The following is a 72,089-nucleotide window of genomic DNA, read 5'->3' as shown; positions in this document are numbered from 1 at the left end:
GGGAATCCGAGAAAAGAGTGAGAGAGAGAGAGAGTGGTGCTATGTTAAAAATATTAGGTTTTTACTCTTTATTTAAAATTTGATTTTAATATATACCTTATTTAATTAATTATTAATTCTTTTTTGATTTAATCCTTAATTGCTAAAATAAACACTTTAAATTTGGACTAATATTTATCTTGATTATTTTATTTTAAATCCCAAAAATATAATTAGATTGCATTTTACATTAATTTATCACATTTAGTTAATAAAATTCTCCTTTTTATTGAAATGAAAACATCTTGACATTATATCCATAAATAACATAATAATTGAGTAATCAAAATTTATTTTATTTTTATTCTCATAATTAAAAATGTAAATCTTCAAACATTGATAAATCTCATTTATCAATTTAAAGATTTCTTATTATCTATTTCCCAATAAATAATTATAATTATAATTAAAAGATAAAATATTTAAATTCAAATTGTTTGATATTCTAAATTTTAAATATAATTTATTAACCATTCCAAAGAATAAAATATAATTTGGGACATAAATATCTGTTTATTATCTCAATATATAATTAAAGCAATACTGATTTAATTTTTCATAATTTTCCAATTAAATTATTTTTTAATTAATTATTATTATTCCCTTAAAAATTTTAGGGTAGAGTTTGCCGGATGTTACATGGGTCGGGAAAAGGTTTGAATAATGGGTCGGGATAAGGTTGGAAGTCATTAGGTTGGATAGGGTCGGGGGTCGGAATAGGGGTCATAGGTCGAGATTGGATTGGGATCATGGTTCGGAATAGGGTTGGGGGTTGGGGTCGGGGTCCAAGTTGGGTTCATGGATTGGATAGGGTTAGGAGTCATGGGTTAGGATATAGTCAGGAGTCATGGGTCAGGATACGATCGGGGTCCGGTATACGATTAGGATCGTTAGTAGGGTTCGAGGTTGGGATAGGGTCGGGATAGGGGTCGGCGGTCTGGATATAGGTCATGGGTAGGGATAAGGTTGGTAGTCATGGGTTGGGATACGGTCAGGGGTCATACGTCGAAATTCGGTCAGGGTCGTTAGTAGGGTTTGGGGTTGGGACAGGGTCGAGATCGAGATAGAGGTCATGGGTAGGGATACGGCCAGTATACGGTTGGGGTCATTGGTAGGGTTCGGGTTTGGATAGGGTCGTGATAGAGGTCGGGGTTCGGGGGAAAGGATAGAAGTCATGGGTCAGGATAGGTTCGGGAGTCATGGGTCGGGATAAGGTCGGGAGTCATGGGTCTGGATAGGGACGAGGTCAGGATAGGATAATTGGTAGGGTTCGGGGTCGGGTTCACGATTCAGATAAGGTCGAGGTCATTGTTCAAGATAGGGTCGGGCTTGGGATAGGGTCATTGGTAGGAGTCAGAGTAGGGGTAGGGGTCAGGGTTGGGATAAGATTAAATAAGATATCATGATTTGTAGTGGAATTCATAAATTATCATAAGACATTGTAAAACAACACAATATTTTACTTTTGTATTTTTTGTTTGGTAATAAGAAATTATTACCAAATATAGGATATGATGGGTTACTATTGTTGGTAATTGGTTTACCATGTGCGCAGCGGAAAGCATGAGGTGGTGGGCCCATAGATTTTTAAAATAAAGTTATGTAAACAATATTTAAAGAACCAGATCCATTAATATGCAAAACATTAATGAAAGAAAAAGAAAAAAAATTGAGGATTTACCTGTTGTAGAACAATCAAGAATCCTTGCCACCTTTTAGTAACTCCAACAAATATCCAATCCAAAGCAGCCTAGTGAATACACAAACCAATATCTTCCAAGATGTATCTCTAAACCACAAGACGTGTGTGGGCACGTAGAATAATGGTGGGAAATTTTTTGATTCACAAGATGTTCTCAACTCATGAGATCTTGGAATATTAGGACTGAGACAGTTTTCTGGGATAGGAAAAATATTACGATATATTTTTCTCTCTCTGAAAAGCTTAGAATTTTCTCTCACTTAAGCGTATCTTTTTCTTTGTCTATGAAAAATATTTTTTATCTGATAGATTTATAAAAGAATGAATTAAATTTAAAATTATAATAAAATTATTAAATCAATAAATAAAATAAATATCAAGATCCAATCTTGAAACCTTAGTTGGCATGTAACACATCCCTGATTTTAGGGATGTGTTCCAACTACTTTCTTTTAAGTATTATTTATTTAAAAATATCTAAACATGATAAATTATCTTATGAGATTAATTAAAGAATAAATATAATTTCAAGTTCAATTCCAATTTGAATGATAAAAAATAACTTGTCACCTTATTTAAATAAATAAAACTAATTAATTCAAAATTAATTATCCTAATTAATTAATTGTTATTTTTTGAAAAAGCTCATTTTATTTAAAAATTATATTAATTAATTAATTTGTGTCAATCACATATTTGACCCTCATGAAAAAATTTCTTCCAAATATGTCATTTTCCTAATTTTTCTCAATTTCAACTCTTACCTTGAATAGCATTGATAGAGCCATCTCGGGACCTATGGACCTATAATTTCAAGCTCCAATAAATTTAGATTATTAATTAAAACTCTTCAATATAATAACCTTAATTTATTAATCTCAATATTATTCTACTAAAAATATGAGACTGCACTCTTGTAATTATAAACATTTATTTATTAAGTACTTTTAAATATAAAAAAAGTGTTCATTGATTTAATCACTACATACAATTCAATCTCTATTAATGATTCATAATTAAAGTAAGAATTAATTACCGTTTAACCTCTTTAATTATATCTTGTATCCTTAAGTACCATTAACTTTACTAGTGAAGGTTAATTCATAAACTAATTTATGAATTTGAGCTCAATAACCTTTCAGTTACAAAAGTCAACCCTTAAGAGAATCATTATTCAATTCCTCTCAGAAAGGTATATGTAATGTCCCAAATTCACTAATGTGGCTTAATGCCTGGATTAGGGTGCCAGGAGGGCCATAATTGATTTAATATGCAATTATGTGATTTTAATGCATGATTATGTGAATTATATTATGATATGCATGCATGTGGGCCCATTTTTTTTATTAGAAGGGTATTTTCATAATTTTGACCTGTTAAGGGCATAATTGTGTATTTATGTGCATGTTTGTGATTTATGGGTGAGACCACATTGTTATGTGGATATGTTTGAGCTATTCGGCATGAGACGATCCTAGAATGAAAATTAGCGGTTTGGTCATAACATTAATTATCGGGCTCGTGGTGAGTCTGGGGGTAATTTGATGCTTAGTACATTACCGGGAATGAACGGGTAATGGGATATGAATTATTAATTATTTGAGGATATTGGGAGTAATGGGAATTGGATGACGTTAATTATGATTAACGGGATAGAGGGGAAATGACAGTTTTACCCTTGCTAGTTTTGAAAGGTTTTAAATGACCCTAGGGGAATTTTGGTCTTTTGACCATGGGATAGACATAAGGCTGGTAGGCTGTAGAAGGGAGTAGGCAGCCAAAAATAGAGTTCTTTACTTCTCTCTCTCAATCATCACTCTCTCTCTCTCTCGGGTTAAAATTTTGAAGCTAAACTTGAGGATTCAAGCTTAAGGATTAAGGCTTGTAAGTTTAGGGTTGTGTTATAGCCATTGAAGGGGGTTGATTGAGGTAAGATTTCCAGCTAAAATTTCAAGGTTTGCTCTATTTTTGAAGTTGTGTTTAAGTTTTGAATTTTGATTGTCGAATTGGGTATTCATGTGGTTTTTAAGTGTTTCAAAGCTTGGGTTTTTTTGATAAATTGATGGTGATGTTGTATAAATGTTTGGTTGTGATTTTGGGATTGATTTGGTGAAGGTTTAGCTGTGGTTGAATTGAGAAAAATGTAGGGGAGCTGGGTTCGCAAGGTCAAGTTGTGATAGAGTTCATGCAAGTCGCGACTTGAACCCTTTCCAGAGCCTCCCATGGTTGCTGTCTAGCAGGCGCATTGCGACCCTCTAGGTCAAGTCGCGACCCGACCCTGGCACCCTAGACAGGGACTCTCTGTCTTGGGGGCGCACCACGGCCCCTGGGGAGCAGGTTGCGGCCCACCCGTCTCTTTTATGCTAGGAAGGGTTTCAATGACATTTCAGCGTGGTTTTTCATTCCCTAAGTCTCGGGATCGAATCTATTAACTGTTTTAGTACGATTCGAGGTCCCAGGAGTGGGGTTTTAGACCTTGAACTTTTTATTTGGTTATGATTAGGTGACCGCTAAGGGACTTAAGGATGGATCGTTCTCAAGGGTCATTCTTTTATTATTTCGCGCTCGAACCAGAGGTAAGAAAACTGCATCCAGTATGTAACATGCATAGTTATTGATGAGGCATGTTGAGTGCTCTATATATGGACATTTATTGCATTGTAAATTCCTAGCAGCTTTGCTTATTTGTGAATGGCACTGACTTATTAGTCAGAAACTCCATTGGTGTTAGTACTAGTCGTGAAGTCTTCACTTATCAGTCTTGATCGGCAATAGTACTGAGCACTGGTCGTATCGTATTGGCTTATGAGTCAAGAATGGCATTAATGTGTTTAACACAGGACGAAATGATTAGATATAATCAACATGAGCATTAAATGCTTGACCGACCTATAGGTCGAGGAAAACTAAAACGCTGGTCTATTCTAAAGGCTAATTACTTAGAACCAGGGCCAAAAGGCTCAGGTGACTGAAGCATCGCATGGCTTAGGGTGCAGAGCCCCAGAGAGTGACTTATTAGTCACGTATTCAGAGTGTGACTCATTAGTCACGTATCCAAAGAGTGACTCATTAGTCACCTACCTAGGGAGTGACTCATTAGTCACCATCTGATTAGGGTTGCTAGCCCCAGAATCAAGTATTCATAATGTATACATGCAGTAATAAGTTTTCTTGCTGAGCCTTGGCTCACGAGTGCTATGTGGTGCAGATAAAGGGAAAGAAAAGCTCATAGCTTAGGTGGCGATGTGTACATATGTGGCTGCTTGACCACCACGGCCAAGGTGTTTCTCAGAGGAACTAGTGTTTAACCCTATTTTTGTCGCTTAGGTCGGCGGGTTGTAACTTTTATACTGTAATGACCATTTTGGATTGTAAATAACTTTGTAAACATTTTTAGGGGCCCATCTATAGTTTAACATTTTAAATTAAAATATATCCATTCCTTTTGACCAAAATTTTCACCCTGGCCTGTTAATAACACCTAGATGCACAATTATAACCTAATGACTCGTTTAGAGAGTTAAGAACTATTTAAAGTCCATAATAACAGTCTTGGAGTAATCAAGGCATTACAATATAGATTTCATATCTGTATATTATGTCCCCAGCCATTTACTTCAATGAGTTCCCAAAACAAAAGTTTTTCAGCCTAGTCATTTTGTTAAACCATAACGAGTGAATCAAAGAACTCATATGACATTAGAATGAGTTAATAATAACTTCAGGATTAACATCAATTTGTATATGATCATCTTATTGATATGTTTAATTAATACTTATAAATTAAACAGTATCATTAAGTATTAATAACATATCGAGCTCCGTTCATATATAACCACTTTATACAAAGTACCTCCACTAAGATGTCCTACTACATCAGTGATCCAAATCTAGATTAAATGTATTCATAATACTAGTGTACTGTACTTACATTATTTAATCCAAAGATTCCATATAACTTTTTTTTACTGTGAACTATTTAAATTAATTCCCTGCAAACTTAATCCTCTCGTACCAATACAAGATTGTAGTCACAATAATGAATTTGAGAATTTTATGATATTTATATAATATCATTCTATCAATAATATTAAACAATCAATATATGCTAAAAATTCATTTTAACTATTTATTTCATAAAACCTTGTTCAATACATATGCTTTAAAGGGAACTAATCTGAACAATCTCCCTTTTCCCTAAAGCAAATGAGGGATCTCCTTCAAACCCAAATAGCTAACATGATCTTCAAAAGACTTGGTAGAAAAAGTATTAGTAAAAGGATCTGCAAGGTGATGTTCTGAAGTTATCTTCATAACTGCAACATCTCCCTTGTGAACAATATCCCTGATCATGTGGTACCTCCTCTTGGTATGCTTTCCCCTCTTGTGACTCCTCGGTTCCTTCGAGTTAGCTACCGCCCCACAATTATCATAATACAGGACCAACAACTTATCCATGTTTGGAAAAACTTCCATATAAGAATAGAACTTTTGGAGCCACACAGCCTCTTTAGTTTCTTCACAAGCCACTATGTATACAACTTCCATGGTAGAATCTACAATACTGGTTTGTTTGATACTACGTCAGACTATAACTCCTCCACCAAGTGTGAACACTTATTGAGAAGTCGATTTCTGACTATCTGTGTTTGATTTAAAATAAGAATCAGTGTATCTAGTGGGGTTCAGGTCTCCACATGAGTATACAAGCATATATTCTCTAGTTTTCCTAAGATACTTGAGAACACTCTTTATGGCAACCCTATGACTCAATCTAGGATTAAATTGATAACAACTGACTATCCCTACTGCATAACAGATGTTAGGTCTTGTACACAACATGACATACATTAGGCTGCCTACCGAAGAGTCATAAGGATATTGTCTCATATCCTCTTCTTCTTGAGGTGTCTTAGGACACTGCTCTTTAGAAGGGATAATTCCACGACGGGTTGGCATATCACCCTTCTTGGAATTTTGCATACCGAATCGCTCCATTATCTTATCTATATAAGTAGCTTGAGATAGAGCAAAAACTTTGTTCTGTTGATCCTGAAGGATCTTGATGCCCAGAACGTAGTTTGCATCTCCCAAATCTTTCATTTGGAATTGTTCGACTAGCTGTTTCTTCACTTTTATTAATGTTCCTACGTCATTTCCAATCTATAGGATATCATCAACGTAAAGAACCAAGAATATCACAATGCAATCTTTGATTTGTTTATAGACACAAGGCTCTTCAATGTTTTGTTAAAAACCATACGCTTTGATTGTGTCATCAAATCTCATATTCCATGATCTAAAAGCTTGTTTGAGTCCATAAATGGTTCTAAGAAGCTTGCAAACTTTTAGCTCTTGACATTTTATTTTGAACCATCTGGTTGAGACATCTAAATGGTCTCGTCAAGATACCCATTTAGAAATGTTGTCTTAATGTCCATTTGCCATATCTCATAATCCATGCTAGCAGCTATGGAAAGAGTATGTGAATGGATTTAAGCATGGCCACTGGACAAAAAATTTCTTCATAATAAACCCCTTCTCGCTGAGTATAGCCCTTGGCTACAAGCCTAGCTTTGAAAGTTTCCATTTTCCCATCTGCTTCACTTTTCCTCTTGAATATCCATTTGCAACCAATTGGTTTAACATTTTCAGGAAGATCTTCAATAGTCCAAATAGAATTGGAATACATCGATTCCATGTCTAGGTTCATGGTATCTTACCATTTTTGTTTTTTATAATCTTTCGTTGCATCTCTATATGTCAATGGATCATATTTGTTTGTGTCTGACACAAACATTTGAACTTTGTGTTAATAGCGAATTGGTTACCTTTCAACCCTCCCACTACGACGAAGCTCTCTTTTATTTTGATTAGAACTTCTGCCTTCTTCAGGTCGTTGTTCATTGGGAATAGTTTGTGCTCTATTTTCTTGATATGAGATCTTCTCCTCCCGTACAACCTTACTTCAAGGCTCATGGTTATTAATATAGTCATATTAAATAAAAGTAGCATTTGTCGATACAAATGTTTTATTTTCTTTAAGACTATAGAATATACCACCTATGGCCTCTTTGGAATAGCCATCAAACATGAACATTTTAGTGCGAGATTCCAGCTTTCCAATCTTTCCTTTCAGCGCGTGTGCTGGACACCCCCAAATATGAAATGGTGTAACCTAGGTTTAGTACCATTCCATAATTCTAATGGTGTCTTCATGATCTTGGATGGAAGAAAATTCAAATATGTACATTGCACATTGAATGGCATAGCCCTAGAATGACAGTGGTAATGATGAATAGCTCATCATTGATCTAAACATGTCTAATAATGTCCTGTTCCATCTTTTTGAAACACCATTTTGCTGTGGTGTTCCAGGTGCAGTGATTTGGGATTGAATTCCATGCTCATGCAAGTGGTACTCGAATTCATAATCCAAGTACTCTCTTCCTCGATCAAATCGAAGAATTTTCAGTGATTTACCTAATTGCTTTTCAGCTTTAGCTTGGAATTCTTTAAACTTTCCAAAAGTTTCAAATTTCTTTTGCATCAAATATAGGCAACCATGGCTTGAATAACCATCAATGGAGGTGACAAAATATTCAAACCCTCCTCTCTCTTGTACATTAAGTGGTCCACACACATTCGTGTGTACGAGTTGGAGTGGTTCTATGGCTCTTGAACCTTTTGCAGAGAAAGGTCTTTTGGCCATCTTTCCTTCCAGACAGGATTCACAGACTGGAAGAGAACCAACAGTTAATTCTCTTTAAGGTCCCTCCTTTGCTAGTCTGTTAATTCTATCCAAACCAATATGCCCCAATCTCAAATGCCATAGATATGTTTCACTGTCAGAATCAGTATTTTTACGTTTAATAGACCTTGGGTTTGCAACTTTAAACATTTCAAAGTTGTACATAGATCGCTCTTTTGTCTTCAGTTTATACAGCCCATCATCAGATTTTACATGACATATTTGAATAACAGATCTTAAGATAACAATTGAATTATTGTTGAAAGAAATACCTAAGCCTTGTTCATGCAACATCAAAACAAAAATTAAGTTTCTAGTAAATCCATGAATAAATTAAATATTATCCAAAACAAGAAATTTATTTTTATCAAATTATAAACGGGTTGTTCCAACTGATTTGGCAGAGACGACCTGACCACTGCCAACCTTCATAGTCACCTCCTCGTCAGCAAGTTCCCTCGAAGAACTAAGAATCTTTAAAGGAAAGAAAACATGGACCAGAATCAACAATCAAAGATGATGTATCATCTTCCACTAAGCAGGCTTCTAAAACAAGTAAATCATATTTACCTTTCTTCTTCTATTTTAGGTATGAGAGATACTTAGGGCGATTTCTCTTCCAATGACCCTCAACTCCACAATGAAAGCATATCTATTTGGGTTTCTTTTTCTTGGAAGTTTTTTTATCCTTATTCTCTTTGTTCTTCTTGCCTTTAGATGACTTTTTTAGGCTTCTTTTCTTGTTTGTCATTGTCCTTTTCATTGGATTTCTTTCTCTTCTTATTTTTTCCTTTTGAAGAGGAAGGTTTAAAATCAGCAACATTTGCTTCTTCTACTTTTGAATTACTCCTATTGAGTGATTTAAAAGTCTGCATCTTATTTAATAGCTGAGTCATATTATACTCCAACTTGTTCATAACATAGTTGGTAGTAAATGTGGAAAAACTTGTGTGAGTGATTCAAGTATCAGGCTAACTTGAGTCATCTCATCAATTGTTGGTCCATGAAATTTTGCATCATGCATTGTATTGATCAATTTTAGAACATGTTCTCCGACATAAACTTCTTTCTTCATTTTCATGTTCATATAGGTTTTAGTAGCCTCATGTCTGCATTAATTGGACTGCTGTCCAAACATGGCTTGAAGAGATTCCCATATCTCATATGTAGTCTCCATGTCTTCATGCTTCTTTCTAAGTACATTACTCATACTAGCAAGCATGTATCATTTAGCATTGTTGTTGGATAAAATCCAAGCATCACAAAGTTTTAGAAGTTATTGTTATGGCTCCTGCTCTCACTCACTATTTTAGAATATATGTTTTCTCAAAACATCCTATGTTTTTTTTAATTAATTAAATTAATCCAATAAATTTACCAAATGATATTCTAATAATTACTAATCTCATTAAGCATTTAAACATTAAACAAAATTTAATCTAACTACTAAATAGGCCCTTAAACTATCTAGTCAATAAATGCTTTAATTATTAAGAATATCATTTGCCTATCTAATAAAATTAATTATCAAATAGGTCTTGAAATTAACACTTAAAATCAATTTACCGCTTTGTTCTAGATTAATCTAGATCAATTATATGATTCATTAAATGCATATAATCAAATAGGACGTTCCTAATCAAAATATGTTGCTACTCGTTATTAGATGCATGCTTTAATTTTATACTGTGTGGGTAATATGTATGGCAAGTTATAATGAATGAAAATGTTATTAAACACATTTAATACATTCAAACATTTAAATAAATAAATGCAAGCCGGATGTTTTCGATATTTCTAGAAAATATACAAGACTTGTAATAAATTACAAAATAAAATAAAAATAAAACTAGGGCTTCATGTAGAATTTCTCAATCTCCATCTTTCAGGCCTTCTATAATTTTTATGCCATCAAGCCCAATTTTGAATTATAATTGACTTCAATAATATTTTAACAATCTTTTAAAAATATTGAACTTGGCTAATTAAAGTCCAAGAAGTCATTTAGGTCCATTTTGAACTTGGCCCACTTAATTCAAAATTCAATTACAATTTTGAAATTCCAATTAACAATTTGGGTCAAGCCCAAAAATTCAAGGAAAACACCAACCACCCTAGGGCTCGGGTAAGGAGCCAAGTGGTGATGTTTGCTCGGCTTGGTAGGGTGGCTCAAGGAGCCACCTATCTCACCAAGCCATAAAGGCTAGGAAGCAGCTCAGGGATGCAGAAGGCAAGGCGCGCAAGAGCTTGGGGAGCCAGGTGCACATGGGCACGGGAGACAGGTGCGGCAAGGCTCAGAGAGCCTGGTGTGCAAGGTCACTGGAGCCAGGGCGTAGGTGCGTGGGGATCAGAGACTGGGTGTAGCTGGCGTTCTCAGGCTTGAGGTGTAGAGTGGGTCTCAACACCCGTGGGGCTTAGGGGCTTGGGAGTACATTTTTACAAATAACCTTAAATACAAAAAACTAAATTACAAAAATCCTATGTCCCATAAGGCTTACAATTTTGTAGATCTGGAAAAATAAGAACAACTCTTAAACCCAAAACACCATATAATTAATGACTCTTAAGAAAAAACATTCATTCATCCATTCATCACATATTACAATAATAGAAGAATGTGTATTATACCCGCACAACAATTAATGTATGCAAGATTAATGACCGCTCTTGTACCAATTATTGCTAATTGGTTTACCAAGTATGCAACGGAAAGCATGGAGTTGTGGGCCCGTAGATTTCAAAAAATATTATTTAAACAATCTTTAAATAACCGGATCCATATGTATGCAAGACATTAATCAAAGAGAAAGAAAAAGAAAAGAGGATTTACCACTTGTAGAAAAATCAAGAATTCTCGCTTTCATTTAGTAACTCCAATGAACATCCAATCCAAAGCAGCCTTGTGAATACTTAGACCAAGATCTTCCAAGTTGTATCTTCACCTCAAGATCCAATTTTGAAACCATGTTACATGCCAACTGTCAGGGTTTTATGCCCTAATTAAAACTCAAATTCTTTGTAATCTCATTTTATTATCAATAAAAGAATAGAAATCATTTTTTGACTCGGTCAAACACTTTTCTCACATGTTTTATTTTCATCATTATTTGTTTAATATAAACTTCTATTAAATCCCGAGCATATAGCTAATCATATTTACAGTGACGTAATCACAGTGGAATATAAATATGATTATATGTTCCAAATAAGTTAGTCATAAGATTAATCAGTGGACGAGATTTACACTGACCTGCCAATTTATGATATCATCTACTTACACATTGTGGTGTTATGTTCTTTCCAGAACATGAGCAAAGTAGATAAGATCGGATGTATTTGTTACATCAGACATGACCGATATTGATAGTTGATAGGATAAGTAAACATACCGTTATTATCTATTCTAGTCATACCATATAGTTGACCATAGGTCAATTAATTCTCAATTATGAGTGGTTAGTATTCTTACTGATTGTATTATTTGAGTTCCTTGACTTCTACGTTACCAACTTACCCTACGAACTAGCCCATAGTTACATCGTGGGAACTCGGTAGTATAATTGAGTGGGAGTGTTAATCATAGATATGAACATCTATAACTTTTGATGAAGAAGTGAAATGATGGTTTCCTTTTAGTTTGGTTCAAGGTGTTAAATGATAGAGATCTCATTTCGGTAATTAAATTAGTTTACTGAAATATCATATACAAGGAACTAAGTGTTTTAAGGATAAAATACAATGAGGGGTAAAACGATATTTTAGCCCATCTCATTGTAGACCATCTATAGAGGATTGAGTGACAATTATGGTTGTAACAATGGATCATTAATAGTGTATCTATATTTGTTATAAAGTGTTCTACGAATTCAAAAGTGCAATTCCGAGTCTTTAGTGGAGTAACAATGAATTAATAAGTTAGTAAATTTATTTGTTAGATTTATTATAACTTATTGGAGCTTGATTTCATAGGCCCATGGTCTCCACTGTACCTTGGATAAAATCATCTAGATAGACTCAATTAATTGATTTAATTATCAATTAGAATTATCAAAGTTGACCAGGTCAATTTTGGATAGTTTCACAAAGTTATGTAATTTCGAGAAGAAAAGAGAAATTAGGGTAGATTTATTAATTAAGATAAATTGGTATCTAAATTAATGAATAAGTTTAAATCAAGGTTCAAATTATAAATAATTAATTTGATAAAGGATTTAAATAATTATTTAATTAATTAAATCAATATAAAATAATACATGCCTTGATTTTAAGTCCAATGGGTTTCTAATTAAATGGGAAATTTCACGGGCGTAAAGCCCATGATAATTTCGACCTAGGGCTTTTAATTAACTATTATTTTATTGATTTTTAATTAAATTAAATGGACTAATTGAGTCTATAAAAGGAGTGCTAAGTGAGAGATGAAAATAGATGTTCAGAAGTCAAAAACACAAGTTTCTGATAGTTTTTAGATTCTCTCTAAACATAAGTCATTTTCTAAGCCTTATTGTTCTTTTCACTTCTTCTCTCTGTATCTATCTCATGTGTTGAGAATTGCCCACTCTAGTCTAGGTGATTCCAATGATACTTTGGAAGACTGTGAAGAAAATTGAATATCGGTTCAGTTTCTTGATAATACTCTGCGACATAAAGGATACAAGGGTTAGAGAAATTGAAGGAATGATTCATTCATTCCGCTGCATATAATGTAAGTATTCTTATCATTTTTTCTCTCTGAATTCAATTTTAGAAACATGTTCTAGGTTATCTCATATTAATTTGTTTAATATTAGATCTACATGAAACTAAAGAAATGAGAGGATTCTTCAGCATTTCGAAGCGAAGTTGGAGGAAGGAACCAAGGCCTGCCACGAGACTGCGGAGGCCCTTCGCCAATTGAAGTCGCTCTGATAGAGGCCAATCATTCCTCCGATAGGTCGGGCTAATTTGGAGACCATATTCTCCACCAAGCTAGGGGAGATTGTCTCCCCTCTCGCCGCCGAGCTCCTCCAAGGGGTTAGTTCCACTATGTTTGAGTTAACCGCCCGTAGTTTCGCCCAACTAGGCGACAGTAATGAGGCTTCTCTCGTGGCCTCGAGTCGGTATGCCTCTTTCTAGGTAAGTCATTAATTCTCTATGTTTCTTTTTGATTCAACAATGCTTGAGCTAATCTTTTCCTTTTCTGTAGTCCGCCTTGTCTTGCCAACGCCTTGGAGACATCATAATGGGGAAATCTTACCAACTCCAGCAATCCCAGAACAAGATAGCCTCCCTTAAATAAAATTTCTGAGGCCCCAAAGAAGAGCTTCCTTGAATTCAGGATTCCCTAGAAGCAAAGCAAAAACACTATCGGAAGCATGAAGAGGTTGTCCAAAAGGCAACGGAGGGCATGCAACGGGCCCAAAAGGAGGCAAAAAAGGCCATAGCCGAGGTCGCCCGAGGTTTCCTTGAAAACTTCCAGCTTCATGAGCAAATTAAGGAGGTCATCGACTGGGATGAACATGCTGAGAGGAAAGCCCTCCAAGCCATGGAGATGAATAGGTCCTCTCAGCGTTAGGTGGATATTCTTAAGAGGGAAGTTGAGACTATAGTTGAGGATGACTTCTACATGGCCTGGTACAATAACCAAAATATGAGCTTGGATTTTACTAGAAAGCTTGAGAAGATAAGCTCTTCTTCGAACAACATCTCCGAGCAACTCAAGTTGCGGAAGCTACTCTAGCTTCCAAGGCGGCCCAAAAGGATCAGGCGATCGAGGCGGTCCAGTCTGCCGAGGCAACCCAATCTATCGAGGTGGCTCAAGTAGCCGAGGCAACCCCAACTGTCGAGGCAGCCCAAGTTGTGGTCCACCAGGCAGGGAGTGCTTCAAGGACAGACCCGATCATCGACCTAGTCTGGGCTCCAAGTAGTTGTCGTCGTTTATGTTTTTATTAATGCATGTGTTTTATTTTGTACAGAGAATACAATGCATTTCCTTAAAATGGGTTTTTATCCTCATGATGCAATCAAATTCTCTCAGTACTTAGGTAATTTTTATTAATTTAACAACTTTAACACTTTGTCAAATGGTCACTTGATGCGGCTCCATGCCCCCGAGTTCCAAAGACTCGAGACAGGGCTTGCTCGTGGTACTTAGTGTAATGCCCTGGATAACCAAGACCGTTACACTATGTATTTGAAATAGTACAGGACTTTCTAATCAAGTCATTTGAGTAAAAATGTGATCATAAAGTCAATATTCATAAAGTAAAAATGTGATCACAAAAGACAAATTTTCAAATTTCTAAAGTTATATACAACCAGTGGCCACTCTAATTGCAAAATATAAGTTTCTAGCTTCTGTTCCTGTACTTCTCCTCGTCGTGGTGGTCGAGCGTCTGACTATGTACACTCTGCCCCCAAAGCTCTCCAACTCATGGTTGATCCAATTTCCCTTTGCCTTTACCTGCACCATGTAGCACCCGTGAGCTAAGGCCCAGCAAGAAAACCAAGAACAACAAACACATATCGTAATAAGAATATTCAATCATGCTTATCTCATTTAAACATAAAACAGGGTAAGAATATTCAATTAATCAATGATAAGCACATAATCCCATGTTCTAAAATAATCAGGGTTACACACTTAGGCCGAGCCCCTGCTGATCTAGCTGGCCATGACTCGCTTAGGCCGGGCCACGCTTAGTACGTTTACCGTTAACCCCGGCTCCCTTAGGTCAGTCATTCTTGTATACCATATCAATTTTACAAACACATTGTACAAGCAATCAATAAATGGGAATCTCAGTCCCATTCACAACCACACAAGGGTGCAATTTTCCTACCTTGAATCCTGAGCGATAGATACAGAACGGTCCTAGGCACGATCCTCAGTCATGAGCCTTGGAAATAAACCTAGTCACAGTGGCCAATGGGTAATAATCAATTTCTAATAAAAATAAATATATAGGAGACAAAAATTAGCCTTCGAGACCTCGATTTCTAGTAAACCATGTAGTAGAAATCATCCCGAGAACTTAGGTTCGAACCCCCCAAGCCTTGCCAAATCTAGAAACCAATCTTGGGCAAAATCCCCTAGGCGGGCTGCAACCTGGCCCTTAGGGTCGCGGAGCGCCCCCAAGTTAGAGGCTAAACCTCCAAGCCTTAAGGGGAGGTGGGTCGCGACTTGCTCCCTAGGGTTGCGGTGCGCCTTTAAGTCAGAGAGCCCACCCAGGGCGTTCTGGGCACGCGGCCTGCGACGCACTTCCTTGTACCCAAAATTTATGGGCTTCCTCTACACTTTTCCCAGCCAAATTCGAAAACTCTAGACTTAACAATTCTTCCAACTAAAAGCAGACTTAGTTACGAGTTAAGGACTTTTAACCACATATTTTACACACGGAAACCTTATCAATTATACTAAAGTCACTATCCCAATTCAGTTTACATTCACCACTCAACATCCAACTTTACCCTACCATAACAACCATAATCTCCCTAACATAACAAAAACAAAACCATACCTCAATTGCTGTTGAATCCTCACAAGTTCCCTGCTTCTACCAGCCTTAAGTTCTTAATTCTTAAGGTTCAAATTGAGCTTTTCCCCAGCTTAGCCTAAGTTTTTCCCCTTCAATTCTTTCACATGCTCAAACTTCATCACAAGAGAAAGAGAGTGAGGGAGAAATCCTGTAAGAGAAGAGAGAGCGAGAGAGAGTGAATCTGGGGTCTTCCTAAGGTGTCTAGTGAATTCTAAGTATCTTAGGTCATTAGCTGAATACATCCTCAACAAACACAATGACCGAAATGGCCCCTTGAATTTACTTAACCATTTAATTATTCTAAGGGTAAAATGGTCCTTTCTCCTTAGTCCCCGCTAATTCCTCAATTATTCCTAGTATTAATCAATTAACCTTGTCATGTCCAATTAATTACTAAATACTTATTCAATATCTGTAAGTCCCCAAAATATTCTCTAAATTTCAAAAAATACCCCTAGGCTCCCTCCGAGCAAGGTATTAAACCCTATTGTGACTATTTCGCTATTCCTCTCACTAGGACCATCTCGAGCCATATACTGCAAATGTATCCACATAATAATATGGTCTCAACAATTTATCAAATATAATTACATTTATGCCCTTAAAAGGCCAAAATTACAAATATGCCCATATAAGCTATAAAGGGCCCTCATAAACACGCATATCACACACTCATATAATCATATTAATCATGCATGCCACAAAATCATGCATTTAACCAATTAAAGATACATATAAACCAATTATGCCCTCCCAGCACACTAATCAAGGCCCTAAGTCCTATTAGAAGTTTTGGGTCGTTACAACTATCCCCTCCTACTGAGAATTTCATCATCGAAATTTTACCTGAATAACTCGGGATACTAGTCTCGCATCGATGACTCAAGCTCCCAAGTTGCTTCCTTAACTATGATATTCCTCCACAATACTTTAACTAGAGGAATCGTCTTGTTCCGTAGACCTTGCCTTTTAGTCTTTGACCTGAACTGGTCGGTCTTCATAAGACAAATCTGTCTACAATTCCAAGTTCTCGTACTTCAACACATGAGTCGTATCTGAGACGTACTTCCGAAGCATAGAAATATGCAATATGTCATGAACTCCTGATAACGATGGTGGTAGAGCCAATATGTAGGCCACTTGCCCGATCCTCTCCAGGATCTCAAATGGTCCTATGAATCTGGGACTTAGCTTGTCCTTTTTCCCAAACCTCCTCACCCTTCGCAACGGTGAGACTCACAGAACACGTGGTCCCCTACCTGGAACTCCACGTCCCTACGCTTAGGATCAACATAACTTTTCTATCTGCGAAGCGAAGCGAGCATTCAAGCTCAGATTTTCTCGATAGCCTCATTAGTCTTCTACACCATCTCCGATCCCAAATACTTCCTCTCACCCATCTCATCCGAATGAATGGGCGATCTACATCTCCTTCCGTATAACATCTCATATGGAGCTACTCCAATCATTGATTGATAACTATTGTTGTATGAAAACTCAATCAATGGGAGATACTTACTCCAAGACCCCTCAAAGTCTATCACACACGCCCTGAGCATGTCCTCCAATACCTGAATCGTCCTCTCAGGCTGTCCATTAGTCTGAGGATGAAAGTTTGTACTAAACTTCAGTTGAGTCCCCATAGCCTTCTGCAAACTACCCCAAAAATTATGGTAAAAATAGGATCCCAATTTGATACTATAGAATTGGGAACCCCATGGAAATGTACAATCTTCCTTACGTACAAATCCGCATACTGATCCACCGTATAGGTTCTCTTCACAGGCAGAAAATGAGCTGATTTGGTGTATCTGTCTACTATCACCAACACTAAGTCATGTAGCCCCACTGTCCTGGGTAAACCTCCCACAAAATCCATGGTAATGTCCTCCTATTTCCACTCAGGAATACCCAAAGGCTGTAGCAGCCCCGATGGTCACTAATGCTCAGCCTTCACCCATTGACAGGTCAAACAATTGGCCACGTACACCACCACATCCTTCTTCATCCCAGGCCACCAACATAACGTCCGTAGATCCTGATACATCTTTATGGTGCCTGGATGGAGTGAGTACGACGTTGTATGGGGCTTATCTAATATCTCTCGTCTAATACCAATAAATGTTGGGACACATATCCGACCCTTATACCATAATAATCATATCTCAAATAGAATAATCCTTAGCTATCCCAGCTAGGACATTCCCTCTAGCTTCCTGCAACTGCGCATCATCCATTTGACGCTCTCATATCCTCTCCAGGAGGGTAGATTGCAAATTAATATTGGCCAACCGGCCCACAACTAGCTCTATCCTCACTCTGGTCATCTCCTCTGCCAACTCTCTCGATATATGTGCAGAGCTAAACAACTTTCCTGGGCCCCTCCGACTCGACGCGTCTGCCACTACATTGGCTTTACCTGGGTGGTAAAGGATATCATAATCATAGTCCTTTACCAGCTCTAGCCAACGCCTTTGCTAATTCTAGATCATGGGTAGGGTACCGCTGCTCATACTCCTTCAGATGTCGTGATGCATAAGCAATAACCTTCTCATTCTGCATCAACACGCATCCCAAACACAACCTTGATGTGTCACAATATACCATAAACTTCCATTCCTTCGAAGGAAGACTCAACACCTAAGCAGTAATAAGTCATCGCTTCAATTCTTGGGAGCTATTCTCACACTTATCTGACCAGGTGAACTTCAAATTCTTCAGTGTCAATTCTATCATTGGTGCAACAATCTTCAAGAACCCTTCCACGAACCGTCTATAATATCATGCGAATCCAAGGAAGCTCTTAACCTATGAGGCATTCCTTGGCCTCGCCCAATCTCTCACTGTCTCTATCTTAGCCGAATCTACCTTAATTCCATCTTCACCAACAACATGTCAAAGGAATGTCACTTCTGGTAGCCAAAACACACACTTATTAAACTTGGCATACAACTGGTGCTCTCTCAATCTCTGCAAGTCCTGTCGAAGATACTGTTCATGCTCTACCTCTAAACTGGAGTAAACCAAGATGTCGTGGGTGAAGACAATCACAAATTGATCCAAGAAGTCCTTGAACACCCTGTTCATCAAGTCCATGAATGCTGCTGGGGCATTGGTCAAACCAAACGACATGACCAGGAAATCATAATGCCCATACCTTGTTCAGAAGGCCGTCTTCGGTAAATCCTCATCCTTGATCCTCAGCTGGTGATAACCAGATCAAAGATCAATCTTTGAGAACAATGTCTTTACCTGAAGTTAATCAAGCAGGTCATCGATCCTTGGTAAGGGGTACTTGTTCTTGATGGTCAACTTATTCAGTTCCTTGTAGTCTATACACATTCTTAGAGTCCCGTCCTTCTTCTTCACAAAAAAACCGAAGCACCCCATGGCGAGAAGCTAGGGCTGATGAACCCCAAATCAAGAAGCTCTTGTAAATGTATCTTCAATTCTTTCAGTTCCGCCGGAGCCATCCTATATGGTGCCCTCGACACTGGTTCTATACCGGCGCTAACTCAATAACAAACTGGATCTCCCTGTCCGGCGGGAGCCCCGAAAAATCCTCAGGGAACACATCTAAGAACTTGCGTACCAATCTGGTGTCTTCTATCCCTACTGGCGTAACCCTGGTGGTATCCACCACACTGGATAGAAAACCTATACAACCTCCCTGCAATAGGTCCCTAGATCTCAATGCTGATATTATGGGTATGCAGGGTCCATGCAGAGCGCCCACCGAAACAAAGGGATCCTCTCCCTTAGGCTCAAAAGTCACCATCTTCTTCCTGCAGTCTATAGTAGCCCAATATCTAACCAGCCAATCCATCTCCAAGATCATATCAAAATCATCCATACCCAACTTGATCAAGTCTACTGATAGTTCCCTACTATCTATCATCACTGGCAGTGCTCTAATCCATCTCCTAGAAACTACCAGTTCCCTTGTAGGAAATATAGTCCCAAACATTGCATTATAATACTCACTTGGTCTACACAATCTATCAATTACCTTACTAGAAACAAATGAATGTGTAGCACCAGAGTCAATCAATATAGTATAAGAAGAGCCAAGGCTAAAAAGATGACCTGCCACTACTGAGGGACTAGCCTCAGCCTCCACCTACGTCAAGGTGAACACTCGAGCTGGAGTCACGCTGTCCACCTTCCTTGATTCCTCCTTCTTCACTGTTGGGCAGTCTTTCTTGAGGTGTCCCACCACCCCACATAGATAGTAAGCCTTTGCCCGACATTTGCCAAGATGGCACTTCCTGCACCTCGTGCATTTTGGATAACCCCTCCATGTCTCACCACCTCCTTGGTGGCCACCCTGAACACCCCGACCCCTCCTATCAGGACCAATAGTGGTCGAAGTTTCAGGGGTCTTCCTCTTCATATCACTGGGACCTCCACCCCTACCAAACCCTATGGATGGAGGCACTGCCCTGTGAACATCTCGTCTCGCAGCGTTCTTCCTCCAGATCTTGTTGTTTGCCTCTTTATCAGTAAGAGCATTCTCAATAGCCTAGGCATAAGTAATCTACCTAGGTACCGAGGTAATCTTCACATCTCAGGCTATCATAGCATTAAGCCCTCGAATAAACTGGTCATGTCTACCCAGGTACCGAGGTAATCTTCCCACCAAATACGAGCATCTTCTCCAAGCATATAGGTGGCATATGTCACCCTGTCATTACCTTCCACCCTCATAAAATCCAGGATGTAAGTGATCATACTCATCCACTGTTCAACCTTCAGTGAGTCTAGTCCTCCCTCAAAGATTGGAGGATGTTGTCTCCTGAACCGCTCATAAAGTGACTCCCACCTGACAGAGCCACAACAGGTGTCTGTACTACTGGTGCCACAACAGGTGGCATAATAGGTTCAAAACTCCCTGACAGAGCCTGCTATCTCAAGGGACGAATCTGCTCTTCCTGACTCTGTAACCGGGCTTGCATGTCTGCAAGTATCTGCTGCCAGATCTCAGGGACTGGCGGAGGGTTCTAGCCTTGATCATCTTCTCTAGTTTCAGACCCTGTGCCGACTAGTCGTATAGATGGCCTTGGACACATAGCTATCCCAGTTTAATCAACGACTCGACGGTCAGGTAATGATGACAGGTTAACAATCCTTAGTTCACCATTGAAACTCAATCTACATAAGCAATCAAGATGCAAACAATCATTAAAATATTCATTCACATACAACAGCAATGCTAATAAGCACACCTCATTATAATCTCACAGCAGTCAAGGGCCAGGCCCTATCCGTATCTCATTATAATCTACTCTTCCTGACTCTATAACCGGGCTTGCATGTCTGCAAGTATCTGCTGCCAGATCTCAAGGACTGGCGGAGGGTTCTGGCCTTAATCATCTTCTCTAGTTTCAGACCCTGTGCCGACTAGTCGTATAGATGGCCTTGGACACATAGCTATCCCAGTTTAATCAATGACTCTACGGTCAGGTAATGATGATAGGTTAACAATCCTTCCATATTTCACCATTGAAACTCAATCTACATAAGAAATCAATATGCAAACAATCATTAAAATATTCATTCACATACAACAGCAATGCTAATAAGCACGCCTCATTATAATCTCACAGCAGTCAAGGGCCAGGCCCTATCCATATCTCATTCTCCCTATTAATCACACACATTAAAACATTTATATTTCATTCAAACATTTAAACATATAATCACATATACACAATTACCAAACCCTGAGACGAGTTTGTCTTTAGCGGCGAGTGCACATGTCCAGCCAGTCTTGAGGAACCCTTAAACCTAGACGGCTCTTATACCAAGTTGTAATGCCCTAAATAACAAGACCGTTACACTATGTATTTGAAATAGTGCAGGACTTGCTAATCAAGTCATTTGAGTAAAAATGTGATCCTAAAAGGCCCACATGCATATCTAATACTCATAAACATGCATATCACATACTCATATAATCATATTAATCATGCATGCCACATAATCCTGCCTTTAACAAATTAAACATACATATAAACCAATTATGCCCTCCCGACACACTAATCAAGGCCCTATTAGTAATTTTGGGTCGTTAAACTTAGAGCATGAAGATTTTCCTTTTGTTTGTCGTAACATTACATTCATGAGAACAAGAACCCTAAGTCCTATTTTACTTGGTTTGGTTTTATAAATTAAACATAACCTAGCTGCCACGATAATAAGCACTCAAACTATTTTGAACACTTGACTTGGTTTTGTGAATTCAACGTAACATGACTTCCACGAGAACAAGTTCTCAAATAGTTTTAAATATTTGATTTGGTTTTGTAAATTCAACATAACATGACTACCACGAGAAAAAGAACTCAACTCGTCTTAAATATTTGATTTGGTTATGTAAATTCAACGTAACATGACTGCCATGAGAACAAGAACTCAAACTGTTTTAAAGGTGATTCCAGGGTTTAGTGTCTTTTGTAGGCTAGTAGTCCTAAAAGTAACTTTAACACGACATTTAGAATTAATTTAACACAACTCGGCATCCTTAAGTTCCTATGATCCAAGATGGAGTCGGCCTGTTGTGCTCGAACCTCTAGACGTTTAGTGTTTTCCCAGTCTCGAAGTCCTCGAATTAACTTGTTGTCCTCCTGTGTTCATGTAGTCCAAAGACTCAGTTTTTAGGAGTTCTTGCACACCAAATGCTTTCCTCTCGAGTAGGCAATAACTGGTCGGCCAGTCACGAGCTTCAACTTTGCTCCCCGAGCGTATATCTCAAGGATTCCGTTCGCCTTTCAAGTTCAACTTACAACCTTTGGGCTAGATGTCCATGGGAGGTGTCCGAGTACAAATGACTCAGGCACCCGTTTACATCTCAAAGATTAGGATCTGGTTATTACTCATCGGGCAGCGCTATCCTCGGGAGGTAATCTGAATCTCTAAGTTAGCGTTGCTGGACTTTTTACGCTGGCTTTTTTACTAGGTTTTTTAGCTATGGAATCCCATGACGCTAAGGGTGCTTCACTCGTCGGCTAGCTAAGCTCCCCATGTCATGGGCTTCCCAATGCTATAAACTTTGAGGTATTCTGAGGACTTGGGCATAACTCCTTAGGCATAATGTCCACAGGAGGCATCCCAAATCTGCCCCGGGACCAACTGCGAAGTACTTGGTCTTTTGTTCGTATCTCGACATCAAAGTCTTGGTCAGAGCTCCTCGAGCTTGATGTCCACAGGAGATAACAAAATTATACTCTCGTGCTACTAAGATTGTCTAATTTCTAGGTGCTAAGCCTTGTTCTGCTTGGAATAATCTTAGTCTTCTAGGCTAGATCAATTAGTTTCCTAGGTGTTCCTATATTTAGTTCATTGCTCATATTACTGGTAATACCGGCGAAGATGCTTGGCATTCCAGGCATGGAGAATCAACTCCCCATTCAATTGGGCCAATTTTTATGTTCTTGGATACATAATGCTCTCAACTTGGTATGGGCCTTCCCATTTAGGTCTCAGCACTCCTGCACCGGGGTCTCGAGTGGCTAAGAAGACTCTTCGCAACACCAAATCTCCGACCCCAAACTTTCTATCCTTCACTTTAGAGTTGAAATACCTTGCTACCTTCCGCTAGTAGGATGCTACACAAAACTGAGAAGCTTCACGGAGCTCCTCCACGAGGTCTAGGGATTCTCGCAGTAAATCATGGTTCATGGTCAGGTCATACGTATCCCGTTGATGCGTGGAGATTGCTGCCTCAACTGGGAGCATAGCCTCATACCCATAGGCCATGGCAAACGACGAGTGGCTGGTAGAAGTCCTGGCAGTGGTGCGATTGCTCCACAATGCCCTAGGCAACTCCTCAGGCCAAGCTCTTTTTGCTTGTTCCAGCCTTTTCTTTAAAGTGGACTTGAGTGCCTTATAAAATGCTTCCACTAGGCCATTGGCCTGCAGATGAGCCATGGAAGAGAAGCTCTTGATAACTCCATGTTGTTGACAGAAGTCTGTGAATGCTTCACTAACAAACTGCAGCCCATTTTCAGACACCATCTTCCTCAAGAGCCCGTATCGGCAGATGATGCTTTTAATGATGAAATTGAAGGCCATTTTAGAGGTGATCGTAGAGAGTGGCTTGGCCTCGACCCACTTTATGAAGTATTAATTGGCCATGGTGAACTCCCAGTGCCGCCATGACCCGTTGGTTGTTTTCCCGGACGTTGTTGGATCTCAGGGTCACGCTCGTTCGAAACAGCGATATGATGGGGCTCCTGCCCACCAGGTTGTTCTATCTCATTATCGTGCATTGAGTGAGTGAGCACCAAGATGAGAATCGACTGGGATTTTGATGAAGCACTAATTTTCTCTCAATGAAAGTACCAAACTATTGACGCGGTTTTTTTGCCAATAGTGTGTTAAGAAATAATAGGGCAGATTAGTGCTTAATAGTAAACCGTAATGAAAAATAATATGAATTCAGTCAAGAACACAGAAATTTTACGTGGTTTATTGGTTTAAATCCACCTAGTCCATGAGTCAATATTATTGTTGTTTCTCTCCTTATTTTGGCAGAGTTTTGGTATTACAGAATAATGGTCCCCTCTCTTGTCCAATATTCCCAGTATTTATAAGGGAATTCCATGGACAAGTTTGGATAACCATGTGAGTCAATCACGCATTTACATAATTATTACATTTAATACAAGTAATTCCCATTTATATTGGGATATGATTTGATAATAGAATAAACAGGCTCCGTTTTCTCAGATAATAAATATGACAACCTAGTTATAAATAAACATATAAAGGGATCCCAAATCTCTGGGAATCTGCGAGTATGAAATATACTAGAATTACCACGAGCTGGATATCTCTTGCTTCGACAACTATTTAAAATTATGAGCTCGCGCTTCACAGTCATTGCATCCTTAGTTCGAGATAAACTCAGGACGCCTTACACCATGTATGACCACTATGAATCTCGAGTTGTCCATGTGGATAATTAGGAGATATCATTCTCCTTGGCTATTTAATAGTATATTTCTCTGCCGCTGTACCCGAGCTGAGTGCATGGACTCGTGCTAAAATCAGGGTACTACAGGTTCTAATAAAAGACTGTCTTTTATTTGTTTTATGTGTCTAATTAATTATAAATCAATCTTAAAAATAATTCATATATATGTTTTACTTAATTTTTGTTGGAATAATGTGTCTTATTTATTAAATCTATGATTTTCACAATAATGAATAATTCATAATTATCATTTATACTCATTAATTAAATAGGTAGAACAAATATATTTAAAAAATAACAACTGAATTTATTATTTAAAAGAAATGTTAAACTTGTTCACTCATCAAATAAATGAGTCTAAAATATAGTTTCTAGAAAGAATTCTAGAATAATTTAAAGAAACAGATTTAATAGAAAGTTGAAAATAAAAACTAAATTCCATACCAGTTATTCATTGGTCTACCAATCTGCAATCATTTTCTTGTTTCTCTTTCGCATTTCTTTCTTTTCTTGAATAATGCATTCCTAAAAACAAGATATCAAGAATATGGTTTGTGGCATACAAATTTGAATCAACTATTAAAATATATTAAAAGGAGATGAGTAAATCATATTTATCCTTTCTTCTTGCAAACTTCTCAAGTGATCAAAAGAGTCTTTTTTGATCTTTTCCCATATCTCGTATGTAGATTTAAGGTTTACATATCTCGATTTAATATCGTCAGGCATAGTCTTCAGTATGCAATGAAGATCCAAATAATCATATCTCATCCAATCTGCATATTTTTTTATGATCATCATAATCAGATAAAGTTGATAGTGCATCTGGAGGCACATCAATGATTTCATCATACACTTTTAGTTTACTCAGAACTATATGTATGCTTTTGTACCAATCATCATGAATATTGAAGTCTAAATGAAAAGTACTTAGGTAGCCGTCATAAGGATTCACTAGTTCTTTCGCATTTTGAGGTCCTTTATTAGGATTAAGAAAATTAACCATTGTTGCTGGAAATAAATAAATAAAATATAATGAATTAAAACATATAATAAATACCAAATTTTATTTGGAAAAGTAAACATGATGCATGAATGCAACATATAAAAACACATAAAAATTATATAGTAATCCACGATAAATTAATTTAAAAAGTAATGGACCAGCCTTCGGGTAGGTCAGACTAATTCCAAATTAATTTTGAGACAAAACTCAATTCCATAAGTGAAACTTAAAAATGTTTTTTTTCCCTTTTGACTTATGAACTATCACTAGTTTGGTCAAGATGCACTAGTCGTGTTCGAAAGCCTAGATACACCTTCGGAGTGTAATCCATTATTTTCAATTAATGACTTAACTCAAGAGTGTGCCTTAGGGTTATTCAAACTTGAAATACATCACTAATTATATTCTCATAAGAGAAGTCAACATTGAGATAAAATAAATATATTTGGAAGTCTTTCCTTAGGGGGGCCGCAAAGGGAGGCGGCGCGAGACCCTTCCTATGCCTCTCAGTGTTCAACCAATAATGGAGACCATGAGACTTATTGTCATAACTCCCTCTCCCTCGCCCACTCACTATTTTGGAAAAAAAATGTGTTTTTCACAAAATCAATATTTTTTTAATTTAGTTGTAAAAATAAATTATTTTTATCAAATGATATTCTAATAATTACTAATCCAATCAAGCAAAAAATAAAATGAATAATTTGTGCCCTTAATTCTAATTTTAATTTTTCTTTAATTAATAGAATATCATTTTTATTTTAATAAAACATTTTTCAATAAAATAATAATTTAAACAACTTTAATTTTAATTTACCATCTTAACTAATTAAGACTAAATTTATTATTATATGAATTATCATATATAAACATATAATAAAATATAGGGCGTTTCTAATAGCTTGTTTCTACACGAATGTAATGTATGCTAATTGCATACTGTGTGGGTATATGAATGACATATTATAATGCATGATAAAATATTAAATACTTTAATCACGTTCAAACATTTATAATAAGTAAATAAAAGTGGGTTGGTAAATTTTGGGTATTTCTAGAAAAATTACAACACTTACAAAATATACATGATAATGTAACCTAGACTAGCTAAGGCTTGATGAAGAACACCTTGATCTCGAGCCTTGAGATGTAGTCTTGTTGAGCAATTGCCACCCTTTTCAATATCTATTTTGAATTATACAACTTTTTAACTATTTTAAACAATGTTTTCAAATAATTAAACTTTGTGGATTTTAACACCAAAATGGTTTCTAAGGCTCAATTTGAATTTGGGTTATTTAATTCAAAAATAAAATAAAAAAATTTAATTTTAATTTTGGATATTTTAATTAAAACATTTTTAATTATGGAAGAGAATAATTATAACATTTTTAATTAAGGAAAATAATAAAAACTATTTCAATTATAGAAAATTCCATATTAAAACTATTTTAATTCAATTTCAAATTTTTTTAATTAAAATAATTTTGGTAATAACACATTAGGGTTTGTATGACACAAACCCTAAGTGTGTCACCATGATGGGCGGCGACAAGGGGTACGGCAGCAACAGGGCGGTGAGCGACGGCGGCAATAGGCAGATATGGGCAGAGCCGTATGGTCACGGCATACAGATATGTACGGTGTACGAACGTGGCCGTACGATCCGTACGTCGTACGGATGGAGGGAGGGGAGCACCTCGGGGTTGCGTGCCATGGCAGTCAACGGTGGTGGTGTCGTCGTCTCGATTTTCGTTCCAAACTCTGTTGAATCCAATTACAACCATTTTTAATTTACATTTCAAAAAATAAAATTATCCTGTGCCTTAAAAATGACTTACATTTTTCATCTAGAAAATTTAAGAACAATTCTTAAACCCAAAAGCACCATTATAAACAACCCTTAAGAATCTATCATCATCATTATAAACATCCATCCATTCAAATATATATTACACATAATATAAAAATGTACATAATCCCGCACAGCAATTAATAATATGCTGAGATTAATGACATGCTTTTGATACCAATTGTTGGAAAAACAATCAGAGTGCACAACGAAATGGCATGGTGGGCCTAGTTGATAAACAACAAAAAAATTTCTACCTCTCATATAAAAAGTTTATATGTTCAAGATTACATACATACAAGAACCATTAATATGCAATATTATTAATCATGCAACATGTATATAATTATACACATACTAATATATTATATACAGAAACATAAAAATATTAAAGGACATAAATATATACCGCTTGAAGCCTATCAAATGTCCTTGAGTCTTTTTGTATAAATAACGATATTCCTATCCAACGCTTTGAGTACTCAGATCACAATCTTCTGGAATGTTCTCTACACTTCAAGATGTGTGTAGGCACATAGAGAACAAGGTTTTGTAATTTAGAAATCACAAGTTTATCTCAACACATGAGTACTTGGATTATGGCTTGAGAAATGTTGGAATGATAGAAGAAGATGAGAGTTTCTTGTTTGACAATTTTTTGAAACTTTTTTTGAATCACCACTTCTCTCTTTTTTATTATCACATAACATTTATATAGAGAGAGATTATATATTACATTATTATTCATAATAATAATAATATAATAATACAATCATAATGATGATAGGAATTGATTTAGGTAATATCTAATATACCAAATTTAAAAAAATCTATTTTCAAATTATTAATTAATTAAATAAATAAAATAAAAACAACGCTGATACTTTATCAGTATAATCTTACACGCATGACACAGTCCCTGGACTGGGCCATGCATGTAGCAGTATTCCATTTAAGGGCAATATTGCTTTTTTCCTATTTTCTCTTATTTATTTAATTAAATAAATCATTCCCATAAAATATGGTGTTATCCATATTTTCCACCTTGTACATGTGACAAGGCCAAATGGTCTCCATGGGCTCCCAGTTGAGGTCCGGGCCCAACCAGGGACCAATGAATGATGAGCAACCAAACCCTGTCATCCCAAACCATGTCGAGCCCAATAGCTGGTGAGTAGCACGAGCATAGTATAGGAGCCGGAATGGAGATGCAGGCCCGAAACACTTTCCCAGGCACACCTATCCTCTGAGATGTAAATTATCGTGGGGGATGATCCATTTCGGAAGACGAATCCCATCGAGCATAATCTAGGTGAGGTCTTCGGGTCCATTGCCAATGCGCAAATTTTCCATCAAGACGTCTGCCCTGGTAAATGAACCTGAGTCTTGGTAAATGAACCTGAGTATCGGTAAGTGAACCTGGATCGCAGATGCTATCCAGGTAGAACAGTCCCAATCTGTCCTACAGTTGACCTATCCCCGAGAAATCCAACATCTGGTCTCCTTGACTAACCTGTAGAATGGGGTACACACAGAACATAAAATGTTCCTAGGGAACGATACTGTTACTACTCTGATAAATCTTATCCCTAGGATCCCCTTGGTAGCCCACGCAGATTAGTTCGTGCCAACGTACAAATGGCAGTTGTAAGGCTCTACCACACCTTGTATTATGGCTCTGTTAGTGAGCATTTATAATTATATCCTCGCGGATTAGTCCAGCCCAAGTCACATTACTGCCTATAAATAGGGTCATTCGTGCACTGTAGTGAGGATCCCCGATTTTCTCTTCTAAGAAAAATGTTGCTGAACATGCAGAAAATCTCCATTGTAAAACTCTCTAAAGCCTAATACTAGTGACTCGTGGATTAAGGCTCATTAACGCCCCAACCATGTAAAAATTGTGATCTTATTCATTTTCTAGCATTTCTTTTTAGCTCTTATTTTTCAATATAATTATAGTTTCCAAAAAATTTGATAAACTTTTTTGGTGCTTTCATTGAGAGCCTGAGAAAGCTTGAAATTTAAAGATCACAATCATAATTCAAATATAATTTTAAATTCAAAATTCAAATTGATGATCAACATTATCATCATCTTTTAAAAATCAATAAATCAAAACTCTTTTGGCTTACTATTTTTATTTTCTCCCACTCAAATAAAATAATTAATTTCAAATTTTTATTTAGTTATTATATATATATTTCGAAATTCTATATTTAAATAAATAAATAAATATATTTTCAAAATTTTAATAATTAATTATTCAACCTCAATTATCATATAATTGTATATTTGACCCAAAGAATAAATTCTCCTCAAATTTCTAAATTACAGTTTTACCCTTGTCTCAACTCTTACATTGATATGGTTTTGATAGAGCCATCCTGGGCACCTATGGAACTATAATATAAAGTTCCAATAAATATTAGATTATCATTCAAAGCTCTTTGATTAAATAATCATATTTATTAATCTCATGATTACTCCACTATAAATATGAGATTGAACTCTTGATAATTATAGACATATATTTACAGAGTACTTTATTAATGAATAAAGTGTCCATTGATACAATCATTACATACAATTTTAATCCTCTATTAATGGTTCATAATTAAAAAGGAATAAAATTACCATTTTACCCTTTTAAGTATATCTAGTTCTTAGTGTACCATTGACTTTACTAGTGAAGGTTCTGTCACAACAAGTTTGCAACGTGAGTGCTCATAACCTTTTCAATTCCAAAAGTCAACCCAATAGGGAACCATTATTCAATTTATAAGAAGGTATAGATTCTATATTTGTTAAACTATATCATTGAGTCCCCAAAACAATTGTTTTTAGCCTGATCTTTCTGACAAAACTTCACGCATGAATCAAAGGATCAGATGACATATATAGGAGTTCATAGAATCCTTAGGATTAAGATTATCGTGTATATGATCATTTTTTGATGTGTTTGATTAATACTGCGAAACGATGTTTAAACAAGTATTTACAAATCACATCTGGTCCAGTTTTATATATCACTATATATAAAGTACATTCACTAAAGTGTCCTACTACACTAGTGACCCGGATCTAGGTCACTTGCATTCATAATGCTAGTGAACCGTACTAGCAATAATTAATCTAAAGATTTCATAACTTTATTTTACTCTGAACTATTTTAAGTTCACTATCTCAATCTCGATCCTCTCATGCCAATATGAGATTAAGACCACATAGATGAACTTTGGAATTTTCAGATATTTACTTAATATTATCAGCATAATATTGGAAATAGTCTATATATTTAATAATTCAATTCAATTATTTATTTCATTTAAAATATATGTCAACTACAATTGCTTTAAGGGCACTATTTCCAACAAGGAAAGCATATAGAAAGGAAATACCATCTAGTTAGAGAGATTGTGCACAGAGGTGATGTGACTTTTTGTATTGGAGATTCAATTTCATGAATGGCTGGGAACATGATTTACAATAATAAAATCCATACTTTCCTAACATATCAAATATTGGTTCCATTAAGGGTTAATTTTAGAATTGAATAGTTCTGAGCTCAAATCTATAATATGATTATATATTAATTATTCGTTGGTGAATTAATGGTACTTAAGGATCAAGAGGTAAATGGAAAGGTAAAACAGTATTCTTGCCCAGATCTAATTAACGAACCAATAAATGGAGGACAGAACTACATTTATTGATTATATCAATGGACTATACAAGAGAAAGCTCTGTAAATATAATTCTATAAATACTTAGAGTGCAATTCCATATTTATAACTGAGTAATCATGGAATTAATAAATAAGATTATTATATTAAAGAGTTTAATTAATAATCTGGTTTATTGAAGCTTTTTATTATAGGTCCATGGTCCCCAGATTACCTCTGTAACGCCCCGATTTCCCGAGACATTACTTAGAGAGTCCATTTAAAAATAATAAACAATAAATACTTTAAGACACTAAGAGAAAATATTTATTTAAAATTTAAACAGACAACGAGATCTCATTATTTAAAAATAAAAATGTTGGACGCTAGGTTTAATAACAACAACATAAAGAAAATAACCGTTCAAGTCTGAAAATTTAAAAACATAACATTTATTTCTAAAATCATAAAATAACTGGAGCCCAGCCTCTAACATGTTATGTCCATGCCTCGAGCCCACACCACTCACTGCTTTGCTTTGCCTTTACCTGCACACAGAGTAGCCGTGAGCTAACGCCCAGTAAGAAGAGCTATGTAGGACATAACTCCCCAAACTAGAAAACAAAATTTTCAACTAAACATAAATAAACATCATAAGCATAATAATCATCGTGCGATATATAAACACCATATCACACTAACATAATGTGTGTTACACTCACACACATAAATACTAACAAGTCATGTTGATCGGACATGAAATGTAATCTGCCCTGCCTACGCTGTACTCACACTCGGCATTCCCATGGTGGCACCTAGTCTAGCCTGCGCTATACTCACACCCGGTCGTTCCCTCGAGACATCATTGCCCTGCCTGCATTGTACTCACCCTCGGCAATTCCATGGTGGCATCCTATTATCCTCAGTTATACACACCCAAGATAATTCTTGCAAGTGGTATACTCACACAAGTAGCTAAAATCTAGTAGCACGCCTACTCTATCATCTAACCATGTCTGTTAACTAAAATCCCTAGCACTATCCTCATGCTAGTCAACCTAATGCAACAATTCTAGTCACAATATAATTACATAATTAGACAAATAGGAAAACAAGGTTGTACGCATAACGTACACCATGTGTGTAGATGTCCACTCTTCTTACCTTAAACAGTGTGTTTTCCGCTGACGTGTCTCGAACCACTTTCTGCATCACCTCGACGACCGCTAGCTCCTAGACGTCCAATTACACAGCGAAAATTCAGGAAAAATAAAAATAAGCGTTAAAGTTTTATTTCAAAACCCTAATTGTTGAAATAATTAACCATGAAATTTTAACGTGCATGGCACGTAAATTAAAATCATTTTTCACAAGGTTCAAAACCATCAAATCACATGCACAAACAATTCATAATGTATCACATGAATTCATATATATACTTTTTATGTGAAAATTACCAAAATGCCCTTTAATATCACAATTACATAATAGACTCAATAATTTCTAAAGATTATCATATGATAACAAAATTTAACAACCAACTTTCCAAAACCCTAAATAATAAGCAAAGACTCATACAAGACCGGAAAAATAATTTTTAATATTTATAAATTATTTTTCCTCAATTTCTCAAATAAAACACAAATAATAAAAAATAAATACACAATCAGCCCAAAAATCAAACTAATATACAGAACTGTTTAAAAATCTAAAATAAACTTATAAAAATTATTTTACAATTTTCTAGGCAAAATAACTATTTTTCTTAATCAATTTAATATAAAAATAATTAATTAAAGGTAAATTCATAACTAATTAAAAATAGAATCTAACTATACAGATCAGTTTCTACGCCCTACAATAATACACAAAAATTATCTAGTGTTCAGAACAGTAGTATTAATATTTGCTATATTTAAAATATAAAATAAGCCAATTAAATCATGTAAATTACATAAATGATTCAAATTCAAATTAAAATTACCGAGAGCCTTAGAATATTTTTTTAAACTTATACAAAAATTCTCAGAATTTTTAGAATAATTTAAATAATTTTCCACATTTATTTTCTTAAATCACATATTTAAAAGCAAATAATTGAAGAAAATTATCAAATACGATCAAAACTTAAATATAAATATACAAAGGCATTCTAAATCATACAAATATCATTGAAACATATAATCATATTTCTCTGAACAATAAAAATATTTTTCATAATTAATCTTTATTTAAAATTCAATAAATCATAATAATTCAAAAACAACTCTGAAAAATATCAAACTAATTGGAAAATGCTCTAAAATTAATGTACTAATTTTTAAGATTGAAAAACCGAAAAAAAAAAAACATCAGGAAATACCCAGATCGGGTTCACCGGAGCTCTCGCCAGAGTTGTCGTCTTCTTCGGTGCCAGCGAGGTTATTTCTTTCGTTTCCGGCTACCCCAACGTTCCAAACCACTTGGAAACTTCCCATACGTGTTCCAGCAGTCCAAAATAACCCTAAGACACAAAGAATCATACCACAAACGCCTTGGTCAAAGTCTTCTTCTCCAACGCCGGTGTACCGCCAACAATGGAGCTCAAAATGATTTTTCTTGCTCTAGACCATTTCAACCTATTTATTCATGTCAAAACCGATTCTTGGAGTCCCCTAAGCTTGTTTGTCACCAACCATGCACACCATACACTCTTGAACACACTTAAATCCAAAATTATCCAAGAATATGCATTTTCTTGGATAAAAATGGTTAATCACAATCTGGAGCTTTATAATTGTGTTTCTCACACTCAAAATGTTTATTTCCTCCACTAGAATGATTCTAGAATGTTCAATACTGCCCAGATTTTTCCCAACTGAAAGAACTAAAAAATTTCTTATCTTTTAAAAAAAAAACAACAACTACCCTCTCTCTCTTCGATCATTTGCTTCCCTCACTAATTCCATGATATATTTCCTTTAGATTATCATGGTAAGCACGTTTTAGAATAGGTTTAGAAAAGAAGTTAGTGTTTGAAGTGGTAAGATCCTCTTTTCAAGGAATTCTTTATATTTTCCTTTAAAAAAAAAATAAATAACTAAAGCTCCACAAATGATATCATCAGTTTAAAAATATTTAATCATGTTAAATCAAAAGAAATAAGGACTCTAAAATGCCCCTTGAACCAATCCCAAACTTGAGGGTATTATGGTATTTTTGCAAATTCAAATATTTAATATTATGGCAAACCAAAAATTACACATAATATGATAAAATAATTTCAAGCATATTATTAATACTATTATGCTCATAATAATAATAATAATAATAATAATAATAATGATGATGATGATGATGATAATAGTAATAATTTTTAATTAAATAAATAACTTAACCCGAGCCATTATTTATTCACTTAACATTATTCTCATGTTGTGATTTCACAAAAACTCAAACATGAGAAACCATGAATTTTATTTCCATTGGAAGTCATACATATCCAATATTCCATCAAAGGAAAAGAAAAAAAATGACAAGGATGCACATAATGGGAAAATTACGAAATTGCCTTTCTGGGAAAACGAATATTACAACCTCGGTCCTACACTGTCAAGGGTAAGGATGTCATAAGAAAGATTTGTAGAGAGAAGCACTTAATTGTAAAGGAATTAATGTTTCAGGGCAAGGAAATAATTATGAGATAATTATGGGAAATTTATTAATTATGAATTCATTAATAATTTAACTATATAGTTTTTATTTTGAAAAACTATAGGTTAAAATAAATATTAATCATGTTCGAATTAATATAAATAGAGATTAATAATTATATTATTTAGAATAAGATATTTATTTATTTAAAACTGATATTTTAAGATAAAGTTAATTTTGAATGAACTAATATTTATTTTGGGATAAATAAATTGTCTAAAATTTTAATTAAATAAACAAATGAGAAAATTAGGGATAACCCTTGTAATGTTCCAAATTCCCTAATATGGTTTAATGCCTGGATTAGGAGGCTAAGAGGGCCATAATTGATTTATTATGCGATTATGTGATTAAATGCATGATTATGTGAGTTATATGATGATAATTACATATCTGTATATTTATGTGCATGTTTATGATTTATGGATGAGATAACATTATGTAGATACATTTGAGCTATTCGGCATGAGACGATCCTAGAACGCAAGATTAGCGATTTGGTCATAACATGATTAATTTCCAGGCTCAAATGTATGGGTAATGGGATATGATTTAATTATTATTTGAAATTATTGGGAATAACGGGAATTGGAGGACGTTACTTATGATTAACGGGATAAGTGGGAAATGATTGTTTTTCCCTTGGGTGGCTGTATAGGTTTTAATTGGGCTTAGGAGCATTTTGGTCTTTTGTCCAAGGGTTATATTTTAAATTAGATGGTTGTAGAAGGAATTAGACAGCAAAACAGAGACTCTTTTCCTATCTCTCTCGATCATCTCTTCTTCTTCTTCTTCTTCTTGGCTTGAATTTTGAAGTGAGCTTTAGGATCAAAGCTTGGGAATCAAAGCGTGAGGGTTTAAGCCAGTGATCATCCATTGAAGGGGATTCAAACACTACAAGAAAAAATGCTTTTAATAACACCAAAAATGTGTTATCAAAACATACCATAACACTTTTTGATGTGTTAAGACCGACTACGTTATCGTAGGTCAGGGTACTTTACATAACACTTTATCATTGTTATATAGATGTGTTATTATACTGTCAACGATAACACACTTTCTGTGTTATTTTAATAAATAGATAAGTGTTTAATTATATTATTTATAGTCGATTATATAACACATTTCAATACTTATAAATTTGTGTTATACTACACTTTAGTATAACACATTTTTTGTGTTATATAATGAAGTTTGCGTAACAAAATTCTTTACTTATAAAAAGTGTTATTGTAATAGATATTATAACACATTTTTTGTATTATTTTAATATTTAGATAAGTTTAAATTCTCATTATATATTCATTTATATAACACTAATTTATTCTATTATATTTTTATTTTTTATTTATATAATTAAAATTAACTTTCTAATATATACTAGCATCATCAAATGAACTTGATTTTCAAATAACAAAAAGTAAAAACATTCAACATTGTATTAACAATCCACAAATTAGTTTAAAACATTCAACATTGTCATCAATAACAAAATGTTATTTAAGTATTCAAGTAGTCTTAAATATTCAACATATTGAAAAGTTACTACTTTCAGCACAAAATATTGAAGAGTTTAATTTTTTACATAATAACACGTCAAAATTTGAGTAGTTGCACACTCCTACAATACTATTTGATAGGAAAAAAACATGCAATTGAAGTTGCTTCATTGTACTAGCCACAATGATCTGATCTTCAATTTCAATTCTAGCAAAACCAACACACTCCGTGTCTTCATTGCAGACTGCAACGCAACATAATACAACAACATTCAATGTTAAATTGATAAACTAAGTCTGATTTAGTTCTTTGAAATTAAAAGTTAAGACATGAGTGAGTCATAGAGTAATAGTAGTAGTTATCATTACCAGATTCTACTTTTGCTTGCACAACTTCCAGGAGCTGGTAAATGGCAGTCTTTATTGCCATGTACCTAGGTGGTTCATACTGCTTCTTCCCTCTAAAATTAAACAAGAAATACAGAGAGAAGGCATTAGTTGGTCTTGCAATCCAAACAAAAAAATTTGGTGAAAATTGCGTTCTTTTAATAATTATTTGCAAAATGTAATTCCAAACAAGATGTTGAGCATTTTCGACGGCTGTGTTTGAAAAGGTTTTTTGTACAATAAAAAAAATGGTCAATCACTTGAAAACATACCTACATAAAGATCCAGGGAGTGTTCCTTCACACGAATATCTGTGATAACAAAAGTAAAAAAGAAATGTGTGTTAATAAGAATCTCAGATTTTGCAACTCTTATCAGACTTTCAGAGAACCTTGTATCACCTCACCTAATAAACAGAGAGTATGTAGACCAAGATTCTGGTTGCTTTGAATTTTCTCATAGAAGTTGTCTGGTCTCCAGGTTTCAGTAAAGAATGGTATTGACACTGTCTCTCCATAACGGTAGAGCTACAACCCACAAATTCCAATGGCATTCATCACCGAAGCATTGTGTATTACTTTGACAACAATACCCAATTTCTTTGCCCAAACAACAAGATCAGTGTGAGTTGTTGCTCTGAGTAGGAAATCCATATGTAAACATGAGGAAGAATACATGGAAATTTAAGTAAATTGAACAAATAATCGCATGTATATAAATGTCATATTTGGAAAGTAAGATTGAATAAAGATTAGAGAGAAGTTTGAATCTGAAAACCTAATTAATCCAACTACAATAGGATAATTTAATCTCATTGAGAAACTTGAGAAAAAAAAAATTATAACTTTGTCTCAAATTAGTTTTTATCCAATCCAAAACTACTTGCCAAACATGACCAAAATGAATAAAAATGAACAGTTACAATCTAAGGACTTTCAAAGGTCCTTGTGCATCTAAGTAAGAATATTTATGATCACAATTATCTTCTTCTACATATCCATGGAATTCGAGATGGCCCAAATCAGCAATGCATATATACATACATGTAGCATTCATCTAATGAGGAAAAAAGATATAATTTCTAATATAAACAAGAAAAAAAAAACAAAGAAAAGCAAAACAGAAAATTGAACGAACATACCCAAAAGGGTCGCCAACTACAAGGAAAGCCACATCAGAAACATGAGAAGCTGAGAGTATTTCATCGGCTTTTTCCTCAACCATTTCTCTATCGGCAAGAATCATTGGCCTTCCATAAAGTTTTTCCTGAACAATGAAAAAAGAAATTAACCAATAAAGTTGTTAGCTTTGGAAATTGGTGCAAAAGAAAGTAACCAAATTGAAGAGAAAGAGAAAGAAGTGTACCAAGGTAGAAAGGCCATCTGAAGAGATATCGAAAGAGAGAAGAGAAGTATAAGCTTCGATGTAGTTTGTATTCGTTGTTGGACTATATAAAAAATCATTAAAAAGCTATGAATATTTTATATACAACACGTATGTAGTTTGGAGCAATATAATATCATTGAGTTATAATAAATAAAAAAATTAATACAACTTTATTGTTTGCTTCTCAACACTACTGAATTTACACTATGGAAATTAATATAAAAAAAAGGTCCAATCTCCACCACTTTCTGATTTATTTTAACTATCAATTGAATTTAAATGACCATAAAAAATAGAGTAACAGAAGAGAACAAAAGAGAGAAGAATTTTTTTTGTTAATTTTAGTAATGGGGTTGAAGCTATATAACTCGTTATGGCTATTATGGTGTCCACAGAGGCAAATATTGAAGAAAAAGCAATTAGTTTTTCAAGAAAACTTTAATATTATTATGGTTGTGGCCCTTTGGAGTGGCAGATCAGTGGCCTTAAGTTTAGCATTTTTTCTTTCAAACATATCCTTGCTGCTCCCCACCCTAACTCACTCTTTCCTATTTATTTTATTCAAAATAATTCAAAATCGAATCAGAATCAGAAAAGAGCCAGAATCAGAGAAGCCACAAACAAAGAAAAACTCAGAACCTGCATGCATAGGAAGATCATGAAATTTCTAGGAAGTACGAAGCATAAATGTAGAAAGACAGCTCTAACTTACTGACCTGTTTAGAAAATAAAAGTGTTACTCAATTATCAACACATAAAAAGCATAGAACAGCAAGATTCAATTGCTACTGCAAAAGCAGAAAACATAGAAACAAATGACCAAAACTCCAGACAAGAGAACTACATGTACCATTAAACATCATTCTACATATAAAGAGCAGGTTAATTTCTAAGGAAATTGCTGATACGCAATTGCTGAACTAGCTGTAACATACACAACACAAAGTTCGTACACACAAAGAAGAGCAACAACTAAAAGTAAAAAAACAGCAACAGCTCATGTAGAAGTAAAATTCAGTGAAATGTGAGTGAAACTTTCTGAAGTCAGGTAGCCAGACATAAAAATAATATAATTCATCAAAAGCTTCATCACAATAATGTAACAGAGCTTTAACAGGGCCAATTAACCATTAAATATAATTTCCACCTGAATGGACCAGACATTGTTAACACATCACATTGATTAACCTTCATAGAGCATATCTCATTATTTAGCAATAATACCTCATATTATAACATTTCTCTACACTTTTCCTCCAGAAGACCAACAGAGAAAATTTTCCCTGCTTTCATATTGAACTCACACTGCTTACTTTTTAAGATTGATGCATTTCTAGATATTTTTAATCACTCAAAAGAAGTGGTATAAGCATAAAATAGGTCCCCTCAGTACTAGAAAATGCTCTAAATGAGCTCTAAAAGCCTTTTAAACTCCGTACAAAGAAAGCAGAACCGAAGTCAAAATCAAACTAAGAATAATCAAAAGCTAGATACTAAAAATCAAACACAAAATAAGACAAAAAAATATTTCAGATCAAACCACTATATTCACACAAACATATAGAAAAACATAAACAAAATAAAAGAGAGAATTGGTAACTAGCAGCTAGCTGGGCATAACTGTGATTAAATTAGCTTTTAGCCAACTAGTACAAGCCATCCCTTAGGTGCCTAAACTCATAACCAGTTAAGTCTATCAATCTCACAGTGTCTATACATGAAATTTTTGCCATGAAATACTCCCAAACAAACGAGACAACAACAAGTTAATAACAATATACATACCAAATGTGTCATTAAATAGAAATTCTTATTTCTTCACAGTAATCAGACTATAGACAATCAATAGGCACAAAGATGTACATATATATTTATAGAAGCTAAACCCACAAAGGATAAGAAATGAAATTAAAAGCAAGAGAACAAGCGTAATTAAATTATAGCCCCTGCCAATTGTCTCAATTCATTTAGCATCAATTCAAGAATATGCACAACCCCTTCGATATAAATATATGTATTATCTCTCTCTAGTCTCATTTTCTCTCTGTATTACCTCAATCAGAAACAAATATATGTATATAAACATATATTGATTAAATTCAAAATACTTTCTCGATATTAATTTGAAATCTGAAAGGAAAAAAAAAACTACACAAGAGAATATTACACGGTATTTTGTTCTGGTTGGTCCAAGCAAAATTTAAAATTCCTTGAACAGCCACCAAATCAATTTTTAAGAAATATTCTTAAAAAAATCATATTTTTTTGCTAGAAAAAAATAAGAAAATTATTTACGAAAGAGTTTGTCACTTGCATAGAATGTCACGATTAGATACACAAGGGATGACTACACTGAACAGAACAAACAGAGAAAAGATAAAATGCCAACAACATGAGTATCAATGAAAAAAATATATTGGTCAAGCACGCCTACGCAATTACAGCCATCTTTGTGCATCTTTTAATTAGCAACACAACAAAACAAAAAATAAATTATCTTATTAATTACAAACGTTGCAACCGGCATAGCATGAGATAATTAAAACTCAGTCAGTGGATTGTTAGCACAAGCTTAACCTATAGAATGGCCATTTATGAAACTAAAATATATTTTAACTCAAAAATATACATTTTAAGTTGATTAAAGAAAACAGTTTTCAAAAACAGGTAAAAAGCAAAAATTACATCTTATACCTTTAGCCTTTTACAGGTAAAAAAAGGTAAAAGGAAAAAGGTATAGAAAACAGATTCAAAAATGGGAAAAAGACATGTTTTCTATAAACATCTTAAAAAGGAATAAACAAACAAGAACATATTAACAGAGGCATCTTATCAAAGAAGTTCCCTATCAATGATGTAATCAACCACCACTTCACCATATATACATGAATTGAACATCAACTACCCAAAAATATAATCAATATCTGCAAGTTACATAAAAAAAATTATGATAAAACTTCGTTTATTATTTGATCATGACAAAAAAAAACAATTTATAAGGAACTTCTTATTAGATTCAGAACTGAATGTACTTGCCAAGAAAATTGTTTCCCATTCATATCCAGCTCAACATCTGCAAGAAATTTCTTCATTTTAATGACAGATTACAAAATTTAACAATAAATGCAAAAGATAAAGCTTACTTAAATTTTTAATTACATGTGGGATAGAAAGCCAACAAAGGTGATAATGCATCAGTCACAAGCTTCCTATAAGACACTGGAAGAGTGTGTGCACTATACATGCACAAGAGGGTAAATATCATATGACTAATATATGAAAGCCAAAATGCATAAATACAAACAAAGCCAAGTAGAAATTTATCCTCACCTTTTTTTTAAAAAAAAAAAAGAAGAACAAATAAATAATCAACTAAAAAAGAATTGCAACTCTCACCGTTAAGTTTACATTCAGTGAATATTTCCGTGTTTTATCAATGATAAATCTTGAAGTCTAGGCTTTTCAAGTTTTTTCTGATTGTAAAACTGATTACTCTCAACCCTTAATGGCTGAAGGAAAGCAGCGTGTGAGAAGCCCAACGACTGGAAATTGAAGGTTGACAGAGAGATAGAGAAAGACGAGAGAGAGAGTGAGGAGTTCGGATGTAGTACCAAGCCGAAGAAATGGAGAAAGGAAATGGGTCTTAGAAATGTTGAAGGAAAGGATGGGTCTCAGAAATGTTGAAGGAACATCTCAGAAATGTTGAAGGAGAGGAAATGGGTCTCGGGTCTCAGAAATGTTGAAGGAATTGAAGGAAAGTAATTTTCAGGTCTCTTGGCTAGAATTGAGGAAATGTTGAAGGAGAGGAAATGGGTCTCTCGAGTCTCATAAATTTTCAGGTCTCATAAATGAAAAAAAAAAAGGTTAAGTGGCTTGATGGTGTAATATATTACCGCCCTTTTTTCATTCCCAATATAATACTCTAGCATAATACCTTTTTATTAGTATTATATTCATGTGTTATGGAAAGGGGTATTTGGTGTAGTGAAACCTGTATTTAAGGTAAGATTCCAGCCATAGTTTCTGGTTTTTGCTCTGTTTAAGGATAGTTTAAAGTTTGAGTTTTTTTTTATCATTGAAGTGGTTATTTGCTATGGTTTTGAATGGTTCAAAGCTTGGGTTTTGTTGTTTAAATGTTGGTTGTGTTGGGGTGATGCTTGGGTGTGATTTTGGGATTTAATTTATGAAGGTTTGGGCTTGTTTGAATTGAGAAAATGGGCAAGGGAGCTGTGTTCGTTGGGTCAAGTTGTGACCTGGACCCAAGCCAGAGCCTCCCCTAGGCTCTGTTAAGCAGGCGCACCGTGACCCACTAAGCCAAGTCGCAGCCCGCCCTTGGTACCCCAGACAGATGCTCTCTGTCTTAGGGGTGCGCCGCGACTCATTATGCCAGCTCGCGGCCCGCTCCTTCTTTTTGTGCCAAGAGGGGTTTTTCAAGGGTTTAGGCTTGAGGTTTCATTTCTTAAGGCTTAGGATCGAATCTACTAACCGTTTTAGTACGATTAGAGGCCCAGAGAGCAGGGTTTAGACCATGAACCTTTTATTATTTATTTTTATTGATAGGATTTCATATTTGGTTATGACTAGGTGACCGCTAAGGAACTTAAGGACCGATTGTTCTCAAAGGTAGTTCTTTTGTTATTTCAAGCTCGAACCAGAGGTAAGAAAACTGCACCCAGTATGTGACATGCATGGTTATTGATGAGGCATGTTGAGTTCTCTATATATGGACATTGATTGCATTGTAAATGTGTAACCGTTTTGCTTATCTGTGTATGGTACTGACTTATTAGTCAGAGAACAACAATGGTGTTTAGTATTTATCCTGAAGCTGTGACTTATCAGTCAAGTTCAGCAGTGATACTGAGTGCTGGGGGTATGGGATTGGCTTAAGAGTCAAGAATGACATTAATGTGTTTAACACAGGCCGAAATGATTAGAACTAATCAACATGATCATGAAATGCTTGACCGGCCCCATGTTCGATGAAAACTAAAAGCTCTTGTCTAGTCTAAAGCCTAATTACCTAGAGCAACAGCCAAAAGGCTCAAGTGACTGATTGTCACATGGCTTAGGGTGCAGAGCCCTGGAGATAGACTTAATAGTCATCTATTCAAGGAACAGATTCCCAGAGATAGACTTATTAGTCATCTATTTAGAGTATGACATAATATTCACCTATTTGATTAGTGTGCGGAGCCCCAGAGTGTTACTTATTCATCACCTGTCTGATTAGGGATGCAAGCCCCAGAATGATTACCAAAATCATTTATTGATATTACATACATGCAGTAATAAGTTTTCTTGCTGAGCCTTGGCTCACGAGTGCTATAGGGTGCAAGTAAAGGGAAAGAAAAGCTCACCAAGCTTTGAGTGGAGAGCTTAGGTGGCAATGTGTACATATGCAACCGCTTGACCATCATGACCAAGGTGTTTCTCAGAGGAACTAGGGGTTAACCTTATTTTTGTCGCTTAGGTCGGCAGGTTGTAATTTTTACACTGTAATGACCATTTTGGATTGTAGATAACTTTGTAAACACTTTTATGGGCCCATGTAAAGTCTAAGGTTTTAAATAAAATATATTCATTCCTTTTAATCAAGATTTTCACCCTGGCCTATTAATGACACCTAGAGGCATGTTTATAACCAAATGACTCGTTTATTGAGTTAAGCACTGTTTAATGTCCATAGTAACTGTCTTGGAGTAACCAGGGCGTTACAACTTGGTATCAGAGCGTGCCAAGGTTTAGGGTTCTTGTAGACTGGCTGGGCATGTACACTCCCCACTGAAGACAAGCTCGACTCATTGTTTGGTAACTATTTATGTGGTTATGTGTTTAATTGCTTAAATAGAATATAATTGATTTACCTGTCTGCATGAGATACATTATTATAAGCAAGAACGTTCTTATTAGTATTGATATTGCTAGAACATGTTCATTTGCATTGTTAACTGATAATGGTTAACTGCTAAATGCTAAATGATAAATGTTATAATCATGAATCAAAATGTTTATCTGTATGATTATGGAACATGGATGAATATCTGCTTGATCTTGGATCGTGAGGTGGCAAGAGGTTTAGTTATTACTGCCTAACTGGCTGCGTTGTGTATTGCAGGAAGGTTTAAGTTGATAATATGCTTCCAAGGCAGATAGATTAATCAGCTGGCTAGGAAGATCAGGGCCAGAATGGAAGATAGGGTCAGGAGAATGACCAGAGTCAGATTCCTGAGCCAGCACCTGATAACTGGCAGCCGTTGTTTGCTGATTTACATGCTAGAGTTATGAGGCAGGAAGAAGAAATCCACCTCCTAAGATAACAACAGGTTCATGCAGGGAACACACTACCAGAGGCACCATCTGTAGCAGTGCCATTAGTTGAGCAACTACCAAAGGCTGGAAGCAAATGGGAACCTCTTTATGAAAGGTTCAGAAAACGGCAACCTCCAGTTATTGAGGGCAGTGCAGATCCAGCTAAGGCTGAACAATGGATGAGCATGGTTACCACCATCCTTTAATTTATGAGGGTGTCTGGTAATGAGAGGCTGGTTTGTGCCACTTACATGTTTCGGGAGGATGCCCGGATTTGGTGGGAAGTGATATCCCAAACCAGAAATGTCAATGCCATGAGTTGGGAAGAGTTTCAGACTCTGTTCAATGAGAAGTACTATAATGATGCCATCAGGGCTGCAAAAGCTGAAGAGTTCAGCAGATTACCGTCAATAATTTATCGTCATTAGGTACTTTTATCGTCAATAAAGTTTGACTTAACGGTTGATACCCACAGAATGCAGGAAAAAATAATGTTCTAGTAATTTCACAGTGTTGACGCCGTTTTTCGTCAACTTGAATCGTAGAGCAATTAAACAACGTATACTATGAAGCGAATGAATAATGAAGAAATACAACAGGGTTTTCATGTGGTTCAGCAGTGAACTCTACCTAGTCCACGAGTCTGTGTCATTAAGGCTTAAAGATTTCTAGAAATTCATCAGAGATGAATTACCCAGAGCTAATCCTCTAGCCAAAAGAAATTGATCCTTTAAAAGTGGTCATTCCTCCTCTATTTATAGGGGAGGTTACAGAGTTCATTCCCACATATTTCAGGAATATATTCTATATATCAATTTAATTAATGACATTAAATGCAATATCTCCTACATATGTGGAAACGTCCCATAAGAATCCGGAACGGATAACAGACAAAATAATAGCCCTTAAATGTTGGAATTATATAACAATAAATATGTTCTTACGCAACGGGCTATCCCAGATGACTCATCGGGTCTTCGAGATCAGCGATCGACCCTGTGGCTATCAAGACTTATGATACTACTACAAGCTTGCCACCCTACTTTAGATAATGCTCGGAGTAGATTGACACTATCGAAGCTATCACACTCGAGCCTGCACTTCCCAAGCTCAGACTGTTTAATCTGAAGACAATCGATAACGGATGTATCCCGACGTCATGTCATTTCGAACTCAGAAAGCATCCTGAGGTTACACATCTTCGAGGTCGTCATTTTACTTCGGAGATCTTAAAGCTAGACCATACAATGCATTTCATACATTTCGAGCTCACACTTGACGAGTCAAGTTTTCGAGGTCATAACCTCTGGTCTCGAAATCTGGGTGTAACACACAGCAAAAAAAAAAAAAGTTTGTATTTAAGTGTAAAAAAGCAAAAGTTTTGGTACATTAGCTGCAAATTTCCCACTTTTTAATTTAACTTCAAATTAAGAAAGGAAATAAACTATTTTATTAAAAGGGTACCCAATGGGGCCCCAACTCCGAGATGGGTAGGGTTGGGAGAGCCATCCCCGACCCGTTTACATCTCTACTCCGAGTGTGAGAAGTGGGAAGCCTTCCACGTCTTCCATGTGAAGAAGTTGTAGATAAATTTTTTTATTTTTGTATATCTAAGTAATTAATATATTTTAATTATATATTTAATCAATTAATTTAATAAGTTTTAATTCGTGAAATGAATCCTAATGAATCCCAAATGCCAGAATATAGATTGAATCGTAACACAGATTGTGACAACAGATATGTATAATCCTCCATTCCAAAGCAGATTATAGATCTGAAACAAAACTAAACCAAAAATCACAAATATATACACAAGAAACAACAAAAACAACTGATTAACACCAAAATCCAAATCTAAACACAACAAAAATTATACAAAAAATAGATAGACTAAGAGATAGAGCTTCTAGGTATGCTCAAAATTCCTCCGCCCCTTTGCCTGCACATCCAAATGGCTATTTCCCACCACCACGACCCACGCCACGCACCACCACCCACACAAGCCCCATCACCACCCACGTCGTGCACTACTACCCACACAAGCCCCACCATCACCTAAACCCAAGCCCGTTACCTACAAATTATTGTGAGATATTCCTCCATATACAATGACACACATCTCACGTCTCCCTATATGTGAGACGTGAGAAGTCTCCATATACAATGTATTACCTAACATTTAATGTCTTACAATATTAGACATAACAAAAAATCTTACAGTATTAGATTAGACATGATATATATAAAAAAATATATTTTTAATGTTTTACACCTATAGCGTAAGACATGAGAAAAAATTGTTAAAAAGCTATTTTATTGTAGTGATGTATGCATGTATTTAATTAATGTTGCTAACATAATTAATTTTGTTAACTTTTACTAATAACTTTGTAGAGATATTATTTCCGAATAGAATCAATCATAACTAATTCTTCCTCTTATGAATAACCCTCTCACTACACTTGATTTTGTAAGTTTAAATGAGCTTAAACATAGTCAACCTACATTAATATTTGAATCATATATATATATATTTGTATGTTTATAAATCTTCTATATAAAATTGAGTATTTAACGACTTCTTTTTGTTTTAACGGTTTTTCTTAGTATTAACGGATTTTTATGTTAACTTTAACGGAATATTCTAAATATTTAACGGAATATACTTTTGAAATAAATTAAAAGTAGATATTTATTAATAATATTAATTCAAATTCAAATCCAAATATTATTATTATAATAATATTTAATATAGGATTACATATTTAATAATTATATTAATATAAATTCAAACTCATATTCAAATTCAACTGTTATAAAATATAATTATTATAATAATATTTAATACAAGACTAGATATTTAATAATCATATTCATAGAAATTTAAATATTATAAAAAATATCATTATAATAATATATAATACATAATTTTAATTTTTATTAAAAATTTAAAATTTATATTTAAAAAATAAAACATGTTATTTTTTATTAATATATTATATATATAGGTGTTGTGTGTGTATATAAATAGTATGGCTGTGTAACTACATAATAAATTAGAATAAGATTTATATTTTATCAAGAATAAACAAGCTTCTTCTCAAATCATTATGGCATAATTTGAATAATATCATAAATTTTTTGTACTTTAAATATGGTAGATTGTGATCTAGAAGTTTATTATACCTCATCTATATAAAAAATGTGTAGATAATAGAAATTCTTGGTTTTAACGATTTCTTTTGTTAACTTTAACGAAATATTCCAAATATTTAATGTAATATACTTTTAAAACTAATTAAAAATAAATATTTATTAATTATATTAATATAATTCAAATATTATAAAATATTATTAGATATTTATTAATTATCACTACAAGAAAAAGACTCTACAGCGACGACTTTTGTCATCGTTGTAGATCAAGAAGTCGTTGTTGTAGGTCTACAGCGATGACATGTCGTCACCAAAGCGGTGTGGCTGTAGGTCCGAATGTGTAGCAACCTACATCAACGACAAAATACAGTCTTTGTAATACGGTTTTACAACAGCAAAGACATGTCAGTCGAGTAGGAAATCCTTTTTTTTTCGTTGAACTGAGATACTGTGACGACATGTTGTCGTTGTAGGTGGTTGCAAATTTTGAAACTTTGAATTTCAAAAACTCTTACAGCAACCACTTGTTGTCTCTATAGGTCCATGGACTGCCAACATCTACAGCGACGACATGTCGTCGCCATAGGGTCACGACATCTCAGATTTTCGTTTTCATCGAGCACCCTACTGCTACGGCAGGTCGTCACTATAGGTATATAATTTTTTTAAAAATAATTTATTTTATTAATTAAATAAATACAACTAATTTTTTAATTAAATGATTAAACCAAGTTAAAATTAGTATAGTCTCCAAAATGTAAAAAAAAAAAAAAAACTTAACTAGTATAGTCTCCAAAATAATAATAAAAAAAAAAAACAAAATGTTAATAAGTTCAAAAGAATAATATAACCAAACTAAATGTCATCTAAATTAATCCCAAAGTCATCATCATTGTCGGGTTGTTGTGGTGGCTATGGTAGTTGTGGCTGCTGTGGTGGTTGTGGCTGTTGTGGTGGAAATTGGCCTGAGCCTGGAAAGTTCGCCATCATGGACTGTATCATATTCATGTCCAAGTTGACAGGCTGAAATTGTGGAGCTTGGATGTTTGGATTTGTAGTCTGCATAAATTGTTGCATTTGCTGGAAGTTGTTGTTTTGAGTCATAATGGCTTGACTGAAGTGTTGATCAATGGATTGAAAATTCTTAGGCGGTACATTGGAGTGTCGATTGTGGTGAACGGAAATGGTGATGCCTCTAATTGTGAAGAGGATTTGGTGGCGCCTAAGGAAAATGTACTAGTGCCTTTCAACTTGCATCCAATACCTCAGTTGTGGCCACGATGTTGACCAAGTACCTTTGAGACGACTTATGTCTCATCGACAAAGGCACTTCATGCTGAAGATTCAAATTAGGGTTGGGATTAGGATTGTGTTTGGACTTCTTGCTGCAAAGCATCCTGCAGTTTAGAAACAATACAATTAATACATAATATAATTAAATAATAAACATATACACAAAACTTAGAAAATTACTTACATATGCATCCTTAGCATTTGTGTTCACCCATCCACGTGTCGGATGATTGTGCATGTCATGGAACGCATCAATAGTGTTGGGCAGTTCCTTAGTCTAAAGATTCATCTTTAGATAACAAAATATCAATTAAATATTGAAATTATTATTAAAATAACTAAAAATATTTCAAATTTTTTATATTTTTTTTATTTACCTTCTTAAATCGAGCATAAGCATAAGAGATCGATCCATGGAGACTTGGTTACTTCTGTTTTGCTCTGTTGGAAACATTTTCCTTTGAGTGTGCCATGAACTGTGGAATGGTGAAAATGTCAACCAACTTTTTCCAACTCTCATTGTCCATGTCCTCCGATGAATTCTTTCTGACTGCCTCGATATCATCATACCCTCCATATTCATCATAGTGTTTTTTTCTTATGACCTTTTCTATCCTTGTAGCGATCCTGAAACCCTCGCTCATTCCCAGTCTCTATCAGTTGCCACTCAAGGAGAGCTCAGGGAAGAATGAAAAATTCCTTCAAAAAAAGTGTAAACTGGTTAGAATTTTGAAATTATAAAAAAACATTATATGTGAATAAGTTGATAAATTTACCTCAATCTTTTGCATCAATCATTTCTTGTGCTCATTTGAAACACTCTGCCACGAGTCATAATATAACAGGACATGGTGACCAATACGGTTACCAGTAAACCTCGTGAACAATGTCCCAAAATCACCAACTGCTTTGTAGGTTCCCTCCTTCAGATCAAATTTTAGAGCCAATAGACCTTTATTGTCATGAACGAGTTGCTGCAAATTTTTGGATTGAGAACGAACTCTTCTTTTCGCGGCAACCGCTGCATATTTTAATTAAACAATAAAATTAAATTAAATAATAATAATAATTTTTCATTTATTTATAAAACATTGTGATTAATTATAGTATATTACATGTCTCACAGGAAGTAGGAACTCGCGTAGGATCTAGAGAAGGATCACCCGCTCCATCACCGCCATGAGAACGAGCAACGGCAGAAGACATATCTTTATAGTTTATATAATTATTAACTTAAAATTAGCTATAGTTGGAGGTTATTTACATAACTTAAAATATAGAGCTTTTATCATTAAAATTTTGGTAATGCATTTGAAACTATTGAAAAACAAACATTGTTGAGAAAAGTCATATATTAATTGAAAAGTCTTGAAATTAAAACATACACATTAAACATATGTTGATGCAGTTTTTCACCAACAGTGTATTAAGAAATAATAAGGTTGATTAGTGCTTAATAATAAACCATAACGAAAGATGAAATGAATTTACAAGAACACAAATCTTTTACGTGCACTACACCAAATGCCCATTTCCATAACACATGAGTATAATACTAATGAACAAGTATTATGATATCCTTATATATATGTGGCAAAGTAATAGCAAAAAAAAGGCGGTAATTTATTTTGGGTGCCCGCCACTTGTAAAAGTTATATTTTTTCAGACTAATTCCTTCTTCGTTTTCAAAAGAAGAAGTCAATCCCCTGCTTCGGCTTCGGCCACTCGTTTTCTTCTTCGGCCAATCCCTTGCTTCAGCTTCAAATCCTGGCTTCATATCTCCTCCATCCCTTAAATCTCCTCTCTTTCTCTCTCTCGTCTTTCTCAATCTCTCGGTCACTCCATTTCCAGTAATTGGCCTCTCTCCCTCACACCGACAACATCGTGCCTCTCTCCCTCACGCCGACGACAAGGGACTCGGGATCTCAGCCAGGGAGAAGACGCCGCAGGGTCAAGCATCAGCGATCTTCGACGGGTGAAGAGTAGATTTGGTAATCACTCTCTCATTTATGAATTATTTCTTTCAGTATTTTTCTTTTTCTTTTGTGATTTTTTGGTAACTATAAACAAATTTTTTGCCTGGTATTTAGCTCTCTCTCTTAACTATTCTTCAATTATATTAGATTTGGTGGTGAAGGCTAGACGATGCTTTGGTGGTGAGGGCTAGATTTGTGCAGGTGGTGGTCGACTGTGTCTTGTGCAAGGTCGGGGATAGACGGGGACTGAAGGGTGACGAATGGGTAAGATTTTTTCTCACCTGTTTTTTTTATTTTTTTGCAAAACAATTAGCATAAAAATTTGTGGAGAAGCATTCTTTTGATTCACTCTAGAGTCATCTACTTCAGATTCTTATTACATTTTTTTTTCAGCCTTTTGAAGTTATTCATTTAATAACGATTTGTTTTTTTTTTATTTATATCTTATGGTAACAACTTTACATTTTCTCTCTTTCCAGAAGCGAGATGATGCTCGACAGTTTATGAAGTTTCTCCATCCGGATCTTGGTGTTGGTAATGCAGTTTAAGCTTGCAAAACTTAACTTTGCATATTATTTATGCAAATTCTTTTATTTTTCATCAGTTGAATGAGAAGCTTATGTTTATTTTTTATACTTTGGAATTCTGCCTTTGTAATTACGTGCAGAACCTCTTATGGAGCTGACTGCCGCATATATCTTCCTAAAAATCCTACAAGCAGATTTAATAATGTTTATGTATGATTTCTTCTTCGATAATCTGTTTACTTATGATATTCTCTGATCATATCCTCTTGGTGTACTGTGTATGTGGACGCTCAATATTCCACGCCCATAAAAGAACCAAGTCGTGTGTTAAGGTCCCTTAAAGGCCTACATGCATGCTTGAGCCACGAGACGCTCGAGGCGCGACCCTTTCACAACGGCCTCACATGCCTAAGACTGTGCCGTGCGAGGTGACCTCCCTTGCCTAGATGCGTGACGCATAAGGGAGCCTCGTGTACCTAGGGGGAAGTCTCGTTGGAACGCCTCGCATGCTCAGAACCATGCCCCGCGAGACAGCCTCGTGTGCCCAGGCTCACGCCCCAGCAGCCTCGGCCTCGCGTGGCCTCGCGTCCGAGCGCGAGCAGCCTCAGCCTCGCGTGGCCTTGCGTCCGAGCGTGCGCAGTCTCATCCCAGCGGCCTCGCGTGGCCTCGCGTCTGAAGCTGCCTCGGCCTCGCGTGGCGTCGCGTCCGAGGGTGCATTTGGCCTCGCGCCCCAAGCGCTCCATACCGTGTGAGGTGTGTACCCTTGGGAGCCACACCATCGGGTGCCTATGCGAGGGAGGCCCCGCGAAGGGGGCTCGCGAGCTGCATAGGAGCCACGTCATCAGATGGACCCCAATGCTTAAAGGCTCCGGTATGAGTCGAATGGAACGCACTTGTACAATCTAGTACTGGGTACGGCCGCTAAGACCTCGTATGTCGAGTACGGACACCCGTACCAGTGAGGTAGTGAGAGTGCTAGAATAAGAGTTGTGGTCCGTACGTCTACGGACATGAGTCAGAGTCGACACCACTACAACCTGCGCCACTATGTCTGTCCCCACTCCATTGACATGAGTACGAACACGTAGTGGAGACATCCTCCTGACACCTGCCCCTGTACTGGATGCACAACCACAACCTCTGAAACCACTCTCCTGACAAAGTACTTATGTACCACCTGGTCCCCTGGACCACCATGTACCCAGGGCCATTAGAGCCCATTATAAAATGAGCTCTAATTCCACCAGAGAGGGGGTTGGAAAATTTACTGTAGCAAGTGCTTGAGAGTGAATGAAAGATAGATTTCTCCATTGTTGTTCTGTCATTGTTCTTGAGTTATTACTTAAATTTCTACAGCTTTTTCATTGACGATCTTTACTTGATAGCTTTTTCCAACTCAACTTAGTTTATGAGTTCTCACCGTCAACAGTTTGGCACCATCTGTGGGAACGTTAGTTCCAAGCTATTGTTCCACCATTGTTTCCGGCAAGAAGAAATGCCAAGACGTTCGAAGTGACTCAGGGAGCCACGAGAGGTGGAGGTTCACCTGAACGGAGTCCAGCTGAAGGCCTCCATGAAGGGCGCTCCTCCACCTAGAGATGTGGAGCCCCCAAAGGACCCTGAGGTTCACGGAGGTGATAGAGTGGCCTCGTCACCGGCTGCTCCACCTGGAGAAAGTCCTCCAAGAGCACCACCGGGAAGTGCTAATGAGTTCCCTCTCCCAAAACCACCACAGGTACCGAACTCCGGCCGGCAGGACCCGGGCCCCTCTACCCGTAGGTATGACAAGCATCCCCGGGTCCATTCCGTGAGCTCGAGTTCGAAATCTCGATTCTATGAAGAGGAAATACGTGAGCTCCACTGTAAGAACCAAAGGTTGGAGACCACCTTGGAGAACATGCAAGAGGTCCTGAATGGCCTGTTGCAGGGCAAATCGAGCGTGACCTTGCCTAAGAGGAAGGAGAAAGGCCAGGATGGGGTGGAGACCACCGTACCAGTAGATGATGGGAGGATCCGACACTCTACCAGTAACACCCCCCCCCCCCCCCGAGCGAAGCAACGTGAGCATCTTGAACCACCTAAGTAGGCCCAGAAACCAGCACCAAGGACCAACGTTTCCCCTCGCAACGAGGATGGGGTCACCTCTAAAAGAGCACCTTCGGATTTACGGGATGAGCTTAATAAAAAGAGGGAGGGCAAGGGGACCACGCCCCCTGTGGCGCCTCGGGAGGGCAAGGGAAAGGCGGATCTTAGCCAGTCTGCTTTGAGGGACACTCTAAGCAAGAGAAGGCAGGATCTGGATACGGAGATGAGAAGCCTGCGAAGCAAGATCATCACCGCATCAGGCGGCCAGGTCTTTGAGGAAGAATTTGACCATGAGTCGCCCTTTGTGAGGGAGATTCAGGCCATCCGGCTCCCTGTCAACTTTAAGGAACCCAATATGACCCCCTACGAAGGAAATACGGATCTGAAGTACCACCTGGATGCGTTTAACGATCTGATGAAACTGAGAGGGATTGGAAGCAGTGCCAGATGCCACTACTTCGCTGTCACTTTGAAAGGACCTTCCTACAAATGATTCAAAAGATTAAGGTCGGGGTCCATCAGGTCCTGGCAGCAGTTTTCTGACGAATTCCTCCAACAGCACCATGCCGTGTGAGACTACACGATGCCAGGTACCAGCCTGGCCAACATGAAGCAAGGGGAGAATGAGAGCCTGAAGAGCTACATTCACCGGTTCAATATGGAGGCCGCGAAAGTGGGGAACCTAACTCGCCGAGAGTTAAAAATGGCCATTACAGCTGGAGTGCTCCCAGGAAGCAAGTTGTGGGACAACATGTTGAAGAGGGAAGTCACTGACTTAGATGACTTCTACGAGAGAGCGCAGAAGTACATCCGTGTGGAGGATGGCCATGCAAACTTAAAGGCAGGAAATGAGGAGCCCCACGCGAAGCCACCAGCTAATGACGGGTCGAATGTAACAAAGAAGAAAAGGGCGTACGATGGGTCAAGAGATGACCAGCAGAGGAAAACCAAACGAGGGAATGATCATAAGCAAGCGGCCTATAATTACTATACGAACCTCATAGATACCAGGGAGCATATTTACCTCACCAACGAAGATCGAGTTCCCTTCAAAAATCCCCCACCAATGAGAAAGGACCGGTCCAAAAGGGACCCCAGTAGATACTGCCAATACCACAAGGATATCGGTCACACCACGACAGAGTGTATCCATTTGAAGGAAGAAATTGAGGAGCTCATCCACAGGGGACACCTAGGCTGTTATGTCAGGAGAGAAAGGCCAAAGCAAGAGGACGAACCTGCGGCTCCCCAGGCACAAGGGCGAGCCCCAGAGATACAGGGGGAGGTCCGAACCATTTTCAGAGGTCCAGGATTTGGGGGGGACTCTCGGAAGGGGCGAGATAGATATGCAAGAGAGGCTCGGCAAAGTCCGCCCCCCTGCGTCATGAGCTTGGAACAGCGACCCCCGAAAAGTTTCAAGGGGGAAAATGACTCGATAACATTCATTGAGGAGGATGCGCGGGGGGTACACTTTCCCCACAATGATCCGCTGGTGTTGACAGTTCTGTTGGTAAATATGCGCGTGCATCGAGTCCTAGTGGACAACGAGAGCTTGGTGGACATCCTATATCGCCCTGCCTTGGAAAAGATGGGACTGGGCATTCATCATTTGAAGCCCTGCCAATCATCCCTATACGGATTCACGGGGGACTCAGTGCAACCCCTAGGGATGATCGAATTGGCACTCACCATGGGAGAGCAACCCTGACAGACTACAGTCATGGCTAACTTTGTCGTAGTAGATTGTGCATCAGCTTTCAATGCGGTATTGGGGAGACCATCCCTAAGAGAATTGAAAGCCATAACTTCAATATATCACCTGGTTGTCAAGTTCCCAACCCCAGGAGGGGTCGCTAGTATGAAGGGAGAACAGAATGAGGCATGGGAGTGTTACAATACCTCGCTCCGTGCGCCTATGAAACCGCGGGAACCAATGGCTATGGTGATACATGAGGAGCTACGTGTGCTCGCGGGGGGTCCGCAGGAGTTGGACCCTTGAGTCGTGGAGGATTCAAGAGCATGAACCAGTGGAGGAAGTAGAGGAGGTTACAGTGACGGAGGAACCGTTAAGAATATTGAAGATAGGGAGAAGCCTGCAAAATGACGTGAAGGAGGAGTTGATAAGGTTTTTGAAGGATAATCTAGACGTATTTGCATCGAGTCATGAGGATATGGTGGGAATAGACCCCGGTGTGATGTGCCACCATTTGAATATCTCCCCAGAAGCAAGGCCCGTCAGGCAGAAGAGGCGGGCATTAGACCCAGAAAGGTATGCAGCATTAAAGGAGGAGGTTGACAAGCTGAAGGCCAACGGGTTCATACGTGAGTCTTTTTACCCTGTGTGGGTGTCGAACCCAGTACTCATTCCGAAGCCAAATGGGAAATGGAGGACCTGCGTCGATTTCTCGAACCTGAATAAAGCTTTTCCTAAGGACAACTTTCCACTCCCAAGGATAGATCAACTAGTAGACGTGACGGCAGGGCATGAATTACTGAGTTTCATGGATGCCCACTCGGGGTACAACTAGATCCCAATGAACCCAGCAGATGAAGAGCACACGTCAATCATTACGGATAAAGGGCTCTACTGTTACAAGGTGATGCCCTTCGGGTTGAAGAACGCGGGTGCCGCTTATCAGAGGTTGGTGAATAAGATGTTCGCTAACTAGATAGGGAGAAACATGGAGGTGTATGTGGATGATATGTTAGTGAAGACCAAGAATGCAACAGAGCTCAACAAGGACCTTGGTGAGATGTTCGACACACTTAGGAAATACCGAATGAAGTTGAATCCCGTAAAGTGCTCCTTCGGTGTATCCTCAGGAAAATTCTTGGGCTTCATGGTCAATTCCAGAGGCATCGAGGCTAAGCCTGATAAGATAAAGGCCCTAATAGATATGAGCCCGCCAAAGAACAAGAAGGAAGTGCAATGCTTAACGGGAAGGGTGGCGGCCCTTAATAGATTTATTTCAAGGTCCACCGATAAGTGCCTCCCCTTCTTTGACATCCTCAAAGGGAGAAAAAAGCTCGCTTGGGATGAAAAATGCGAAGAGGCATTTGTCAAGCTGAAGGAGCACTTGGGGAAGCCCCCCTTGTTGGCGAAACCTGAGAAGGGCGAGAGGCTATACTTGTACTTGGCAGTATCTGAGCATGCCATAAGCGCAGCCTTGGTTAAAGGGGAGAAGAAGCAGCAATAACCTATGTACTATATTAGCAAGCATCTGGTGGACGCGGAGAACCGTTACCCAGAGATTGAAAAGTTGGCCTATGCGTTAGTGGTGGCCTCGAGGAAGTTGAGGCCCTACTTCCATGCGCACGCGATTGAGGTCTTGACAGATAGTCCCTTGAGGCAGGTCTTGCATAAACCTGAGACCTCAGGGAGGCTGATGAAATGGTCGATCGAGTTAAGCCAATTTGATATTGTGTATACCCCAAGATCTTCCATCAATGGACAGGTGTTGGTAGACTTTATAGTAGAGTTCACCCATCAGTCGAATGGAGGAAGAAGTGAAGAAGGGGAGCAGCCTATTATAGAGGAAGAGCGAGGGAGTCTAGAGGAATGGAGTTTGCATGTTGATGGGGCGTCCAATGAGGGAGGATCCGAAGCAGGCATCATGATGACAGGGCCCGAGGGACACAAAATGTATTGCGCAATCCAGTTCGGGTTTGAAGCCTCCAATAACGAGGTGGAGTACGAGGCACTCTTGGCTGGCTTGCGTTTGGCCCAGGAGCTGAGACTGACGCGCCTTCGTATCTTTAGCGACTCTCAGTTGGTGGTGTACCAAGTAAGGGGGGAATACCAGGCGAGGGGAACCAAGATGGCAGCCTACTTGGAAAGGGTGAAGGGCTATCTGGGGCGGTTAGTGGCATATAGCATAGAGCAAATCCCCAGAGAAAGGAATACCCATGCTGATGCACTCGCGAAGCTGGCGTCCACCAAGGATGGTGATATCTTGGAGTCGATACCCGTGGAGTACTTGCCCAAACCAAGCATCGGGAACGCGGACGTGCATATGATTAGTGGCTCGAAGGAGTCGTGGATCAAACCGATTAAGAGATACCTGGAAGAAGGAACCCTACTTGTTGACAAAAACGAGTCCCAGAGGTTGGTGTACAAGGCCGCTAGATACACCTTGGTAGAAGGGGTTCTATACAAGAGGGGGTTCTCAATGCCACTCCTGCGATGTGTGGAAGGGGAGGAGGCGTTGAAAGTGCTGCATGAGATACACGAGGGAGAGTGTGGCAACCACGAGAGCGGACCCTCCACAACTAGGAAGGCCATGAGACAAGGATACTACTGGCCCTCCATGGAGAAAGATGCACATGAATTTTCCACAAAATGCGACAAATGCCAGAGGCACGCCAACTACCCTCGAAAACCCCCAAGTGAACTGACCAGCAAGACCAGCCCCTGGCCCTTCGCTATCTGGGTGATAGACTTGATCGGCACTCTTCCTGCAGGCAGGGGTGGAGCGAAATACGCGGTGGTAGCAGTGGACTACTTCACTAAGTGGGTAGAATCAGAACCCCTCGTGAAGATAACAGCTAAGCACATCACCTCTTTCGTCAACAAATTCATTGTTTTTAGATATGGAGTACCCTACAAATTTATTTCTGACAACGGTACCCAGTTCGAGGGGGGAGATTTCGAGGAGTATTGTAGGGGAAGAGGCATAAGGAGAAGTTTCTCTACGGTCGTACACCTGCAGGCCAATGGACAGGTGGATGCCATAAATAGGGTCCTTAAGAAGAACTTGAAGGTAAAGCTAGAAAAGATGAAGGGAGCCAGGGTAGAGGAGCTACCAAATGTGCTGTGGGCTTACAGAACCACCCCACGCACGAGTACTGGGGAGTCCCCATTCTCCTTGGCCTACGGATGTGAAGCCGTACTCTCAGTTGAGATGCAGGTTGAGTCCCTCAGGGTACAGGCGTATGGAGACGAGGCCAACCGCATAGCTCTGGCCGAGAGCCTGGACATGCTTGAAGAGAAGAGAGAAAAAGCACAAATGAGGGTTGTAGTATACCAATAGCGCACCGCAAGGTACTACAATTCAAGGGTGCGAGAGAGAACTTTCAGAGTTGGCGACTTGGTGCTGAGGAAGGTACTCCCTAACACGCGATACCCAGGAGCAGGAGTGTTGGGGGAAAACTGGGAAGGGCCCTACCAGGTTGCTCAGTGCATACCCCCGAACACTTATAAGCTAACGCGCATGGACGACACCATCATACCTCGAGCATGGAACGCGGAGCACCTTAGGAAGTACTACCAGTAAGGCGCCCATGCCTGGTGCTAAAAGGACAAGTGTTGCACGCTATTTTAGTATGATAGAGAAGAATCAAAGAGGTTACTTTGATAACCTCCTGAGTAGGTGTGAGTCTTTTTTATTTTATTTTCTATGTAAATCTCATATGTGTTGTTGTAGCTAGAATTTTATGAATGAAACTGTTTGCAACTTCGTATGTACTTTCTTCGCTACGCGGGCATCAGCCAAAGTGCCTGCCGAAATAAATTTCACCAAGCACTTGGGGGGGCAGGACAGGAGGCGAAAACATGCAACTGACAGGGGGAACCTAAAAAGGACCCTCTAACGGAGGATCCTAAAAAGGTCCCCTTGCCCTCCTAAAAAGGAGGACTCTAAAAAGGACCCTACGCACTAGGAGGATCCTAAAAAGGGCCCTCCATCACGAGGAAGTGACCCTAAAAAAAAAAAGGAACCCTTTAATGGGGGATCCCAGAGGGACCCCCTATACCAAGGCCTTAAACGAAGTCCTTACAAGGCATCCCCTGGGATCACAAGGATTAGCTACCATTGTGAACACCAAGTAGGCCATAGGGACTTACAAAAAAAAGATGGTAACGACAATAATAACTCTAGTGCGGCCACCAAGCTGTCTAGCCAAAAAGGTCCCTAAAAGAGACCCTTGCAAAAGTAGTACTATGAATAACGACGAGGAGGACGCTTCTCGCAACAAATAATAAGCGCACGCAAGAATATATAAAAGGATAGTTAGGACCCAATGGGTCAAAATATCCTTATAGAAGTAATCAAGAGGCACCAAAAGGGGTCCCAGTGAATCCTCTCACCTGGGTTCCAAAGGACCTCCAGGCTGGTGAATAAAATAAGGGAACCAACCAAACCCCATCATACAGGCTCAAAAGGACCTCAAATGTAGTAGAATAAAAGATAAATAGCAACACATATGTATATACATTGAAAGAGAAAGTTTTGAAGACAGTACAAGAGCTACCAAAGAAAAATAGTAATGACAGTCATATTACAAAGGCCCAAAGTACAAAAAAAAAAAAAAAGGAAGAGAGCATACACCCACGGAGGGCTAGCTGGCAAATGTTATGAAATAACTACTTCAGGGCCTCCTACTGTGGGCACTCCACATGGCCGCTCGGGCAACAGCGTGCTCACCGAAAGAAGAGAAATTAAAATTAGGATCTTGCCTCCACACATTGTAAAGGGCACGGTCTATGGACCTGCGCTCGGTGGTAGCCCTCTCCGCCTCCAAGGAAGCATTTCTCTCTTGGGAAGACTGAAGCTCGGCCCTGAGAGCCTCGACTTCGGCCTCCAACTGGGTAACCCTCTGTTGCGACGCGGCCACGATGGCCTTGGCCTCCTCGAGTTCACGCTCCAAGCTGGTAACCTTGTCCTGTAGCCCCTTGGTCTTTGCCCTTACTTCCTTCCTCTTTAGTAGCAAGTTGGAAAATTTGGTCCGGACCTTTGACAACTTAGCCTTGGTTTCATTAAGCTCTTTCTCAAGCTCTTGAACCCTTGTCGCAAGACCATCCCTCTCGGTGCACGACACGGAGAGATGGCCAGCCGAGTCGGCAAACCGCAAAGCCACAGTATAGGCCTGCACAAGAAAGTTAACAACAACAATAAGTGACAAAATATATATATATATAAGCATAAACACCTATACATAATAGGGTCGACGCGAGGTGTAGGGACTCACCCAAGTCATGGAGCGCCTTAGGTTCTCCCCAAGGTTCGACTGAGTCACGTTCCCAAGGCCAGTCCAGTCGGATACAGGGAGGCTCAAGGCAAGTTGGGTGTATCGCTGTCCGTAGGACGTTGCCATCTGAGTCACCCAGGGCTCCCCATCCGTGCCAGGGGCACCTGGCTGGATGGGGACAGATGACCCGCTTGCCGAAGCGGGAGGGGGCGCAGTGAAGGTGGAAAACTGAGGCTCTGGTAGATAAAGGGGGGCTCCGCAAGGTCAGCGTAATAAGCCCCCGATGACCCAGGGTCGAGAGGATCCTGAGGGAAGGCGTCGTAGCCCTCAGGGCCAGGGGATACATAACACCCCGGTGCGACATGCTGGTCTTAAGGTTGGAAGGCCATGTCCTGGTCATAGGAGTCATAAGGGGGGCATCCCCCGGGGGACATGGATCGCTGGTGAGGTCCCTTGCATTCAAGGGGGGCTTCCCCTGGCTCCTCCTCAGCCTCACCTTCGTCTGGGAAAGGCTCGGCCGGCGCAGCCATTGTCTTCTTAGACCCAGTAATCAACCACAGGAGCTTGGGGTCTGAGACCGGGGACAACTAGTGGCGGTTGAGATTTGCCACGTTGAATAAGAATGCCACCTTCTTCATGGCGGAGTCAGCATTAATGAGGTCATTCACGGCCTCCGCCTCCATCCCAATGACCGAAGGACCCGCAAACTGCTCTGCATGATTCACGCCAGTGTCAGTGCAAGCGTGAGTACAAAACAGTAAGTTCTAACAAGAAGAAAAGGAGGACCAGGGTACTTACTGGGGCCGGCGCAGAAATCTTCACGGACAGAGAGAGGGCCCTCTACGAAGAAAAATTCTTGCTTCCAAGACCCTGTATTGGACACTGAGCCTTCTATCAAGGGGAGCTCATTATTGGCCTTTTGCAGATAGTAGAAGCCCTTGGACTTGGCGGATCCCATGAGGTTGTACAGGAGGTGCACCTCTTGCGCCGTAGGGGCGCGTTTAGCCAGTTCCTTGAATGCCACAAAAAGGAAACTTAGGGTCAACCAACTGTTGGGTGACAGCTGAAGGGGGGCCAGGTCGAAATAGTTAAGGACCGCTACGAAGAACGGGTGCAAGGGAATGGTGCCACCCGCCTTCAAAATGTGCTCGCTCAAGGCCACAAGGCCGGTCCTAGGGCGGTCGGCCCGACATGCCTCCTGGGGAGCGTACAAGGCGTATTCTAGGGGAACACGATAGTGCTTCACAATTTCTCTCAGTTTGTTCTCGAACACATGCGACACCAGCCCGGACGCCAGTAAAGGAGCGTCGTCCTATTCCTGGATAGATACCTGTCGACGTGCCTTCGGTATATCTGCAAAATCAAAAGAAAAATTTGAGGAAGAGATAGAACACTTGACCCTTCATTTTTTCCTCCTAGCAAGAGTTTTACATCGAGGGAGTGACGGCGGAAGCGCTGAGCTAGGAAAAACCGAGACTAGGGGCTGAGGAGAAGCGCAGGCAGCCTCACGACCATCATCAGGCGAGGATGGGTTGGGAGGTTCGGGCAGAAGGTGTCCCTCCATAAACTCTAACTCCTACTGCAATTCGAAAAGTGTCATCCTAAGGCTCGCTACGTGGTCACTAAGGTATGGGGGGGGAAGGTGCTCCGTCTCCTCTCGACACCGAGTCAATTTCACTCTCCACCACCCAAATTTTACGCCTAAGTTCAGCCATGTACTCAAGGTGGCGGATGCGGGCTTGCCTTAAGGAGTCATAGTCCTGGTAGGGGTTACCCTCAAAAGACTCTGAGTCTGAGGACATGTCAATGAACTCAGTCCCCGGAGGTATGTCGAATGAGCCGTCACTGGCCATGAAACCTCGTCCCGAAAGCGAAAAAGGGTTCACATACAAATGAGGGGATGGCTACAAAACACAAAGGAATAGGCTTAATATCTCCAGATGAAAATGTCCTAAATGGCCCACTACAGGGTATAAAAAAGAGGGGAATGGATATGGTCAAACTCAATACAAGCTCAGGCTAAGGTATCCCATCCCGAGTAATGCTAATATTGGACCTGATGAATGTAAAATATATATATATATACCTCAAGCAGATAAGATGGAGTGTTGTCGAGGTCGAAAGGAGGTCGAGGTCCGAAAAGCACCAAAGGGTCGAAAATACGCGTCTGCAAGAATAGACCAAAAGGGTGGGTTAGCCTCCAAGTAGACATGCCAAGAAATTAGCTTATATATAAAAAAAAATGAAGTGAAAAAATAAAACAAATAGAACTTTGGAAAAAGTGAGGTTGTGAGGGATTGAACCCCTTACCTCTTGAAAAAGGAAGGGTTCTCTAAACCACTAAGCCAAGGAAGTAGGGTGAAAATATTAGGCCATGCATGAAGGCCTATTTATAGGGATCAAGGTGAATAGTCTACAAGAGCACCTAAAGGTCCTCTCCTAGAATGGGGGGCAAGTGTGGACGCTCAATATTCCACGCCCATAAAAGAACCAAGTCGTGTGTTAAGGTCCCTTAAAGGCCTACATGCATGCTTGAGCCACGAGACGCTCGGGGTGCGACCCTTTCACAACAGCCTCGGATGCCTAAGACTGTGCCCCGTGAGGTGACCTCCCTAGGTGCGTGATGCATAAGGGAGCCTCGTGTACCCAAGGGGAAGTCTCGTTGGCAGGCCTCGCATGCTCAGAACCACGCCCTGCGAGACGGCCTCGCGTGCCCAGGCTCACGCCCCAGCAGCCTCGGCCTCGCATGGCCTTGCGTACAAAGCAGCCTCGGCCTCACGTCCGAGCGCACACAGCCTCATCCCAGCGGCCTCGCGTGGCCTCGCGTCCAAGCGCGCGCAGCCTCGTCTTAGTAGCCTCGCGTGGCCTCGTGTCCGAGCGTGCATTCGGCCTCGCGCCCTGAGCGCTCCATGCCGTGTGAGGCGTGTACCCTTGGGAGCCACACCATCGGGTGCCCATGCGAGGGAGGCCCCGCGAAGGGGGCTCGCGAGCCGCATAGGAGCCACGCCATCAGATGGACCCCAATGCTTAAAGGCTTCGGTACGAGTCGAATGGAACGTACTTGTACGATCTAGTACTGGGTACGGCTGCTAAGACCCCGTATGTCGAGTACGGACACCCGTACCAGTGAGGTAGTGGGAGTGCTAAAATAAGAGTTGTGGTCTGTACGTCTACGGCCAGGAGTCAGAGTCGACACCACTACCACCTGCGCCACTATGTCTGTCCCCACTCCACTAACATGAGTACGGACACGTAGTGGAGACATCCTCCTGATGCCTGCCCCTGTACTGGATGCACGACCACAACCTCTGAAACCACTCTCCTGACAGAGTACTTATGTACCACCTAGTCCCCTGGACCACCATGTACCCAGGGCCATTAGAGCCCACTATAAAATGAACTCTAACTCCACCAGAGAGGGGGTTGGAAAATTTACTGTAGCAAGTGCTTGAGAGTGAATGAAAGATAGATTTCTCCATTGTTGTTCTGTCATTGTTCTTGAGTTATTACTTAAATTTCTACAGCTTTTTCATTGACGATCTTTACTTGATAGCTTTTTCCAACTCAACTTAGTTTACGAGTTCTCACCGTCAACAGTGTACGTCTTATATGTTGCAGTTAAGCAGACTTCTGACTTCTCTATGTTTATAATATTTTAATTTCTACAGGAAACACTTTTTGATGAATTCGTTTTAGCTCATATTATTGGATTGTGGGGAAAGCTATATTGCTTCGTAATCAGCCTCTTCTTTGGGTGCTATCAATTGGATTTGAGATGATGGAGGTTAGTTCTTTGACAAATATAATATGTTTTATTGTGTGCCTTTCATAGTTTATTTAAATTGGTTCTGCTTTCTCCTTCTTTGAGCGGAGATCAAATTTCTTTTATGTTTTCGACAAGTGTGTTTTGAGTGCTTTGGTGGTTATGGTTGTATATTAAAGCTTATCTTGGCATTTTCAGCTTACCTTCCATCACATGCTACCAAATTTTAATGAATGCTGGTGGGACAGTATTGTTCTTGATATTTTGATCTGCAACTGGTTTGGTGAGAACTCAATTTATTAACAATTTCTGCTTATAAATTGTTGAGCTCTATCCGTAGCCATAGTATTCAATTATTTCTTCTACAATATTAAGCAGATTGTGGCTATAATTTTTCATTGTCTGCTATATGAGCTTTCTGTGCAAATTATGACAAGTTTCTTTTGGTGTGTATGCTGCAGGTATCTGGGCAGGAATGCATACTGTTAGGTACTTTGGAGTTGGATCAAAAAGAATTCCGTAGGTGAATTGTTTGGTCTTATTGGATTCTGATCTAGAAGTTGGGAATGATTCTTCTTTTGGCTAAAGAATCAGATCTTTGTTCTTTATGAACTGTTCGATACTTTTGTATGTTGTATCTATTTGTTATTTAGTTTTGAGATAAAGAAAATTCATTATTAGTTTTCACAATAATGAAAGCTCTTTCCACTAATAAAGAAGAAAACTTGGTCGTGTTTGCATGTATTTGTTGTAATTATGATATTCTTTTGCTTTTGTTCTTTGGAATTTCTTAGGAAAGTGTATTGAATTGATGATCTTCTCATAGGTATTGTTTTAAAGAAAGCGAGAATGACTAAAAAAGGGCAAGGCAATTCAAATATAGCAAATGGGGAAGTGATAGATACACTTGTAATTCTTTCAGGTGACCTTGTTCAAGTTGTTGCAAAGGTATGAGATTTGTAATTCTTAATGAAGAAAAAACCTTATTTTTTTTATAATATGTTACCTTGTTGATGTTATTCAGGGGGTTCAGCTTCCAGCTGATGGTTATGCTGGGAATGTGGCTTGTAACAATGCTGAAGCGGTTGTGGAGTCTATTCCTTCTACAGAATTTTCAATGAATGATGTTGAGAAATCTATCAAGTCCACTGTTTGTAGAGAGAATGGTGAATAGTAAAGGTATTGTGTATTACTGAATGAGTTCTATGCAAATTTTTGACAGTAGATCCTATTGTTTATTTTTGCTATTATATATGAAAATAAATAATGTTTTGATAACTTTATCACCTCTTCATGCCCTTGTGATTGTACACCATCTTTCTTTCCAACAGAGGACAATATTTGTTTCTTGTTACGTACCGATCCATGAAAACATTATTGAAACTTGTGTAGCATCTAGACTGTGGTATTTATGAATTTCATGAATGATGATGAATATTGGGTTTGTATATTTTCTCTAGAATTTAATATGCAATCGTCCTTTAGGACTAGTCTCTGACTTGTGCTTGTAATGGAGAGGAAGAGACACTTAGCTTGGTTTTTGTTTCCTTTCATTTCGGGTTTTAGAATCAGTTAGTTTTGTTGTGCATTTGGTGGATATATTTTGTTTAAGAAAAGTCTAGAGACCTGGTTTCTCTTGTGTTGCTTTATAATATTTCAGATTTTTATCACTGTATGCCTATTATGTATTCATATTTTCTGTGTTTGGTATGTATGATGTGATTATGTCATGGTGTGCTATATAATTAATTTTACTTTAAATAGCAGGAACTCAATGAAAAATGAGAATGGATTTCTTCCAAGTTTGATGCCCTCAAATGATAAAAAGGATCATGAGGGGAGAAATGTTGCCGAGGTACTTTCTCCTTTCTACATAATTATTTAGTTGTATGTATATTTTTATCATTCTTTGTGTCAAGGAAAAAATTGGCCGGATTGGTAAGTTCGAATAGAAATACTAAAAATTGGAATGTATATAGTGAAAACTCATGAATAAAAAGGAAGGAAAATGAAAGAGAGGGAGAAAAATAGGGAAGAAGAAAATTTTCTGAAGTTTGGAATTAAGGATATGTTTGAAAGTAAGAGCTATAGTTCCAAGAAATCCTTTTCTCTTTTTCCTCCTCTGGGTTGACGATGGTTCTTGGTTGTGGATGAGCTATTCTAATTATTTTTCTTCTATTTGGGTTTGCGTTATGCAGGTTTGTAGGCGTGATGGTGGTGGTGGTGAGGGTTCGTGGTAGTGGCTCAAAGGGCAAAGGGTGGTGTCTTCTTCATATCAATGTCTGGGTTGTTGAGTGATGCCGAGATAAGATTTTATTTTCATTTAAAAATGGGTTTATAAATTTTATTAGTTTACTTTTGAGAATAACTTGTGTGTTTCATATTTCTTTCTGGTTTGAGTTTACTAATTATTTTTAAAGATTTATATATGGTTGAGTATGTTAAATCTTTTATTTTGAATTTACTGCATATTTTTATACAAATGTATGTGTTTTTTCATAAACACATGTTTGCATAATAGTCTATGATGTTTTTTCTGATTCTCTTGATGTGATAATGTGTGCATAGAATCTGTTTGATTAAATTCCTGAATGACTTGTATTTTCTTTAACACATTGCTTCATCCTTCCTAGTAGTACACATTGCTGCTCTGTTAAGTCCAGACCTCATTTGATGCACTTACTGTTTTTTTTTTTAATGTTACATTTGAAGTCTGTTAAAATAGTTAAGATAAAAGTGCGTTGGCTTGGTGTGATTATGTGTAAATTTCCCTGTCAATTTACCTCAGGAACTTTCATATCTTATAAAAATTATCTATACATATGCATATACACTTTCAAAACTTGCAAGCCTACTGGTACACATTATGCATTTTGGCCACTTTACAGTAAGTTAAAGTCACTAATTCTTATTGCAGAGCTTGGTGATTTGTCATTTATTACAACTATTTTTTTTTCTAGTTTTGTTGATTAATGACTTTTTCATAGTTTCTTCTTTGGTTTTGTAAGATTTCTTGCTGAATTATGATTGATTTGGAATTTTAAATCACTGTGTTTTATGTTTGTTTCATGACTGTTCTTTGGGTGGCCATTATTTCTATCGAAATGGTGGTTTCATGCCATTTTATTGAATTTTGATATTTTCCTGACAATGTCTTCTTCTTTTTGAATGTTTACAAGTAAAATGTGCTAGAATCATGTATGTTTCTTTTACTTATTATTATAATTTTTTTTTGCCTTTTTTATTTATTTGTTTGTTCTTTACTTGTGGTTTAATAATATAAACTTGTGCTCGGTTTTAATATCTTTATAGTTCATTCTAGTTAACTAGGATAAGTGGTATTAGTGATGTGACTCCATGGATTTTGGTATTGTGAAGTAGAACAAGTCAATATTTACAGTAAGTTAAAGTCACTAATTCTTATTGTAGAAAACAATGACATTATTTTGGACCTTTATAGTCTGTTTAATAAAGTATGTAATTGTCTGTTCAGTGATCCTCCCCCCTCCAAAAAAAATAGAACTCTGAATGAATAAAGTCTGTCTAGTCAACTTATTTGGTTTAAGTGTGAAAGTGTATCTGTTAGTATTATATTTTTTTATTTTTACCAATGCTTTATTTGTGCTATTTATTTTCTCTTACAGCTTGGTGGAGGTTATCTATTTGGGTTGCCTTTGGGGTTCGTTGCTGATTCTATTGGTGCAACAATTTGTGTTACAGCTGCATTTATTCTTGGTAGAACAGTGAGTATTGCAAACCATAGTTTTCTTTAAGGACAATTATTTTTTTACTTTTCTTTAACTAGATTTAAGATGCTTGCAAGTTGAAAGTGCTTGTCATATATTAGACCATATTTTTCCTCATTTATTGTGTTTAGTTTTAATATTTGATTATAGATGCTTGCCTTATATTAACCCCCACCCCACCCCCGGATTGTTACCATATATCTAATGTTTTCCACAATTAATTTGTTATCACTATAGGCATCCATTAGGTGTACTTACCCATCAATCTTTAACTAGCTCTTATTCTTGTTATAGGTTGGTGATGGGATGGCTTAGATTCTCAGAATCTCAAAAGATACTTGATTGCATAAATAGGCCAAGCAGTATAAGAATGGAGGATAAAAATATACTTTATTTATAATATATACATATATATATATATGTTTGCTCTGGAATGTATCTTCTTCCTTCCTTTGTATTTGAGTTCTATCTCTACCTTTGGTTTACTTATAGGCTCACCCAATTCATGTTCACGTTGAAGAAGTTAAAGGTATCCAGACCCTTGAGAAACATAATTTAGATAATAACTTAGCTTAATGCTTAGAAGATCTATTTGAAAATGTTTTCTTTGCCAGTGTAAACTCTTAATTCTTGGATGTATCTTATGATAAATTTGCTCAAATAGATAGAATTTTCCTTTACTCTATCTTGCAGATGTAGTTAGTGTTGCCCAATACATTCTTGTTTGACACTTCTAGCATTTTTAGCTGGCTATGATTGCATTCAGAGGCTCTATTGTAAATCTCACCTTATTTGACTCATCTCTGCCATTCATCAACCTTGTTTGACACTTCTAGCATTTTTTTTGAAAAAATATTATACAATATTTGAAGGATCTAATATGTGTGGATTTTATTATTTATTTCACTTCATGTTTTTATTTCATATTCCTCTATTGATATTAATTAGCTTTTCACTTTAGATGGAAAACACCAATAGTTGGCAAAGAGAATAAACGAAATTTTGTGTTTATGCTCAAAATGTAATTTAGTGATAGTATGGCTCCTAAAACCAAAAATAAATATTAGATGTGACTTTGCCTCAATGTATTTTATAAGATGTTAATAGAGAGAGAACCATATCACCACCAAAAAATGTTTATGAAAAAGTGTAAGTAGTATGAACAAGGTCTATAGACTCTATACGTATTGTTCGCACAACATACCAGGAAATCCTGTGTAGCATCACAGGTTGTTACTACTCATTGAAAATATTTTGCTCCTGTTTTCTTTTAAAACCCTTGTTGGATTGGTGCCTTTTTTTAGGTGACAAATAATGAATTTGTGTCTAAAAAAATGATGGTTCTGTTTCTTGAATTGCATGTCATACCATTCAGTATTTTGTTAAAGCAGCCAAGAACAGATGACACGGCATCTATTTTTGTTTCATTTTGGAAAAGTTAATCCCATTGCTTATTGGTCTAATTGGTATGAAGCCAAGAAGTTCCCAATCATTTCTTCCCATACTTTTGACTCAACTGGCCATCCCTTCAAATTTCCAGGTTGTTATGGAGGGTTGTCCTATTTTCTGATCTAGTACATGTTTGGTTTTTAGGTTGTACAATTATTTTAGTTAATGCTATGCTCTCAGACTACAGAATTTGTTTGCTTGCTATTTTTTTTATTTTGCTGGTTTGTTTTCTGATTATTGTCTAGAATAATGATTGTTCATAATGAAGATCATTTTTCAGTGTTCAGATTTAAAAAAAAAATATCAAGTATATGGTTGCTTCGTACTTTTTTCTAATACTAAGAGTCTAAGACCTCTACTTTTTGTCTTCAGTACACTCCTGCAATAGATATTTGGAGCATAGGATGTATTGGCTGCATAATGATTGTGTTTCAGGGTCATTTATTGATTATTTTGTTGATTTTTCATTGGTGGTTCTATTAAAGTTGACATTTTTCTTTTTCTTTGTAGTTTTTTGATTGGATTTATTGCTTTAAATTTTTCAGGAATCACTTTGCAGTCAGTTTTGGGACAGAGAAAGTTTTGTTGATGGTCCTATTCGGTGTCTTCTTTGTAGCCTAGAAGGTGAATTTCCCTTCAGGACTATGGAACTTATTTGCCTCTTATGAGATATGAGATATGAGATTCGTTGGATCTACACTAGAAATAATAGTATCATTCTAAATGCTTTTGTAACACAATTTTGAAGGCTTTGTGTTGGGCAGCTGTAGAATATTTTGTGCTGAAAGTAACTTTTCAATATGTTGAATATTTAAGACTCCTTGAATACTTAAAGAACATTTTGTTGTTGATGACAGTGTTGAATGTTTTATACTAATTTGTGGATTGTTAATACAATGTTGAATGTTTTTACTTTTTGTTATTTGAAAATCAAGTTAATTTGATGATGCTAGTATATATTAGAAAGCTAATTTTAATTATATAAAAAAAATTAAAATATGATAGAATAAATTAGTGTTATATAAATAAAATATATAATGAGAATTTAAACTTATCTAAATATTAAAATAATACGAAAACTGTGTTATTATATCTATTACAATAACACTTTTTATGCAAAGAATTGTGTTAGGTAAACTTCATTATATAACACAAAAAATGTGTTATACTAAAGTGTAGTATAACACAAATTTATAAGTATTGAAATGTGTTATATAATCGACTATAAATAACATAATTAAACACTTATCTATACATTAAAATAACACAGAAAGTGTGTTATCGTTGACAGTATAATAACACATCTGTATAATAATGATAAAGTGTTATGTAAAGTACCCTGACCACAATAACATAGTCGGTCTTAACACATCAAAAAGTGTTATGGTATGTTTTGATAACACATTTTCGATGTTATTAAAAGCATTTTTTCTTGTAGTGGTGGTTCAGTGGTTAAAATCCACCTAGTCCACGAGTCTATATTATTGTTGTTTCTCTCTCTATTTTGGCAGAGTTTTAGTATTACAGAATAATGGTCCCTTTCTCTATCTAATATTCCCAGTATTTATAGAGAAATTCTATGGACAGATTTGGGTAACCGCATGAGTCAATCACAGTTTTACATATTTATTATATTTAAACACATATAATTCCCATTTATAATGGGATATGATTTGATCAGAAAGTAAATGTTCTTCTAATATCTTGGACATTAAATATGATAGCCTGGTCATAAATAACCGTATTATGCGACCCGAGTCTTTGGGGATCCGCGGGTACGCAATATATTTAAGTTACCACAAGCTGGATATCTCTCTGAGCTCGTACTTCGACAACTTTTTGAACATCATGAGATTGCGCTTCACAACCTCCGTATCCCTAATCTATTTGACCATTGTGCAAACCGAGCTGCCTACGTGGATAATAAATAGATACCTTGGTTCTTTTTCCATATATTTTATTTGCCCGTTGTACCCGAGCTAAGTGAAGGACTCGTGCTGAAATTAGGGTACAACATTTGCCCCCCAAGTCCCTGCTCGTGTTTCATGTAGTCACTTTCTAACCTACACAGTAGGGACTTTTAGACTTCTGTTGCATTAAACCATGCCTGTCCAGAAAAATCTTACGTCTTACCGTCGAAGAACATACTGTAAGTACCTTTGATATCTTGGTTTGGAATTTTTTTTTATTGGTCTTTTGTTCTTCACCATGCTCATCTGTAATATTCAATGTAGTCACTGTTAGGCTATTTCTAAACATTGTTAACGAATAGGCTTCGACTTAGGTTCAATGGGTAGGTCCTAAAAGAGCTCTAGAAATATCACATTCATAAAACT

General features: G+C 37.5%; 1 long non-coding RNA gene and 1 pseudogene across 1 annotated transcript; one reads left to right on the top strand and one right to left on the bottom strand.

Moving 5' to 3' along the window:
- Window positions 1–36,694: 36,694 nt before the first annotated feature.
- On the bottom strand, window positions 36,695–49,885 carry LOC133779030 (probable diphthine methyl ester synthase; annotated as a pseudogene).
- Window positions 49,886–64,514: 14,629 nt separating this feature from the next.
- LOC133780347 (uncharacterized) lies at window positions 64,515–65,055 on the top strand. Its single transcript, XR_009869246.1, has 3 exons — window positions 64,515–64,579; window positions 64,757–64,841; window positions 65,020–65,055. It is a non-coding gene; the product is annotated as an uncharacterized LOC133780347 (long non-coding RNA).
- The last annotated feature ends 7,034 nt before the right edge of the window (window positions 65,056–72,089 follow it).

The sequence above is a fragment of the Humulus lupulus genome, chromosome 5, assembly GCF_963169125.1.
Source record: "Humulus lupulus chromosome 5, drHumLupu1.1, whole genome shotgun sequence".
In the NCBI taxonomy this organism is placed as follows: domain Eukaryota; kingdom Viridiplantae; phylum Streptophyta; class Magnoliopsida; order Rosales; family Cannabaceae; genus Humulus; species Humulus lupulus.
Note: the sequence above shows the minus strand (reverse complement) of the source record. Positions and strands in the feature narration are given on the sequence as shown.